At 37.1% G+C, this 68588-nt stretch overlaps 5 protein-coding genes across 5 annotated transcripts; 2 read left to right on the top strand and 3 right to left on the bottom strand.

Moving 5' to 3' along the window:
* Window positions 1-9578: 9578 nt before the first annotated feature.
* Window positions 9579-12764, bottom strand: LOC126669971 (uncharacterized). The gene is made up of 3 exons (XM_050363625.1): window positions 12399-12764; window positions 10057-12335; window positions 9579-9972 (listed from the first exon to the last, which is right to left on the bottom strand). The coding sequence occupies exons 1-3, from the start codon at window positions 12762-12764 to the stop codon at window positions 9579-9581; spliced, it is 3039 nt and encodes a 1012-aa protein (XP_050219582.1).
* Window positions 12765-29798: 17034 nt separating this feature from the next.
* On the bottom strand, window positions 29799-32669 carry LOC126669961 (serine/threonine-protein phosphatase 7 long form homolog). Its single transcript, XM_050363614.2, has 6 exons — window positions 32561-32669; window positions 31727-32481; window positions 31551-31650; window positions 31079-31474; window positions 30615-31004; window positions 29799-30523 (listed from the first exon to the last, which is right to left on the bottom strand). The coding sequence occupies exons 1-6, from the start codon at window positions 32657-32659 to the stop codon at window positions 29855-29857; spliced, it is 2409 nt and encodes an 802-aa protein (XP_050219571.1). The 5' UTR covers window positions 32660-32669; the 3' UTR covers window positions 29799-29854.
* A 226-nt stretch (window positions 32670-32895) lies between these two features.
* On the bottom strand, window positions 32896-35575 carry LOC126668913 (uncharacterized). The gene is made up of 3 exons (XM_050362183.2): window positions 34345-35575; window positions 33817-34263; window positions 32896-33740 (listed from the first exon to the last, which is right to left on the bottom strand). Exons 1-3 carry the CDS (start codon window positions 34868-34870, stop codon window positions 32896-32898), a joined length of 1818 nt encoding a protein of 605 aa, XP_050218140.1. The 5' UTR covers window positions 34871-35575.
* Window positions 35576-45172: 9597 nt separating this feature from the next.
* LOC126666215 (vesicle transport protein GOT1) lies at window positions 45173-49210 on the top strand. The gene is made up of 7 exons (XM_050359220.2): window positions 45173-45322; window positions 45588-45699; window positions 46448-46539; window positions 46636-46716; window positions 47538-47635; window positions 47725-47800; window positions 48930-49210. Exons 2-7 carry the CDS (start codon window positions 45672-45674, stop codon window positions 48954-48956), a joined length of 402 nt encoding a protein of 133 aa, XP_050215177.1. The 5' UTR covers window positions 45173-45322; window positions 45588-45671; the 3' UTR covers window positions 48957-49210.
* A 10908-nt stretch (window positions 49211-60118) lies between these two features.
* On the top strand, window positions 60119-60673 carry LOC126669950 (uncharacterized). Its single transcript, XM_050363603.1, has one exon. The coding sequence runs from the start codon at window positions 60119-60121 to the stop codon at window positions 60671-60673; it is 555 nt and encodes a 184-aa protein (XP_050219560.1).
* The last annotated feature ends 7915 nt before the right edge of the window (window positions 60674-68588 follow it).

Below are 68588 nucleotides of genomic sequence, written 5' to 3'. Positions count from 1 at the left end.
AATCGCACTTTCTTGTTATAACTTCTGGAAACCTTCTTCTTCTGTATGATCATGTTGTTTAAAGCCTGTAGTCTTCCCTCTTCCAAATTTTCCAGCTCCATCATCATGGTTTCACTATATTCTTCTGGGATCAGATGATTTTGCTTAGCCACCCTCAAAGATTTCACTACCACCACCATGGGTAACGCTACATCATGACCATAGTTTAGCATAAATGGACTTACTCCAGTGTAATATCCTAAAATAATTTAAGGTAATTACATCGTGGCACGTGTCAAGATTTCCGATAAATTAAATTAAGGAGAATTTAATTTAATTATATCGGGAATTTTGAATAAATCCTAATGAGTCAATTAGCAGGATTTGAGGATTTGACTATGAAAATTAATATAAAATAAATTATAAATCCCGTAACGATAATTATTTCGCCAAAGTCCGCGAAATAATATATACTATTAGTGGTAAAAGTTTCGAGTCGATCGGAGACCATTTAAAATTTGGACGCGGATAGATTTTGGACTAAATTGAAACTTTTGAAAAATTTCAAGGATCAAAGTGCAAATTAGCCGTTATATATATAAGATTTCCTTCATAAGGAAGGATCTAGATTGCCATCAGATTCATCTTTCTCTCTTTTCGTTCCTTCGCCGTTTTCATTACGGTTCGTCACGCGGTTTCCGTTTCTCGTCCGTTTTCGACGTTTAATAACTCAAATCGATCATATTTCGAAGGACAATCACGATAAGCAAGTCGTTTCTCCATTTATTTGGGTATAATTAATGGAAAAATGATTTGAAAATTAGGTTACGGCGAAACCGTATCGCGATTACGTATTCGATTCGTTTTAAACGTTTCTATTGTGTTTTTGGATGGATTTAGATGTCGTTTTCATAGCGGATATGTTCGGAAGTGTCTCAAGCATGTCGGAATGAGTTTTTGAGCGGTTTTATGCCAATTTGGGCCTGCTGCCCTCGTCTGCACGACGTGCCAAAATTTGGCACGACGTGCAGATGATTGGCACGACATGCCAAAGCTAGCACGACGTGCCAAGCTCGTTTTGAAGCTTTTTGATGATCCCCTAATCCAATATCGACTTTCAGACTCCGAAAATGCGAGATTCGGACGTCAAACGAGTAAAATATGACTAGTTGATTGGAATGAGATAGTTTATGGATATCAATTAGTTTCATTAAGAAACCCTATATTTTCTATTGAGAATTAAATTGAAAAGTGTTTAGAAACGAAAGAAGAATGATTCGTTTATCAGAAAAGATTACGTTTGAAGCACGACGGCTTATGTTTTGTCTTGTCGTGTCTCGAGTCTAGAGTCAATCTTAGAATAGGATTCTAATACAAGTCAAATGTTTTAAAATTTGCTTTAGATCCGGCGAGGCAAGAAGCAGCTGGACCAGTAGTTCGGGAAGCTTGACGTTCCTAAGCCCCGACGTATTTTTGGATAAGCGTTCTTTGTGAGTTTATACGATTTGCTTTTAAAGTATTTATTGAAGCAATTATTTTATATTGCTTTATATTTGAACTGCATGTTTAATATGCGAAACTTTTATATGAATTGCGCATACGCTTGATTTGAAACCAGTAGCGATCCGATGGAACGTGCTACCTATTGAGCGGCAATAGGACTGTGTGATCACCAGTTTTGATTTGATACAGCTATGAGCTGATTATGATTATGAAATTTGAGATTTGAGGTATAGTTCAATACGAGCGAGTACTCGGTTACGGTGTAGCATGGAGTCTCCGTATCTAGTGGGTTAGACTCACAATTTGATATTAACGATTAGGTTGCTTGATTGATAATTAGTATGTTTGAGGATTAAGGTTTCAATCGGATCTCGTACTTGGCTGCATATGATTGAATATCGTTTTATGTTTTATTTGAATACTTATTAGTAAAAGTATGAACTCACTCAGTAAATCCCAATATACTGACCCCTCACAGACTTTCTTTCAGGTGAAAGACGCTTTTAAAGTAATGGACTTCTATCCTACCTTCAAAAGTCTGTATTTTTGAAAGTATGTAAAGAAACAGTACTTTACTCTTAGAGCTGCAGTGAATAAGTGTTTTGCAAGTCAGCTTGTAACGTATAGATTTCCGTAAATATAACTTTAATGTTTTAAAGTTTTAAATGTTTCACGCTAGCTGCGTTTGGATATTTGAGACTGCCAGAGGATATGTATGCCTGGCATGTGTGCTTCTGCATGACACGTGTTTATGTATGTCATGCATGACGTTTATGTTTTGCGAAAAATTATTTTACGTTTTTAGGCTTGCTATGGATTTCGGAGCAACCACTCTCATTCCCTAGCGCCGGTCTCGGCCCATGAGATTGGGTCGTGACAATGTTGGTATCAGAGGATGGTCCAGTTACCATTGCTTATTTCAGTAAAGTGTTATGTGATTGAAGTTTTCTAGAAATTCTACTGCAGCACATAGGACTCGAATCTTGTCTTTGTTAAGTATTCATTTGGTTTTCAAACTTTCAGCTTTCCCTCTAGGATGTGAGTTAGTCTTGCGTGTGTGTTCGCATGTGATGAGATGCGCGTTTAATACGATATGCGTTTGCGATGATATGCGATTATACGGCTAAATAACGTTGTTTGTCTTGGTCAGGATGTCTGACCAACGACAAGAATAAGAGCGAGCTGCCGCTGCAGCACGAAATGTTATAGAAGGGGCACATGACGTCCATCCAGAAGCTCAAGATGAGTCTTCTGTTCACGGAGGAGGTGGTGACCAAGAGGCCCAGGCGCAGGCACCTGGAGTGCAAGCGCAAGTCCAGCAACCTAATGTTGTGGGTTTTGATCTGAACCAATTCCTTACGGGAATTGCGGCTATGCAAGCTAACTAGGCTGATATGCAAAATATGCATCGTGAACAACTACAGTAACAACAGCTACGCAATGTTGCTTTTACAGATCGAGACATCATTTTGGCTTACATGAGCCTCAAGCCAGCTAAGTTTGACGGCTCATGCGATGCTCTCGATTTCCTCGAAGAATTAGAACGTAACGCTCGACGCCTGCAAGCTAACGAGAGACAGACCATCATTATGGTGGAAATGTTAATGAAAGGACCCGCGAAAGATTGGTTTCAGCAGCACATTCAGCCAACTATGGACACTATGACCTGGGCTGAATTCGCAAACCACATTAGAGAATACTTCTTACCATATGCGGTGACGGAGAGTTATCGTAGTCAGTGGTTGACCCTGAGTAGAGGAAATCGGTCTGTGCAAGAGTTTGTGATGGAGTTTACCAGAGTGAGTAGGTTTGCACCAGATCTGACTACAGACCCAGCCAGAGTAAACTCGAGGTTTGTAGAGGGTCTAGGAGCTGAATTTGTGAGTCTGACGTCTGATATTGGAAGAACCCTAGTGCAACTGATCGATAGCGCTAGGCAAATGAAAGTTTCTCTAATTCGTTTTGGGAAGATTCCTGATCCTTCTAATGTCGCGCCTGTGAGGAGTGATGTCTTCCGCAGTGTGCAGAGCGCACCTACCCAATCATATGTTAGAAGTTATTCTCGACCCCCATCACGTCAGGAGAGAAATAAGAAAGCTCGGTATGGAACTAGAGTCAGTACTTCAGGCACCGGATTTAGTGCCAGATCGATGAGTGACATGGGAGGCGGAGTTCCTTTATGTCTGAATTGTAATAGGAGACACTACGGCGCGTGTTACCTTGCTAGTGGAGCATGTTTTAACTGTGGTCAATGGGGTCATTTTGCTAGAGATTGTCCGAGGCAGATGCCCCAGGGTTCGATGACTACTGTGTTGCAACCTTCATATCAGCAGCAGAGGACTGCACATCAGGCAGCGTCAGGATATGATCAGACAGGAAGTACATTCACTAGTCAGAGAGGCCGTGGTTACGCAAATCGTGAAGGAAGGAATGGCGGAGGTCGTGGTACTGGTCAAACTTCGCAGGCTGGCGGGAGTCAGGCTAGGGTCTTTGCACTGAATCCTCAGGAGGCTCAGGCTTCCAATGCTGTGGTGCAAGGTACCTTTCCTATCGCTACTCAAGACGCATTAATTTTATTTGATCCGGGCGCTACGCATTCATTTGTTTCGCCTAGCTTCGCTAGTAATTTAGGAGTGCAACCAGCGTATCTTAGGAATCCTTTGTCCGTAGCTACTCTAGTCGGAGAGAGTGTGGAAGTTAATATCGTTTATCCGTCCTGTCCTGTCAAAGTTCAAGGGCGAGACTTATTAGTGGATTTGATTCTACTCGAGGTATTAGCTTTTGACGTCATATTAGGAATGGATTGGCTAGCTCAGCATTACGCCAATATGGATTGCCGGAAGAAGACGGTAACGTTTAACACGCCATTGAAGCGGTATCAATTCAGGGTGATAAGATGGAATCTTCTACGAATATTATCTCAGCTATTAAAGCTTGTCGCATGTTAAGGAAGGGATGTCAAGGATTCTTAGCGATAGTACGAGACGTGGAGAAGAAAAGTGTAAACTTAAGCGACGTACCAGTGGTGTCAGAATATCCAGACGTTTTTCCAGAGGAATTACCAGGATTACCCCCAGACCGTGAGATTGAATTTTGTATCGAATTGGCTCCTGGTAAGAAGCCGATATCGATACCACCTTATCGAATGGCGCCAGCAGAGCTCAAGGAACTTAAGGATCAGCTTGAAGAGTTATTTGATCGCGGTTTTATTAGACCAAGTGTATCCCCGTGGGGTGCACCAGTGTTGTTCGTGAAAAAGAAAGATGGATCGCTTCGACTATGCATCGATTATCGACATCTGAATAAGGTGACGATCAAGAATAAGTATCCGTTACCTAGAATCGACGATTTATTCGATCAGTTACAAGGAGCGAAGTTTTCCAAGATTGACCTGAGATAAGGCTATCATCAGCTAAAGATTCGCGATGATGATGTTCAGAAGACTGCTTTTCGAACTCGATACGGCCATTACAAATTTCTTGTTATGTCGTTCGGATTGACGAATGCGCCTGCAGCCTTCATGGACTTGATGAATAGGATATTCAAACCGTACTTGGATTAGTTCGTGATCGTATTTATCGACGATATTTTGATCTATTCGCGTACAGAAGAAGAACACGCTCAGCATTTGCGGATAGTACTACAGACGTTAAGAGAGCATCAGCTTTACGCCAAATTCTCGAAATGTGAATTTTGGCTAACGGAAGTGGCTTTCTTGGGTCATGTGGTATCACAAAGCGGTATTAAGGTTCACCCAAAGAAGATCGAAGTTGTGATAGAATGGAAACGACCTGAATCAGTTACGGAAGTTAGAAGTTTCCTTGGTTTAGCGGGATATTACAGACGATTCGTACAAGATTTTTCAAAGATCGCCATACCTTTGACGAAGTTAACTTAGAAGAATGCGAAATTCAAATGGACGGATCAGTGTGAACTGAGTTTTCTAAAACTAAAAGAGTGTCTGACGACGGCACTAGTCTTAGCGTTACCGGAAGGAACTGAAGGATTCACAATCTACTGTGATGCGTCAAGAGTTGGACTAGGATGCGTCTTAATGCAACACGGTCGAGTAATTGCATACGCTTCGCGACAGCTTAAGAAGCACGAAACAAACTACCCGACGCATGATCTGGAATTAGCAGCGGTAATATTTGCGTTGAAGATCTGGAGACATTATTTATACGGCGCCACGTGCGAGATATTTACGGGTCATAAGAGTCTCAAGTATATTTTCGATCAGCGAGAGTTGAATCTCAGACAGAGGAGATGGATGGAGTTACTAAAAGATTATGACTGCACGATTCAATACCATCCAGGCAAGGCCAACGTGGTGGCGGATGCCTTAAGCAGAAAGTCGGCAGGAAGTCTCGCGCATGTTACAACGATATGGCAGAGACCATTAATTAACGAAATTCATACGATGTTTAACCAAGGGATTGAGTTCGAGATTTCATCTCTCGGAAACCTAATGGCTCAGTTAACGATACGATCGACGTTGATAAATCATATCAAAGAGTTGCAAGCGGACGACCCTCAATTGAAGCATCTAATTGAGGAAGTTCAACAAGAAAAGAGTCAAGATTTCAGTATCGTCAATGGAATACTGAAATATGGCAATCGAATGTGCGTTCCAGATGTGGAAGACTTAAGACAGAAGATCATGGAAGAGACGCATGGAACGATGTATAGCGTTCATCCAGGTTCCACGAAGATGTATCACGACATCAAGACAATGTATTGGTGGAGCGGAATGAAGAAAGACATTGCGGAGTTCGTGGCTAAATGCCCAACATGTCAAGTCAAATTGGAACATCAACGGCCATATGGATTTCTCCAGCCGTTACCCATCCCAGAGTGGAAATGGGAGCGGATCACAATGGATTTCGTAGTCGGATTTCCCAAGACACATAAAGGTTTTGACTCCATTAGGGTAATCGTGGATCGTTTGACAAAGTCAGCGCACTTCATTCCTATCAAGACGACTTATTCTGCGGCAAAGTTGGCAGATATTTACATCGATAAAATCGTAAGCTTACACGGAGTTCCCGTGTCGATTGTTTCAGACAGAGGTTCCGTATTTACCTCTTATTTCTGGAAGAGTTTACAAGACGCATTAGGTACGCGATTGAATTTCAGCACTGCATTTCATCCTCAGACAGACGGTCAGTCTGAATGGACGATTCAAACGTTAGAAGATATGCTTCGACTATGCGTAATAGACTTCGGAGGTAGTTGGGATACGTACCTACCTCTAGTCGAATTCGCCTACAACAACAGCTATCACTCGAGCATCGAAATGGCTCCTTACGAAGCACTATACGGTCACAAGTGTCGATCCCCTATCTGTTGGGATGAAGTCGGTGAACGAAAGTTAACTGGAGCAGAGATCATCCAGATTACGTCAGAGAAAGTACCGTTGATCAAGCAGCGTTTGGTTACTGCTTCCAGTCGACAGAAGAGTTACGCGGATCCCAAGAGGAAAGATATCGAGTTTCAAATTGGAGATTACGTCTTTCTTAAAGTATCACCGATGAAGGGAGTGATTCGTTTCGGAAAGAAGGGCAAGTTGGCTCCGAGATATGTCGGACCATACCAGATCGTGGAACGTATAGGCTCTGTTACCTACAAGCTGGACTTGCCACCGGAGATGTCGCAAGTTCATCCTGTCTTCCATATTTCCATGCTTCGGAAATATGTACCAGACCCCTCTCGAATAATTCAACCGCAAGTGGTGGACGTGAGCGAGGAACTAACATACGAAGAGCGGCCAGTACAGATTGTCGACACGCAGATACGACAGTTATGAACGAAGAGAATTTCGATGGTGAAAGTTTTATGGAGGATTCAGTCCGTAGAAGAGTGCACGTGGGAGACAAAAGAGGATATGAGACAAAAGTATCCTTATCTATTTACTCAAGGTGCGTGGCTAAATTTTAAATTCGGGGACGAATTTATTTTAAGGGGGGGTGAATGTAATACCCCAAAATAATTTAAGGTAATTACATCATGCCACGTGTCAAGATTTCCGATAAATTAAATTAAGGAGAATTTAATTTAATTATATCGGGAATTTTGAATAAATTCTAATGAGTCAATTAGCGGGATTTGAAGATTTGACTTTAAAAATTAACATAAAATAAATTATAAATCCCGTAACGATAATTATTTCGCCAAAGTCCGCGACATAATGTATACTATTAGTGGTAAAAGTTTCGAGTCGATCGAAGACCGTTTAAAATTTGGACGCGGATAGATTTTGGACTAAATTGAAACTTTTCAAAAGTTTCAAAGATTAAAGTGCAAATTAGCCGTTATATATATAAGATTTCCTTCATAAGGAAGGATCTAGATTGCCATCAGATTCATCTTTCTCTCTTTTCGTTCCTTCGCCGTTTTCATTACGGTTCGTCGCGCGGTTTCCGTTTCTCGTCCGTTTTCGACGTTTAATAACTCAAATCGATCATATTTCGAAGGACAACCACGGTAAGCAAGTCGTTTCTCCATTTATTTGGGTATAATTGATGGAAAAATGATTTGAAAATTAGGTTACAGCGAAACCGTATCGCGATTACGTATTCGATTCGTTTTAAACGTTTCTATTGTGTTTTTGGATGGATTTAGATGTCGTTTTCGTAGCGGATATGTTCGGAAGTGTCTCATGTCGGAATGAGTTTTTGAGCGGTATTATGCCGATTTGGGCCTGCTGCCCTCGTCTGCACGACGTGCCAAAATTTGGACGACGTGCAGATGATTGGCACGACGTGCCAAAGCTAGCACGACGTGCCAAGCTCGTTTTGAAGCTTTTTGATGATCCCCTAATCCAATATCGACTTTCAGACTCCGAAAATGCCAGATTCGGACGTCAAACGAGTAAAATATGACTAGTTGATTGGAATGAGATAGTTTATGGATATCAATTGGTTTCATTAAGAAACCTTATATTCTCTATTGAGAATTAAATTGAAAAGTGTTTAGAAACGAAAGAAGAATGATTCGTTTATCGGAAAAGATTACGTTTGAAGCACGACGGCTTATGTTTTGTGTCTTGTCGTGTCTCGAGTCTAGAGTCAATCTTAGAATAGGATTCTAATACAAGTCAAATGTTTTAAAATTTGCTTTAGATCCGGCGAGGCAAGAAGCAGCTGGACCAGTAGTTCGGGAAGCTTGACGTTCCTAAGCCCCGACGTATTTTTGGATAAGCGTTCTTTGTGAGTTTATACGATTTGCTTTTAAAGTATTTATTTAAGCAATTATTTTATATTGCTTTATATTTGAACTGCATGTTTAATATGCGAAACTTTTATATGAATTGCGCATACGCTTGATTTGAAACCAGTAGCGATCCGATGGAACGTGCTACCTATTGAGCGGCAATAGGACTGTGTGATCACCAGTTTTGATTTGATACAGCTATGAGCTGATTATGATTATGAAATTTGAGATTTGAGGTATAGTTCAATACGAGCGAGTACTCGGTTACGGTGTAGCATGGAGTCTCCGTATCTAGTGGGTTGGACCCACCAGTGAGTTAGACTCACAATTTGATATTAACGATTAGGTTGCTTGATTGATAATTAGTATGTTTGAGGATTAAGGTTTCAATCGGATCTCGTACTTGGCTGCATATGATTGAATATCGTTTTATGTTTTATTTGAATACTTATTAGTAAAAGTATGAACTCACTCAGTATATCCCAATATACTGACCCCTCACAGACTTTCTTTCAGGTGAAAGACGCTTTTAAAGTAACGGACTTCTATCCTACCTTCAAAAGTCTGTATTTTTGAAAGTATGTAAAGAAACAGTACTTTACTCTTAGAGCTGCAGTGAATAAGTGTTTTGCAAGTCAGCTTGTAACGTATAGATTTCCGTAAATATAACTTTAATGTTTTAAAGTTTTAAATGTTTCACGCTAGCTGCGTTTGGATATTTGAGACTGCCAGAGGATATGTATGCCTGGCATGTGTGCTTCTGCATGACACGTGTTTATGTATGTCATGCATGACGTTTATGTTTTGCGAAAAATTATTTTACGTTTTTAGGCTTGATATGGATTTCGGAGCAACCACTCCCATTCCCTAGCGCCGGTCTCGGCCTATGAGATTGGGTTGTGACAATCCAGTAGCATTTCGTTAGAGGTACGATATGCCCATAGTGCCTCTGACAAAATTCTATGCCAATCCCTTGGGTTTTCTTCCAACATCTTTTGAACTATGTTGATAATAATTTTGTTAGAAGATTCAGCTTGGCCATTGGCCTGAGCATAATAAGGAGTAGATGTCAATAATTTTATTCCATAATCTGAAGCAAATTCTTGCATTTCTTTACCAGTGAACATAGTGCCCTGTTCAGTAGTAATTGATTGTGGAATTCCAAATTGATGTATAATCATTTCTTTTATAAATTTTATGACATCTTTTTGCTCTGCTTTTACCAATGGCTGAGCTACTACCCATTTGGTAAAATAATCAGTAGCCACAATAATAAAGCTATGATTTTTAGAAGAAGGGGGATATATTTTACCTATCAAATCTATGGCCCAACCTCTGAATGGCTATGGTTTGATGACAGACTTCAACTTTGCAGCTGGAAGTCTCTGTATATTCCCATACCTCTGGCATGATTGACACCCTTTTGCAAAGGTTATGCAATCTTTAAGAATGGATGGCCAGAAATAACCGTGTCTCCGAATTAGCCATCTCATTTTCACACCAGATTGATGTGCTCCACAAACTCCTTCATGAGTTTGTTTCATAACCTCTAGTGCCTCTATAGTTCCAAGGCATCTGAGAAGTAAGTTGTCAAATCCCCTCCTGTATAAGGTGTCTTCTATGAGCACGTAGTTGATGGCTCGCACCCTTACTTTGTAAAGCATCTTTTTACTTGGATTCTCTAGGTACTTCTTTATGTCCCTCATCCAATTCTGTACTAAATTCTCATCAATATTGAAAATATCTAACTGTACTCCTCTTTTAAAAATTGAAGGGTGAGTTTTTCTTTGTACCATTACTAGTCGGTGGGTTAATTCCTCAGACAGATATAAGCCTGATGCTAGTTGTGATAACTCATCGGCCTCCCAATTTTCTTCTCTGGGAACATGTACCATTTCAACCTCTTCAAAACTTTCTGTTAGCTGTCTAACAATAGCATAATAAGAAGTTAATGAATAACTAATACATATATATTCACCAGACACTTGTCTAATAACTAACTGAGAATCACCAATAATTTTGACCTTTTTAGCACCTAGGTCTAGGAGAATTTCCATCCCAATAATTAAAGCTTCATATTCAGATTGATTATTTGTACAATCAAAATCCAAATTAAAAGATAGGGAGGTTTTAGCTCCAGAGGGTGATACTATTACAATCCCTGCTCCAGCAGATCTATCTGTACTAGACCCATCAAATTTAAGTATCCAGGGTCTTTTTTCATTCATGAAAACTGGCAAGTCAAACTTACTTTCATCTCCTAGATTTATACATGGATGGTCGGCTAGGAAATCTGCAAGAGCCTGACCTTTAACCGATTTCTGAGGATGATAAATTAAATGAAAGTCTGCCAAACTTAACAACCATTTTCCTATGTTTCCAGATAAAACTGGTTTGTTTAGCATGTATTTCATTAAATTGGTTTGAGACACCACATAAACTCTATTGCTAAGCAGATAGTGTCTTAACTTAGTGCAGGCAAAAAATAAAGCCAGACACAATTTCATGATAGGGGAGTATCTAACCTCTGTAGATGTCATCGAACGGCTTAAATAGTAAATAGCATGTTCATGCCCATCTTGATTGCTCTGGGCCAATAAACACCCAATTGACCCTTCAGCTGCAGAAATGTATAATCTCAGAGGTATGCCTTTTTTGGGAGGCATGAACACAGGAGGCTTCATCAAATAATTTTTAACTTTATCAAAAGCCTCTTGATGGATGGTTTCCCATATGAACACATCCTCCTTTCTCAACTTCAACAATTCTGAGAATACTTTTGTTTTTCCTGCAAGATTAGATATAAATCTCTTTAAGTAATTAACTTGCCCAAGAAACCTCTGAAGTTCTGTTTTATTCCTAGGCGGTTTAGCTTCTCGAATAGCTTTGCTTTTGTTTTGGTCCACTTCAATGCCTCTTTCATGGACCAAAAACCCCAGGTTATTTCCAGCTTTTACACCAAAGGCGCATTTCAGAGGATTGAGTTTCAGACAGTGAACCCTCATCCTCCTAAATGCTTCCTCTAGGTTTTTCAAATGATCTCTTATAAATTTTGATTTTACAACAACATCATCAATATAGACCTCCATAGTCTTACCTAAGAGGTCGTGGAAAATGGCATTCATAGCACGCTGATATGTTGCTCCTGCATTACGTAACCCAAACGGCATGACCACCCATTCAAATGTCCCAATAGATCCTGGACATCTGAATGCCGTTTTTGAAATATCCTCTTTAGCCACCATAATCTGGTTATAACGGGCAAAACAATCCATAAAAGATAAAAGAGAATGGTTAGCTGTAGCATCAATAAGAGTGTCAGCAATTGGCATGGCATATATATCTTTAGGATTTGCTTCATTTAAATCTCTAAAATCTATGCATATCCTGAGTTTTCCATTCTTTTTTACTACAGGAACAACATTTTCCAACCAATTACTATATTTAGCAGGCCTAATAAAGCCTGCTTTACATAATTTTTCAATTTCTTCTTTTACCTTTAGTTCAACTTCTTTTGACACTCTTCTTGGAGGTTGGCGATATGGCTGAAAATCAGGCTTGATAGGAAGCCGATGTTCTACCAATGTCCTGCTTAACCCCGGCATGTCAGAGTATTGCCACGCAAAGCAATCTTTATATTCCTGTAAAAGCATGGTTAATTTTTATTTTATACCAACCTCTAAATTTTTACTAACATAAGTTACCTGAGGTTCCTCAAGAGTTTCAAGGTTTATTTCCTCTAACTCTTCTTTGACATGAATGGCTTCATCATCAATCCACGGAGGAGCTTGTTCCAACTCCTCCAAGCCTATCTCATATTCTTCATACGTTTCTTCCTCTTCAAAAACTACTTCGGCATCTAGAACCTCTGCCGAATTATTCTCCTCCGAAATTCCTTCCAATATGTACTGCATATGTTCCCTTAAGATAGCAGATGCAGCTGCTGCAAACTCCCCAGAGGTGAGCTTAATCATCAATTTCTTCAATGGTGATGGAGGAACACGGCTTGTTGTATGGAATAATAGCCGTTGATTCAAGTATCTCAACTGCTTTTCTTTTGACCTTTTCATGCATTTTCAGAGGTTTGTCGGATTTCTCTTTCTTCTGCCCTTTTTTACTTTTCCCAGTAAATTGAATGGGGCCAACACATGAGTCATAATAACAAGCTTCCACCATGTTGGTGGCAGTGGTAATGGCTTTGTGTCTGCCCATACCACCTCCACCTTATTTTCCTTCCAAAAGAGCAGAAATTGGTGTAAGGATGAAGGAACGCACCAATTGGCATGAATCCAATCTCGTCCCAAAAGAGCTTGGTAGCTGGCTGATGAATTCACAACAAAGAAAGCCGACAAGGAAGTTTTGCTTCCTATAGTTACCTCTACTGGGAGAACACCAATAGTTTTTGTGAGTTCTCCAGTAAAAGCAGACACACTAACCTCTGTAGAAATGAGATCTTCTGTAGTTTTTCCCAGAGGTTGTAGCATGTTGAATGGCATAATATTCACTGCGGATCCATTATCAATCAAGACTCTAGTAGTTGGTCTGCCATTGAAGTGAGCCTTTATGTACAGAGGCTTGATATGTTTGGTCATTGCCTCTGCAGGTTTGTCAAAAATCACCCTCTTTGGTCCACCATTTGCAGCTTCTTGTATGTTGACCTGACTGCGACACTCATCTTTTAGAGGTTTGGATACCTCCTCTCTCTGAATTTCTTCTACTTCTTCAGAGTTGTCAGGACCTTTGAAATCACTTTGAAGAATCAAGGAGAAAGCATTACAAGTGAGGGGAATCTCAATTTCACCCACTTTGATGGATCTTTGCTTATTACCTTCTGTGTCTGACTCTAAATCACCATTTTCTAAGGAATTCCTCTGAAATTTGGCACTTTCCTTGACTGGTGGAGTATCATCAGTATCTTCTTTCAGGAGGTCATTTAGTCTCATGCCCTCTTTTAGGATCTCCTCATCTACTAGATCATCCAGCTCCATGTAGGGATGGCAATGGGGAGGGGATTCCCCGTTCCCCGTGGGGACCCGCTCCTAATGGGGCGGGGAATCCCCACCAATTACCCCCATGGGTACGGGGATGGGGGAAAATCATTCCCCAACCACGGAGATGGGGAGGGGACGGAGAGTATAGTCCCCACCCAATGGGGATCCCCATCCCCGTCCCCATGGGGATCCGATTTATATTTATGTATATTTATATTATATTATAAATTTTAGTATGTTATTTATAATTTTAAATAATTTAACATAAATTTTTTTATTAGTTTCTATTTAGTTATAAATATATAATATTATAAAAGGTAATAGTATTTTCTATAATGATTTTTTTTTCAAATATCTTATGAAAATAATAAATTATTTATAAATTATATTTAATTGTACGGGGAACGGGGATCCCCATGGGGATGGGGAATCTATGGGGATGGGGACGGGGATGATTTTATCCCCATTAATTAAATGGGGACGGGGATGGGGATGGGGATGGCTTCCCCGTCCCCACCCCGCCCCATTGCCATCCCTAGCTCCATGTTATCTTCTAAGAGGTCATCTAAATTCATGTCACCTCTTGAAAAATCTCCTTCCAGAAAAGCTTCCAACTCCATCTCTGAAACTTCTCTCTTCGAAGGCACGTCAGAAGTTTTATTTCTAACTTCTACTGCCTCAGAAGATTTTTGATTTCCATGCTGTATCTTCTGGGTTAAGATCTTTTTCGACCCCTCTCCTCCAACATTTTTTCTGGGGTCCTCTTGGAGTCTGAACTCCCCTTCCCTTCTGGCAGCAGCCCTCAACCTCTGGCGCCTCCTCTTTTGTGTTCTTGTCAAAGGAGGCAGAAACTTTTTGTGATAGTTTGTATGCCATCTTGGACTAGGAGGTGGTGGCACTACAAATCTTGGCTCTTTTCTCCGGTTTCCAGAGGTTACCGAAACCTCTGGCTTTGCAAATGCCAGAGCAACCTTTGGGTGTTCATCTCTAGATGCTAAAGGAACCTTTGGCTGTTCATCTCTCCTCCAGACATAAGATCGCCTCTCCTGAAAGACATGTCTTTCTGGCCTTCTTTGATAGTAAGAGGCCCTATTATGCTTTTTCAAAGGTGCACGGTTAGTAGAAACAAATTATTAGAGTTTCTAGATACCTGTCTTCTCTCCCCTCTGTAATCCCGTTTTACCTCTGATCTCTTTTCCGTTTCAAATTGCTCTCCCCTGACTCTTTGATCATTCTGCTCCCTGATTCTGAGCTTTCTTTTTATATCTAATAACAGCCTCGAGTCAAGTTCCGAGAGATCACTGGCATTCACAGACGCCACAGCCGGAAAAGGATCTTCATCTATCACAAGTGCCTCTTTCTTTTCTGGGAATTTTAAAACTCCCTTGGCAATCCTATCCTGTATAATATTTTTAAACCCCCAACATGAATTGGTTGAGTGGTTCCAGGAGTTGTGGAACTTGCAATATTCTCTGCCTTTCAACTCCTCTTTCGAAGGCATTTTATGATCAGGAGGCAGAGTAATGAACTTCTCTTTCAATAGAAAATCAAAAATTTCTTCTGTTTTTGAAACCTCAAAAGTATACAGAGGTTGGGCATTGGAATTCGGTTGTTTCTTCCAGCCATCAGGTGCCTTCTTGATCAACATAGGGCAGGTGCATGAACCGGTGGCCGTGAGGTCGGCTACGGCGGTTTCATATGCTCCTACCTCCTGATAGTAAGTGCCCATTGCCACTTTCTTCTTGTGCCTTTCTTCTCTCAGGAGTTCTTCATATTCAGAGACTTTGGCAGCTAACTCGTAAAAGTCCCTGAACTCCATCCCCTGGAACTTTTTCCAGAGCTCAATATCCAAGCCCCTATGAGCCATTTTCACATACTCCGTTTCTGGGAGGACAATCTTACACCTGCTCCTCATTCTTTTGAAGCGGTGTATATACATGTCAGCATCCTCTCCAGACCTTTGAGAAACCCTTTACAATTCTGTTATGTAAACCTCTGGCTCTGCACGGTAAAATTGAGTATGGAAAAGCCTCTCCATCTCCTGCCATGTGAGCACTGAGTTCCTGGGCAAAGTGGCATACCAAGTAAAGGAAGTACCTGTTAAAGAATTTGGAAATAATCTCAGTTTGAAATTTGCAATATTATCTAGGTTGGCCAGGACCCCACATTGAATTATGAATTTTGCCACATGTTCAATAGTGGAGTGGTCATCCTCTCCGGAGAATAAAGAGAAATTAGGAATTTTATAGCCTCTAGGGTAAGGATTTTCCCTGTCAATAATATCTGGATAAGGCTTGTGAAATTATGGTCGGTCAATCTGCCTTAGACCCGGACTGTACAACTCCTGAATTGCTTCTCTTACAGCCTCCATATCCAGTGGCCTTCCCAGAGGTTGGGGCGGCACCTGAGGCTGATTTCTCTCTTGGGGCATGTAATTGCCCCCAGTGCCCAGAGGTTGAGGAAAATTTTGATTAACCTCTGGGTCATCCGAAGCCGGATAATTAACACCTGCATTAAACGGCCTGGAATTTCGGCCAGTTTGATTATTAGTTTTAAAAGAATTAAAATGTACAGGTTCATCTCTTTTGTGAGGAGGAACGTACCTTTCTTCAGAGGGCGGGTTTGAGATTGGCACATGATTGGTGCTCCCAATCTCCTGGATTCCTCCATAGGTCTGCCCCCCGAATCCGTTAGGATTTTGTTTGGCTGTGTTAATAGCCTCATCATCCTTTGGGGACGATAATTTCACTACAACTATTAATTCCGCCAAGTAGCGTTCCATGTTGAACTGCTTCTTGTCCATTACCTCATGCTTCAGTTTCAAATCAGCCTAAGCATGTTTGAGGCTGACATTCATCTCGGCCTGAGTATGTTTCATCTCAATCATAGCCTTTGACAATGTTTCCAAAGCATCTGCCAATCTCGACTCATAATTTTGCCGAGTTGGTGTTTGTTGCTCTCCAAAGCCATGAGGCACATCTTCACTTGCCTCTCCTGAAGGCAAATTTTCTTTTTCAATGCTTCTGACCATGTGAGCCAAATAGTCTCCATGTCCTACATTTGTAGCAGTAGGATCATCCACTGTATCCTGGGATACGATAACATCTTTATCTTTCTCACTTTGAGTTCTAGCCATGACTCTCAATGTCCCACTAGGCGTGCCAAAAATTATTACCGCGTTTTGCGTTTTTGTGAAAACTGTAACAAGTGTGTGAATGCGGGCGTGCCAGGAAGTAGATTCCAAATTGTGAACTTAACTTCTGAAAAAGTGATTGGGATTTGGTTAACCTTATTACAAGTACTCCAAAAAAGTAATGCTGAGAACTTGAATGAAAACAAAGAAATTCAATCGTAAAGTTCTTTACTGATTGAAAATTGAGAATATAAAGTGTTTGTGAGTTTTTGCCTTTGGACTGTTTTTTGTTGGATTTGATCGGGGGCCAAAATTGTTCTGCTTCCTTTTTATTTATAGCCCTTTGAAAACTATTGCTTGAGTTTTACTCTTCAACTGCCCACTATCTCCACCACGATGCCTACCACTTTCAGAACTGCCTTACTTTTAGAAAGAACACGTGGGTTTCTGGCTTCTGGGCTTTTCACTTCCGTCATCAATATTATGGGCTTGGGCTTTTAATCTTGGACATCAATTGTGGATTTCTAACCTCTAGGATTTAATGTTTTAAACTTTTGTGTTGCTTGGACCTTCAAAATTTAACCTCTGAAATCATTTTCTGGTTAAAGGTCTAATTTTGGTTAAAACCTCTGAAATTCATAGTCAACCCTCTATGATTAACTTCTGAAATTAATCTTCAAGGTCAAATTGGTCAAATCTCTGAAATTCACGGTCCAACCTCTGAAATTTACTTCTGAAATTAATCTTCTGTTAAAGGTCAAATTGGTCAAACCTCTGAAATTAATGGTCAAACCTCTGATATTAATAGTCAAACCTCTGAAATTCACCTCTGTCAAATGCATTAATCTTCTCAAATGTCGAATCTTATGAAATCAACCTTTGAAATTATCCACGTAACTTTTCTATTCTTTTAAAAGAATATAGGCTTTTATGATCTTTTGGCCATATTTTTAATTTTGGTGCAAACAAGTGGTATATTACTATCAACACTTTATCATAAATGAAAAGTTAAATTAACAATTTAACATATATATTAATAATAAGATTATATTATAAAAAATTAAAATTATATTGCAACAATCACATAAAAAACTCATATAACTCTAAATACTTAATCATCATTATATAAACTACAAACTATATGAAGTATAAATTTATTTAAAATAATATAGTTTTATGAGATTTTTATGAATAAAACTTAAAAATATTTTCTAAGTTAATTAACTTTTGTATTTTTGTTTTTTAATTTCATTTAATTGATATCTTCATCATTTATGAATTAAATGTATTTTATTAATTACTTAAGCAAAATATCGGTACATAAATTTATCAATTAAACAAAATGCAAGGTCTTAGAAAAATAATAAAATTATTTTTTATTATATAAACATTTTTATCCTAGTAGGAAATGATAATATGTATATATATATATATATATATATATATATATATATATATGTTAGAGCAAAAAAATAATATACTAAATATATAAAAATAAGAATTAAACGCAATTCATAGCAAAATAAAAAAATTAATTTTAAAAAAAAATTAATACAACTAGATAGAAATTTATCACGTGAACAGTAATATGATATAGTTTAAAAAAAGTTAATTAAGACAATAGTATGAACAATTAAAAAATAACTTGTAATAAACTATAGTACTAAAGTTGCATTTTACCTTAAATTTTGTATAGCTAATGCCACAATAACTACCTATCAATGGCAGCCACGTAAAAGAGTAGCAGGACTTCTTCCTGCTGCCTTGGTTTTTAAGAATTTTTTTTTAAATCATTTATTTAAATCAATATTTATTTTAATTAGTCTAATCTATATTAGCTTCTAATCTATACACATAATCTTATTAACTTCTAATCTATACATTCAACCTAATATAATAATTATTATTAAATGAATATTAATATTAAATATCATCTGTACTTTCAAATAATATATTGTTAATATTAAAATAAATTTTTATTTTGTTAGTCTGTATATTATGAATTCCTACAATTTTTTAAACTTCCTATTTTAATTTTATTTTTTTTATTAAAATTTAATTAACAAAATTATAATCTATTTAGACTTCTTAAAATTATATCCTACTATCATTCTATTGAAAATCGAAAACTCTAAATCGATATACTCACTTAATATTTATCGCTCCTAAACTTTCAACCATGTTAAAACCTCCTTTAATCCATCCTGCAGGCTTCAGGGATGAAAATCCAGCTCGGCTTTGGCCTTCTTGCAAGAATACACCCACTGATGATTTAAAACACGCACTGTCTGCTCGATTAGAGAAAAAGGAAAGTATATTATGAAATTAATATGAAATGAAGAAATAAATATTTGAAGCATTTCTATATACAGGTGATTTTAATTAATACCAAATAGCATGATTCATGGAGTATATAATATTGTTTGCTTTGTACGGTTAAATAAGCAGTAAATATTTTACCACTTATATTCGGATGATCGGCTAATTGGCAAGAAGAATTAATTACCATTCATGTTGTATTCATTTTTTTTTCTTCTGATTTTCTCTTACTATCATCTAACAAAGAAAAAGAAGGAAAACTATTTTTTAGGTTTTAATTTTTATTTGTCATTCTAAAGTGAAAGTTTGAATATTTTTCATCTGAGTTTCTGATTTTAGATATGGATTTTTAGAAATTATCGTAATTTACTTTTTCAAAACAATTATGCATAATTGTATTTTATAAAATCAATATAATATGATAGTAGGACATAAAAGAGCTTTGGATAATTATATTTATCAATATTTTTTAGCATAAAAAATCGTACAAAGACTTTGTGATTTAAATAAATATCCAACATTTTCTTGTGCAGTAATTGGGCATACGTTACGATAGAAAATGGACATCAATTTTATGAACAATTACAAAAGAATCAGTTCCAATATAAAAAATATCCAAAATAATAAAATATAAAAAATATATTACAAATTTCTATAATATAAAACAATCCATTGCTAGATATTAAAATAAATTGCAAATTATAATTTTCTTATAATTTTCTTATCATTACGAGGTTATGACTAATACTTATATAATTGAAAAATTAACGGGGGACCTCTTATTGATTCTCACCAGATAAAATATTTTCATTAATTTTCACCAAATAGAACATTTTCATCAGTTTTCACTTTTTTTAAATCACTTATTTAAATTATATTTGTTTTAATGAGTGCTATAATCTATATTAACTTCTAATCTTTACACATTATAGTGTTCTAATTTATATCAACTTTTAATCTCTACACACTATAATGATTAATATATATTAAGTTCTAATTTTTACAAATTATTTATTTATTGAATATTAACTTTTAAAAAATAAAATTAATTTAAAATTTTGACAAATTCACGTATTATAAAAAAAAATTATTTAATTTTGATAATTTTAACATTATACTTTATTTTATTTTTACCTAATATAAAAAATTATTAATAAAATAATATTAATATTAGAAATTATCAATATTTTCAAATAATCTATTATTAACATTAAAAATAAATGTTTATTTTATTATTATACATATCATGAATTTTTTTCATATTATTTATAATTTTTTTTAATAAATCTATTATTTAAATAAATTATTAATTTAATTTCTTATAAATACGTGGGACTTGTGTCTACTATCATAATTGATGGATACCGAATCCTATTGTAAGTATAATAGAGCCGAGTTGCAGGAGATCCACTCTCAAGCGATACCGGACTCCCCCTGAAGATCCGAAGATATGAAGGAAATGCCGAATCTCTTTAGATTCGGTGACGTAAAGACCGAATCCCGCGTGATCCGCCGAAAGCGCATCGAGTCCGGGATTCGGGTAAACGACTAAGTATGGAAATATTGTCCTATTCGGACACAAACACTAAATATGGAAGGATAAGCTCTACTTTAGGAAGATAAGACTATTTAGGAAGACGTTCCTAAATAGGACTCTTATCAGATTAAGGTAGATCACGACAAATCAGGAGAATCCCTACGATATTGCCGAATCCCTATAAAGTAGGATTCACTTGCCTAATACAACTCTACTAGGTATATTCGACTACTATAAAAGGAGCACGAGGTATGCCTAGAATCACAATTACATTCATATACTCAAAACGCTGCTCAAAGCTCTAGACTGACTTTAGCATCGGAGAGTTAATCGGACAACCACCGTCCGGTTAGCTTCTACCCTGTTTTGCAGGTTCACTCACCGGTTCAGAAGGCAGACTCCATCAATTGGCGCCGTCTGTGGGAAAAGCTTAACTAAACTTCAAAAGAAGGAGCTTTTCTGAACTCAAATACAAATCTCATTGAAGAAGATGACTTCTGAAAGAGTAAACCTGAAAGACAAACAGCCAATGGACCCAAAAAACACTCCGGAGATAATCAACGTGACGGAAGACGGGCTTCACAACTCCGGGGAAAAGAGCAACACCGGAGGACCCTCTTTCTCAACACCTCAGTACCAAACTAATCCGATAAGGGGAAGCAACCCAATTGCTTTCAACCTAAGCACTGAAGAACAAGCACCAAATGCAGCAGCACAAGATCCACACAGCGAAATGCTGAAAAAGATACTAGAATCTGTACAGGCAAATCTAGACAGATTGGCTAGCGAAGCCAAAAGAACAAACGACAGGTACGAAGAAACTATGAAAATGCTAAGGGAAAACTTCAGCCCTACAGCTCCCAGAAGAAGAGAAAGAACAGAAAATGCAAACCCAGGCCGACGAGAGACAAGGGCAGAAAACAACAAAAGCAAGGAACCCCGAACCAAAGGGAACGAAGAAAGGAACGAAGCAAGAAACCAGCGAGAAAATAAAACCAGCGACAAGGAAAGTCCGAACAGAGAAAAATCTAACGAGGAATCACCGGAGACACCCAGAAATGAGCACAACCAGGAGGACGCCCGAAGCGGTCTGAATACGAAAAGAGACGAACGAAGGGATAAGGAAAAAGAAGATGCCCCGCCAAGGAGTAAGCGACAAGAAAGAGATGCAGGGAAAGAGCAAACTAAGAAAAAACACCAAGAAGGAGAGGGCGAATCGTCAGAGACACCCCAAAAAAGCAAAGCCACATATGTGGTGGAAGAAGATTTAGAAGAGAAGATCGCCAAAGCGCTCAAAAAACTAAAATCTGAAGAATTGGATATAGACGACCTCAGGTTGAAAGGATCACCCCTCTCGCCCGAGATCATGGAGGAAACCATCCCGCACAGCATGAAGCTGCCGATCTTGCCAATTTTCAATGGGGAAGGAGACCCCCGAGACCATACCTCTAGGTTCACAGCGACCATGGGGCTACTCAGCGTATCAGACGCCATCCTCTGCAGGGTTTTCCCTACCACACTCACGGGCACAGCCCAGAGATGGTATAACAAATTAAAACCAGGCTCGATCAAAAGCTTCGCTTCGCTTTCAACAGAGTTCCTCAACAGATATCTCACAAACATCCCAGCTAAAACCACTACTGGTATCCTAAGAGCCTGTATCCAAGAAGAAGGAGAAACCCTGCGAAGCTACATCGAACGATTCAACAAGCAAGCTATGAAGATAGACAACCTGAACGTCGACATGGCGACAGAAGCATTGCGAGACGGGACGCGATTCGGAAAGCTGGTGGACAAGCTGCTAGTCAACAAACCCACAACTTTCTCGAACTTAATGGGCATAGCTCAAAAATACTTCGAGTTAGACGAAGGGCGAAGGGCGATTCGCGGAAAGGAAGCAAAAGGAAAAGAATCAAAAGAGAGATCCAGAGAAAAAACCAAGTCCAAACCTGATGACAGGAGAGGAAGACCCGAAGAGAGTAGACGATTCGCCCCCCAGACAAGATATGAATCGAGATATGATCCCAGAGATGACGAGAATAACTTCACTCCGCTAAACACCAGCCGAACTAATGTCCTCATGTGGATCAAGGAAAACGTCAAAAACGTGGTATGGCCACCAAAAATGAAAGCAGAGATAAGAGACACCAGAAAGTACTGCAAATTTCACGACGATTACGGACATGAAACGGATAGCTGCAGAGACTTGAAGGTCAAGATCGAAAGAATGATCGACACAGGCGAGCTGAGGAAATTTGTGGCCCGAAAAGAGAAGAGCAGTGACAAGGGAGAAAAAAGAAACAGAGAAGACAAGCCGAAAGAAAAGGAAGACGAGCGCCCATCCAAAATTCTGGGAACCATACACATGATTAACGGTGGAGGACATAGCAGCTCCACGATCAGGAGGAAGCAGAGGAAGGAAGTAATGAACATACGAGAAACTCACATGCCGCCAGTGATCTTCGATGTAGAAGACTATGAACACGTCAAAGCACCCCACAACGATGCTTTGGTAGTGACCACTATCATTGAAAATTGGAACATGGAGCGGATCCTTATCGACGAAGGAAGCGCAGTAAACCTCATGACAAACGCATCATACAAAATGTTGGGAGGAACAGCGTCAAGGCTACGCCGAGTCCCAATTCCGCTATCGGGACTCGGTGGCCCCTCCATCACTCCGCTGGGAGCAGTCACCTTGGAAGTAATAATCGGCCCAGAAAGAGGAATAAACAAGAAAATCATGTCACTATTTAACATAGTGGACATGGAATTGACGTATAATGCCATCCTAGGAAGACCTTTCCTCCATGATTCGGCAGCAGTAACCAGCATCAGAGCGCTGGCAATGAAGGTACCGACTGAAAAGGGAGTAGTGACGCTGAGAGGAGACCAAGGAATAGCCAAGAAGTGCTATGACGAGTCAGTGGTGGATCTCCAAGAAAACAAAACCGAAAAGAAGGAAGAATAAGAACGAAAAACGACCCATCATCGGTAACGACTTTACGTCTTACCAGATGGCGTCAAATCTATCTTTAATTTTTTGTATGCCATCTTTTTATCAATAAAAGTTCAATTTTGCTGCTATTTGATTAGCCAGACGAACCAATAAAGAAATGAAAATCAAGAACAGCCACGAATGATTAAATCAAAAGATGAAAGAAGAAAAAATAAAGATCAAATTCAAGAAAGGCTAAGAGCCAAGAAAATGAGTTTAAATTAACTCAAGGCAAAATCGCCGGACTAGGCGAATCGCCATAAAAGGTTAAAAGCCAAGAGAATGAGTTTAAATTAACTCAAAGCAAAATCGCCGAACCAGGCAAATCGCCACAAAAGGCTAAAAAATGAGTTTAAATTAACTCAAGGCAAAATCGCCGGACTAGGCGAATCGCCATAAAAGGTTAAAAGCCAAGAGAATGAGTTTAAATTAACTCAAAGCAAAATCGCCGAACCAGGAAAATCGCCACAAAAGGCTAAAAAATGAGTTTAAATTAACTCAAAAAAGGCAAATCGCCAAAAAGAGTTTAGATTAACTCGAAACAAAAACAAAAATAAAAGAGTTTAGATTAACTCTATAAAAAGCAACGCCAAGAACAGGGTTTAGAATAACCCTCGAGGCAAGACAAGTACATAAAAATTAATATAAGGCGAAAGCGCATTCCGAAGAAACACGAAGAAAATATATTCATAAATTGCGAATTACAAAAAGCAAAATTAGTACATCAGCAAATACAATCAAAAGATAAACTACTAGACGCGGTCTTTAGACATCTTGACGAGAAGATCACGAGCGATGGCCTGGGGATCCAACCCGTTAACCCCAGAAAGATCAATATCAGGATTCTGCTCTAGAAGCTTCCTTCCAATCGCAAGACGATACTCGCTTATCAAAGCAGAGTAAAAAGCTTTCGTATCTAGCAGATGGATATGAAGACTTTCAACCTCCGATCTTAGACTGTCCCTCTCCCCACCAACAAGGGAATTGATTCGAATAAGCTCCTCAATCTCTTGAGTCAAGTCATCGGTCTTCTTCTCGATCACTTTAACTTGGCGATCATTAATCGCATCCTGCGCCTTAAGCTGCGCCAGAAGGGAATCATGCTCTTCCAAAGAAGCCTTCAATTTGGCCCTTTCAGACTCGGAAGTCGCCAAAAGAGAAGACAGACGCTCAACTTCCTCCTCGGCACACTGTCGACGGTCGTTCAATACCAGAACAGATTGAAGAGCCTACAAACACCAGAAACAAACAAATAAGGAAACAACTGAATACAAAAAACATATTATATTCAAGAAAGAAAGCACTTACAGAGAAACCATGAAACAAGCCAGATCGGAAAGCTCCTGACCCGGCCTACCACAAAACCACGTAACATCATCAGGAATCGCCAAAGTCCGGATATATTCCGCTAGCACTCTAGGATTCAGCAAACTGGCAGGATCCTGACCTTCGACCCACTGCACCAAATCTGGAGCAGAAGAAGAGTCTCCAGGAAAACTCTCCCTCGATGGAGAACCATCGCCAACTCGACGTCTCTTCCTAGAAGGAGAATCCGGGTCTCGACCCAGAGGAATCTCTCCCGAATCAGCAACAACCAACCCCTCTGAAGTCACACCCCCAACTCCCCCCGAAACGGTAAATGATGCTAGGGGGGAAGTGGCGACGGAACCGCCTCGTCACCTACTGGATCAGCCGAGTCATCATCATCATCTACAACAATAACCTCAGGCAACGCTATCTCGGCGGGAGCTATGGGAATATCAATAGGAGCCCCATCCACGTCAATGTCTCCAGGAATAATGTTGGCGATAGGAACGTCAGGACCACCCATCGGAACGTCCAAATCTACTTGAAATCCGAAAAGGAAATCGTCAGAAGAAAAAGACATCCTACAAAAGAAACATTAAAAAGAACTTAAGCAAATTAATATACCTTGAACAAAAGAGTAGCAAAGATCCGCCAAGCCTCGAGGATGATCCTCTAAAGGAAACCATCGATGCCGAAGACGACTATTGACCAAGACATCTAGAATGAGACGCGATACAATACTACAGGAAGATATGTCGAAAGCAAGTTTTGACTCGGATAAACTTAAAGGAGACGGACAGCTCCGAACTTGATGAGAAGAAAAACCATCCGAAAAATGAAGAAAAGCAAATTTATGGTAAACAATAAAGAAACGCCTTCGCCAGCGACTGGTTAGGCAAGGAAGATGAATACGAGATCGCCCTTCTCTGCCAAGGGCGAAAACGAAGCAACCATCACACTTCCTAAAGTCTACAAAATGATATAACACTTTGAGAGAAGGGGCACAGCCCCGGAGCCTACATGCCTCCGAAAAGGCGAGCACTATAATCGTACCAGGGTAAAGTTGCCCCAGAGCAATCTTTAAATCCCTACACACTTCTACTAAAAATGAATCTAAAGGAAATCTAAGACCAGCAGCAAATTGCTCTTCGAAGAGAACCGCCCTACAAGAAGATCCTGGAGAATCGGACGCAGCCATATCGGCACCGGGTAATATTACCCTATAATCGAAAGGAAAGCTATACTTAAAATAGATATCTAAGACTTCATCCCTACGAAGCTTTGATCGGGTAAAAGCCATAGCAGCGCATGCATCTTCCACTCGACTAAGAGGCATCCTAGAACAGGAAATCACAAACATAAACACAGAATAAGGATCAAACAAAAAATATATTGAAGAACACGTTGAAGAACACATCGAAGAACACCAAGTACAGAAAAGGAATTTCCAGAATATAAATCAGGGAGAATATATACAAAGAAGAAAGCCATATTAACATCAAAACGACGAAAGAAAACATACCTGAAAAATCTGGAGGAAACAAGTCACGAAGAATCAAATAATCAAACAAAGAACGAAAAGGAAATAGCTGCAAGAAATAAGAGTAAATTGGAAAAGTAAGTAAGAAGGAAAAGAAGAAATGCAAAGAGATTAAATACAAAAGTTTTTGAATCATTAACCGTTGAATCATTAAATGCCGACACGTGGCAACACAGAACCTTACTGAAGAAGAAACGTCACCCACAAACATATGAAACGACTCGCCCGTATAAGAGAACTCAGCTCCAAAAGAGCTAAAATCCACTAAGGCATAAATGCCAAACTACTTCAGCTCACTTGCGGGGGGGCTAATGATGGATACCGAATCCTATTGTAAGTATAATGGAGCCGAGTTGCAGGAGATCCACTCTCAAGCGATACCGGACTCCCCCTGAAGATCCGAAGATATGAAGGAAATGCCGAATCTCTTTAGATTCGGTGACGTAAAGACCGAATCCCGCGTGATCCGCCGAAAGCGCATCGAGTCCGGGATTCGGGTAAACGACTAAGTATGGAAATATTGTCCTATTCGGACACAAACACTAAATATGGAAGGATAAGCTCTACTTTAGGAAGATAAGACTATTTAGGAAGACGTTCCTAAATAGGACTCTTATCAGATTAAGGTAGATCACGACAAATCAGGAGAATCCCTACGATATTGCCGAATCCCTATAAAGTAGGATTCACTTGCCTAATACAACTCTACTAGGTATATTCGACTACTATAAAAGGAGCACGAGGTAGCCTAGAATCACAATTACATTCATATACTCAAAACGCTGCTCAAAGCTCTAGACTGACTTTAGCATCGGAGAGTTAATCGGACAACCACCGTCCGGTTAGCTTCTACCCTGTTTTGCAGGTTCACTCACCGGTTCAGAAGGCAGACTCCATCAATAATAATTTGCACATAAATAAAACTTGATCACTCGTTACACACGATCTATGCTTGACATTTTCAAATTACAAAATAAATAAATGCATTTAACTGGTATTTCTTTAATAAACATATGCTAAAGTCACGGAAACACTCCACTGCCTCTCTTCCCATCCTTCAAAAGCGCTAAAAGATTCCAACTTAACAACATTTTCATATCTGAAAAAAAATTGCATCATTACAACTATTATTAATATTTGTGATACAAAGTCAAAAGGATTCTTTGTTAAATAATACCCATTACAAAAACCTTAAATGTTTTTAGCAACTTTAATACTCTCTCCGTCCCATTTTATTTGTCCACTATTCTATATTTAGATGTCCCAAAATGATTGTTACATTTGTATTATATACACATATTTTCCTCTTTTACCCTTAATATAAATAGATATAATTTATAGAATATTGACATTTAATGTTATTACTATTATTGTATTCACTATTCTTCTTTTCTAATATAATAATTTTAAATTAACTCAAGAATCAAAAAGGGTACACAAGGAAGAATTGTTAGTAATTAAAGTTTTCTTAATATGTATGGAATTAGAAAGTGGACAAATAAAATGGGACGGAGGGAGTATCAACGAAACCTCTCTGTCATGGAGGTTGAAAACTCTCTCTGTAATACTTCTGATATCCCTGATAATGATGATCCTAATAGCTCGACAAAGAAAGTTAAAATCCGACCAGGGGATACTGAAAACATCTCACCATCTGGATCTGACATGGACATGGTTGCATAAGATGCTACAAATCAACCAGAGCAACAAACCTCCCATAAACCCTCGTTTAAGGACAAACTTGTTGGCTCTGGTAGCAACAAGGATATAGAGATCGATAGCGATGACTCAGATTTCGAGCTTATGGATGAAGATATCGAGATTGGAGATACTAAAGGCATACCAATAATCAACTTTTCAGACAGAATTCATAATTTGTTTGCTCATAATATGAAATTTTGTGTGATTATTCGGTTGCTTGGGAAAACTATCGGATATCAAACGCTCTTTACTAGAATTCAAAAGCTGTGGAAACTCAAGGATTATCCAAGCCTTATTGATTTGGACAACAATTTTTTTCTGGTTAGATTCTACTCTATGGAGGATTACATTAATGTTCTTTCTGGTGGACCTTGGGTCCTCTTTGGTCACTACTTAACGGTTCAACCATGGAGCCCGTCATTCTCATCGGATAATACTCATGCTACTTCTGTTTTAGCTTGGGTTCGATTTCCTGGTCTTCCTATCATAATCATGTTCTTAAGGCCATCGCAGGAACGATCGGAAATGTTATTAAAATTGATTATAACACGGAAGCCAAAGAGCGGGGAAAATTTGCTCGTTTAGCCATCAATTTAGACTTAACAAAGCCTCTGATATCTCATATCATGATTGATGGTCGTTACCAGAAAGTTGAGTACGAGGGGCTTCCTATCATCTGTTTTGAATGCGGTCGTTATGGTCATCGCGAAAACTATTGTCAATATAAACCTACGTCGGAGATTCCACAGATCAGGTTACTCATAAACCCTCAACCAGTGAGGAACGTCCATTATTGACGGCGGAAGAGAACCGTTACAGGCCCCGAATGCAGGTGGTGAATCGAAGAAGGAAGGTTGATACTAATGGTAATAATCAAGGAAGTAAAGGCAAGAATCTCTCTAGGTTAAGATTTGAACAATTAGCTGAATTAGAGGAGGAAGTTGTGGAACATTCTTCTATGAATGGTAGGACTAAGGCTCCTGCCATATGGGTTTTTGATATTTGGGTGCCTCAAAGGCACCCAAATTTCCAGTCTAGTGCCTTTTCTGGAATTAATTCCAAAAGAGTGCCTGGGACCACCGGTTCCGCATTCTAGGAATGCGGAACAGGTGGTGTTCCGCATTCCTAGAATGCGGAACCATTTAATCAGCTGATTAATTAATAATCAGCTGATTAAAGCGTGTTCCGCATTCTAGGAATGCGGAACACGCTTCCCCAATGATTGGGGAGACAGTTTTGTCTCCCCAATCATTGGGGCAGCAATGATTGGGCACTAAAATGCCCAATCATTGCTGATTATTAATTTTTTAAAAACAAAAAATTATTTAAATAATTATAAACTAAAAATAATATAAAATAATTTTATTTTATTTAACTAATGATTTTAACAGACGATATTAACAAACGATATTAACTAATGATTTTAACAGACGATACTGAATTTAACAAACGCTTATAAATAAACGACAAAATTTAACAGACGATATAAATATTTATTTTATTTAACTAATGATTATAACAGACACTGATAAAAAAATAACAATTATAACACACGAATATCATATACATAATATAGTAAACATACAACATATACTAAAATACAAAAATCGATAAATAAAGAAAAATATGAAATCTAATCCTCATATCTACGAGTCCTCGGTCTCTGTATCCTCAAACCGTGAGTCTCTCGTCGGTGCCGTGAGCTGTCTGTGATCGAGTGAAACTGTCTGGGTACCGGAGGGCTCTCGCCGCTGTCGTGGGCGTCCTCGTCCTGAGCTGAATGCTGAACGTCTGCTGCTGGTGGTGCAGTACCGGTCTCCTCCTGTGTGGGCGGTAGGAGTCTAAAAGATGGAGGTGTGAGATCCGGTCGTGATAAAAGCTCCTCGTACGCCTCTGAACCGATCTCCGGACCGAATAACCATGACTCTGCCAGTGTAAAATGTAGCTGTGATGGATCCTGGGCCTGGTGAGAAGAAGATGGCCGCGAATGTGACGTCGACGGCTGATCATCCGAAGGCATCGTGGGACGGTAACACTGATCGAAAGACGTGAACGGTTGAGCATCTGTATATGGCGCTGGACGGTAATACTGATCTGATGCAGCAAACGGCGGTGGTGTGGTCTGCTGAAATGGAGACGCCGGTGGTGTGGCCTGCCGGAACTGAGACGCCGGTGGTGTGGCCTGCTGGAACTGAGACGCCGGTGGTGTGCCCAGAGAAGTGGTATATGCTGTCTGTCCGTACGACGGCTCAAAAAACGGCATCGACGAAGGCGGGACCTGATACGATGATACCTGGGGTCCCTGAAATACAAAGTTAAAAACGCAACATTTAAAATATATATTTAACTACGAGTTAAAAAAGCAATAAATTAAATTATAAATGACATGAAACCTGTGGGAAATAGGTCTGATGCCACGGAGGCTGTGATGCTGAAGTGGAAGTGGAACCGTAGTACTGAGTCGGGCCATAGTACTCCCCCCGTCTCTCTGTGGTGGCTGTAGGATCGAAGTGGAAGTAGACCGGTGGGGGGATAGGGTCTGCCGGGCGCTCGCGAGGCGGGGCGGCTCTAGGCTGCCGTCTACGCGCTTCCCTGATGTGAGCCAGATCGATGGTCAGGGGAGGAAGAGGAGGTAGTACGTAAGCCGGAACTGCTGGCTCTGGTGGGGGCAATGTGACGTCACGCCGCTCCTCTCCGTAAGCTAATTGAGAACTGCGTGCAGCAGTCCCAATCCTAGACGCACGCGCCTCTCTCTGAAGGGCGATCATCTCGAAAGTGTCGCGCTGTTTACATCAAAGAAACAAATTGCCAGTGTATACAATAATAAGAGAAATTTAATAATAAAATAAATACGTACACTCTGTCCGGCCGCTGCGCCCTCATGGGTAATCCAACGCCGGCTGCGGCTCCGAAACCACTCCATATACGCTGAATGGTAGTGAGGTGGACGCTGGAGCTGGTAACCCTGAACAACGTAAGCCGCTCTGTTGTTCCAAATCTGAATGTAATCTGAGAGCAGTTCATCAAAGTTGTAGTTCCCCTGATACTGGATGTTATGAAGGCGCCGATCTTGCATAGCAGGCAGGGGAATGGGCTGCTGTAAGCCGAACTGCTGCAGAACCCTATCCGGCTGGTGCCACTCCACGATGTGATAGTAGATCATTGGCACTCGGGCACGCCAAATATGTCGCCCTGTCAGGTACATCTGTGGGATGGACTGGAGAACGTCGTCGGAGTATGGCTGCCAAACGATCTGCGCACGTAAATTAGAAAGTTAGTTAACATTTGTCCGGACGTTAGTTAAATTCAAAAAAAAAATTAAAACTTACATCGTCGTAACGCAGCCCGTCCAATAACAGTCTGAAGTGAGAAACTGAGTGTCTGGGAACTCGTCGTGTCCCCCGCTCCCGCTGTCTGGGACCCCCCCATCTGCACATATTATTAAATTATATTTTAAGTGTACTGAAAAACGTAAAATTAAGATAACTTCATACGAAAAATGTACCTGTCACCCAAAGGCAATCCCCCCGTGACATCAAAGTCGGCCAAACGGGGTCGCAATGGCCTAAGTCGCTCGTAAGCCCAGAGCTGTAGAATCCACACGGCGCCCCCGATGTTCTGTCTGTTCGCCGAAGCAGAGGCGCAGAGGCATAGCTCGTGGTACAAATACGCCAGAACAGCCGATCCCCAGCTAATATCGCGCAAGTGGCCTAAATCCGCCAGATGCGGAAGAATCCTCACGCCCAAGTGGCCGCTGTTCAAGTCCGGAAAGCACAGACCCTGTAAAGCAGCCCAAAGGTAACCTCGAACCGCCTGGTCAACCTGATCCTCTGTAGCACCCGCAGGCAATACCGTCCAACCAGCAAACTGGGCTGACAACCAAGCACCACTGACCCACGAGCACCCCGGTTTACGGGGACGGCTGACCTCTATCTCCCTCCCTAAAAGAGGAACAGACACCGTGTTCCAATCCCGTATACGAGGTCCGGTAACTGGCGTCCCATCCACTGGGAGCCCTGTCAGGATGGCCACGTCCTGCAGCGTGATAGTACACTCGCCCTCTGGAAACCAAAACGTGTGTGTCTCTGGTCTCCACCTCTCCACAAGAGCTGTGATAAGGCACAAGTCAACTGGAAACTGGCGCATCGCGATAAAACCAGACATGCCAGTCTGAATAATCCCATTCCTGATGCGAGAATCTAGCTCGTGAAATGGAGTAAGTCTGGCGCTCGAACGTGACCCTAAGGAAGACTCGTCGCCCTGAAAATATAAAAATTATATAAAAATTAGGACACTAAAAATTATAACCAAATTAGGACAATAAAAAACAAGATTTTACCTGGTTATCCCAAATAACCGAGGATCTCTGATCGTCCTGCATTGTCAGAACGTCTGGCACCAACGGCCCAGGAGTGTAGTAGTCCCGACGTTCAGCCATAGCTGAAATAACAAATACATACAACAGTTATTAAAAATTACAACAAACATTCATAAGAATAATACATTAGTGAATGATATTCGTAAGAATTACTAAAAGGAGATTCATAAGAATAATACATTACTAAAGTAACATTCATTAAAACAATAACAATCATCACAAATACAATAACAGTCATCACAAATACAATAACAGTCATAACTACTTCCTGTCTATTACACGATAACAGTCATAATCTACTCATCTCGGATAGGATTGGTACAATCATTTGCATTGTGACCCCGGCGACAACATCTACTACACCAGTTAGGACTCGGATCTTCCCTGTATTCCTGATCCATCTCGTTCCTGAAGCGCTGGTTGACTGGACGCCCTCTTTTTCGACGCCATTCAGGGTTTGGAATGAAGTGGGGTTCGCCTACGCCGGACTTCTTCCAGTATGTGCCGGCACGTAACACTTTAAATGGAGTGTTCCAGCATTGAATTGCAAACTTGGTCTGGTAATGCCAATGCACAAACTCAAGAGGGTTCAGCTTCTCCTTTGCACAAACGGCCATAGCATGAGAGCAGGGCAACTTAAATTGCTGGAATTTACCGCACGTGCATTTCTTATGCTGAAGGTTTACCGTATGGGTATTTCCTCCTCTCCCATTTGAGTGGTTCTTCCTAGTTTCCACTTTGCATGTCATCGTAGAACGGTCGTACGTCTGACTTGTATGAAAACGGGCCTTCTCCCCCCTCTGCTTCAGTAGTTGGATGCATATTGGGGTGTAGTGAACGTTTGTAGCAATCAACTCCTCATACGTCTTCCAACGCGTGTCGAACATTTTAACCATCCGAGCAAAAATTGACTCAAGCATTGATGTGATCGGAAGCCCCCTTATATTCTTCAGTGTCGCGTTGACAGACTCAGCATAGTTAGTTGTCATCACATTGTGCCGTTGCCCTTTTTTGTCATACACCCTTGTCCACTTTTCTTTAGGCCGCTTTTCTTGCTTAGTCAGCCATGCATACGCTTCTGGGCTTCTAACCTCGATCGCTGCCATGTAGCGTTTATACTTGTGCTTCTGATATGCTCGGCCTATGTGGCAAACCATAATATTAGCGCATAATAATAACCTATGTAGCGTTTATAATGACTCGTAAAAAATCATTACCTGCTTTATCCGCCAGCTTCTTCAAAACCTTGTTCCTAAACTTGGTCTGAAAATTACTACAGAAATGTCTGATGCAAAACTTGTGGGCGACACCGGCCCATTCAGGACGCTTCAGAACCGACAATATTCCAGCGTGCCGATCAGATATAATGGCCACCTTCCTTTCGCAAATCACGTGCTCACGCAAATGTTCAAAAAAGTACTCATAACTGGCAGTACTTTCAGATTCAACAAGTGCAAATGCCAGTGGCATGATGTGACTGTTCCCATCGATTGCCGACGCGATCAACAAGGTCATTTTGTATTTGCCATACAAATGAGTACCGTCGACGAACAAAACTGGCTTGCAAAAACGAAACCCTTCAATTGTCGGTTTGAAAGTCCAGAACATTCGGATGAACGTTACGACTTTCGGCTGAAGGATTCCGTCGGTGTACACCTCAGCGCCTACAAATCACAAGTTCAAGAAAATTAGAATTATTACTTGAAGCAACTCGTTATATAACAAATTAGAGTTATTACGTATACCTTCTGCATCCCAGAAAGATCCAGGGTTGACATGCATCATCTCGTTCATGAACTTGTGAACCATAGCAAATGATTCATACCAGCCACCGTAAACATCAGCTATTGCCTTTTCCTTTGCATTCCAGGTTTGTTTATACGGAGGCCTAACTCCAACTTGTTGCCAAATTCCAGCTCTGAGGGTATCGATCCGTATATCACGTTGCAGCTTTACTTGACCCTTGATATAGTCTGCGATTGCAACAGACCCAAAATTCCGATGGTTTGGATCAGGTAACAGCTGATTGCACGTGTGCGGTACAATATATTTTGTCAACGTCCACGTCTGAGTTGCTTGCAGAAGTGTAGCGCGCAGCCACCATTTACATACAGGGTTCTGCCTGCAAGCCAACACTATTGTGGAGTTGGTAGTTCGACGACCCTTGAACTCCCTTCCCACCCCGACCGAATAAGTAGTCGCACAAGCTCGGACGGCATCGCGATTTGGGAATACCATCCCTACTCGGAATTCCATCCCAGGATCCCACATAATCTTTTCATCAGCCTCCGGGGCGACGTCAAAGTCGCAAAGATCCGCCGTTCTTACATGCTCAGGAAGTTGCGACTCATATTGTGAATCTGCTCCTAAGTCTTCCTCGACATCCTCTTCGTTGCTGTCGTAGAAATCCTCTTCTTCCTCTTCACCACTACCCCTCTCAGACCCGCTTGAATCACCTAAGACCAACTGATCCAGTAAAGTCTTGTTGCGAACCACGGTCTCGTATTCCACGTACAATTCCAAAATCTCCAGTTGCGGATACCGCACGACCTCGTTCAGAATTCCAAACACATGCTCGTTATTCTCCACAGAAAACAACGAGTACGACCGTATCGCACCCTAAACTATTCTTGGAAGCCGGAAGTAGATTTTTGAAATTTCTACTTCCCCGTCGGTAGAAACTGCTCTTCTACAAAAATTTTGTAATTCTTCGAAACTCATTCTCTCACTAAGCGCCATATTAACCGGACGACCCCCGTGGTATTCTATTCCACACGGAGAACTCATAATACGGCCATCACACCATATCAACAAAGATATATTTGGACTCGTCATTTCTAATTAATAAACAGCAAATTTTCACACCGTTATATTTAAAATGCAAATCTTAAATTTATAGCGTTAACATATCAATCGTAATTACTATTACTTTATTTCTAATATTTTTTTCAAATAAAAATAAATTAAACATATCCTAATATAATTGTATGAAATTTCTAATTATACACTTCCTTATTACATGAAATTTTTAATTATATACGTTCTAATTATATTCTAATATAATTATATTAAACATATCCTAATTTTTTTATATTATACATGCATTTCTAAGTTACAATTAAAGTCTAATATTTTGCTATATTAAAATTAATTTTATAACAATTTTACATATTATTAAATTTCTAATATTTATTAACACTAAAATTATTTAATACAATAATCAAAAAAATTACACGTACTAAAACATATCCTAATTTTTTTTATATTATACATGCATTTCTAAATTACAATTAAAGTCTAATATTTTGTTATATTAAAATTAATTTTATAACAATTTTACATATTATTAAATTTCTAACATTTATAAACACTAAAATTATTTAATACAATAATTAAAAAAATTACACGTACTAACCTCTTGTAGTCCTTTCAAATAATTAGTATCGAATAAAAAATATAACACTTCACGAAGAGATCCGCTTAGCTCCGAAATATAATTTCTTCCAACTTTTTTCCGTTTAACTTCAAAATATAATGTCTAGGTGAATAATTTTTGTGTAGTTGTGTAGATAAAAAAATGGATTTTGAACCCATTTTATAGGCAAGGTTGAGAGCTGGTCTCCCAACGGTTATTAAATGCGTTCCGCATTTGAGAAATGCGGAACGCATTCAATTTACCGTTGGGAGACCAGCTCCCAACGGTAATATGTCAGTGTTCCGCATTCTAGGAATGCGGAACACTGCTAATCAGGTTAAATAATCTGATTAGCATGTTCCGCATTCCTAGAATGCGGAACTCCACATGTTCCGCATTCTAGGAATGCGGAACCTGTGGGTCCTGGCACTCTTCTGGAATTAATTCCAGAAGAGGCACAGAACTGGATTTTTGGGTGCCTTTGAGGCACCCAAATATCAAAAACCCCTGCCATATATAGAATAGATCTTTACGTTAATAATCCTAAAAGGAAGGATTCTAAAAAGGTTAACAAAGGCAAAGATCACATTACTCACATTGCTCCTGCCATAAGGGGACAAGAAGATATTCCCATGTAGAATCCTTCCCCTGACGTGGCCATGCAAGCCCATGCTAATGTGGAGGCAGTCCAACGCAGCACTATGCTAAAAAATAAGAAATCTTCGGTTAATAACATGAATGCTTCCTCTAGCAGCATAAGTAATGCTATTGTGAGACCTACTTCTTTAAACCCTACAAATCATTTTGTGGTTACGATGTCTGACTCTCTTGCTGACTCCGTTCAGTGCCTGCAACTTGACCAAACCTCCCTGCGCAATAAATTTAATCACAAGAGTAGCAAGAAAGTAACTAATCAGTGGAGGGTTAAAATTAATAAAAATTCTAAGAAAAGCGTCAACTCAACCATCAATGACCTTATAATGGAGATGAATAATTCTGTGGCTGATAAGAATTTCTTTATTAGAGAAGAAATTACAACTATGCAGACTGAGGGTAAGGATGATCCTGCTGATATTATGATCCACAACTAATGTTGGTTTGCTCTTTTTTTCCCATCTCATATTTTTTATGATTTTTAACATTTTTGTCTGGAACTGCCAAGGGGCAGCGAATAAATTTTTTTAACGTTCTCTTATTACTTTTCGTGACTGTTATAACCCTTCTATTATTGCTATAGTTGAACCCAGAAATGCCCATTACATTTCATATTATATTATAAAACTACTAGTAATTTTCTTTTATGTTATTTTAATTTCATATAATATAATAAATAGCCAAAATTTTTCATTTTTTTCTTGAGGGATTAACATTTATCGACGAAGCGCAAATCCAATTCAACTTTTCATAAATCAAGAATCGAAGATAGAGTGCAAATCTTTCAATAACAAAGATGAAATCGTTCATGGGCTATAATAGTTTTTTTATTGTTTTAGTATTGTATTCTATTTTGAGAATTCTATTTTGTCCTTTTTATATGAAGGGTTTTGTTGTCCTTTATATGTGAAAGGTTATTGTCCCTTTTTTACGAAGGGTGTTCATATGTTGGCTGTATGCGATGTCACAACTATAGTTTCTGATTTCATAAATCAGTTTGCAGGTGATGGTGAAGATTGAGCGAAGATGGCACTTTATTGGCGAAACAGTTAGATAATTTATTTTTTATTTTCGTAAGTAGATCTGCGAATCAGACAGCATGTTGTCTGTTCCATGTCAGGTCCTCGGATTTAATTTTCGAATTTTTCCGAATTTCTTACAAATGTAACTGTTTCATATTTGATTAATGAAGTTTGATGAATTCTCAAAAAAAAAACTCTCTTATTGTTTCGGAACTAACTATTTTCTAATTAAAAACTTTTTTTATGAATAAAAATATATATTGAAAAAGTCACGAGAAGTGACAAAAACAACCGAAACTTAAATTTTCGTACAAGAAGTGACCTTATAAAAAGGCACACTAAAGGCTATGACTCAAATTATAAAAAAAAAAGACTACAACTCAAGACGGAGTGTCACTGTTGACCCGAAAATTTTAGGCCCATAAAATAAATTTGGCTTAGTATAGTTGCCTTTCAAATATATATAATAATTTAAAATTAATTATTAAATAAAATTTAAATAATATTAAATAAATCATTTTGGGTAAGTTAAAAAATCATACTTATCTAATATTAAAGAATATACTAATTTTTCTATTAGTTAAATGAATATTTTCATTTAACTAATTAGAATAAATTAATTATTCTTTCCAAATATAGAAATATGTGCATAAATACATATTCTCTACACTCTTATAACAACAAGATATACACAAAACTCTCAAGTCGTCGGAATTCTGCAAATAAAACAACAAAGAAGCTCTGCATAATTTCTCCAAACGACTACAACAAATCAAGTCTCCAAATCAAATCTTCATACGTTGTGTTCATCAACTGTCAAGGATTCAAGTGTACATATCAAATCAAGTCTACAAACACATAGACATATAACTCTCAAGCCGTGGGAACTCTGCAAACAAAGCGATAAAGAAGCTCTGCATAATTTCTACAAGTGACTACATCAAATCAAGCCTCCATATTCGAGTCTTCATACGTTGTGTTCATGACCCGTCAAAGATTCAACCAAACGACTGCATATCAAATCAAGTCTCCATATTCGAATCTTCATACGGCGTGTTCATCACTCGTCAACGGTTCAACTATTTCCTTCACCAAATTGAAGGAGATTCTACGACGGATTCAAGAACAAGCTTCATAATCCCTTAATCCATAAAATATTGAAGGAAAGCATCAAAGGATTTAATTTCTGCACGTGTAGAAATTACCCCATAGAGATAGTACTCCGATATTTGATTAAATTCAATAAATTGACATTTGTGCATATTTTCTTGTTTTCTAATTTCGGGACAAGAAATTCGTGTTAACAAATTTTTGGCACGCCCAATGGGACCTCTCTACCTTTCATCTATTTTCTTCGCAAATTCAAAGAAACAACAACCAAGATCCATGACTTCAAGAAACAACAACTACGACCACCAATCCAAGGCACCAGTGCGTTTTACTGTCCGAAATACTACTGATGCTAGCCCTGGAGCGATAATCATGGAGAGATTGATTGATGATATTTATGCTCGCACTCTTCCCCTTCTTCAAAAGATGTTCGTTTTCCAACCATCGGATGAAGAAGCTCCATCTCCAACTCAATATCCACCAAAGGAAAAAGGAGATCCTAAGTCGCCATCAAGCAAGGATTCGCTAACCACTCCATACACGCCAACATCACCAAAAGGTTCTTCTGATGTCATGAGCGTGATGATGACCGGCACTACTTCTTTGGATGAGCAAGTTGCTAAGATGAGTAAGGTGTTGGAGGCTCTTGTTGATTTCATTAAAGAAAAGGATGAGCAAATCTCCTTTTTGATGAAGAAGGTGGACAATTTAACTGATAAGGCGGTTATAGTTTCTAAAACTCCACAATCACAAGAAGGGGATGATATTGCGAATATCTTTGCTCCTACTACCATGAATGGTACTTCTTTTGGTGATGCTTCAAAAGAGCCTCAGATTTCAACCACAAATGGTTCTATTCATGGAGATCAATTGAAGAATCTCATTAAGGAGGCTGTCAAAGATCAAGTTGAGAGTGGTACACAACTATCATATTCATATGTCAAACCCTATTCTCATAGGATTGACCTCAAGAAGATGCCCACAAGCTATCAACCTTCAAAGTTTCAACAGTTTGATGGCAAAGGCAACCCAAGACAACATGTAGCTCATTTTGTTGAGACATGCAACAACACTGGTACTTATGGAGACTTGATGGCCAAGCAATTTGTTCGCTCCTTGAAAGGAAATGCTTTTGATTGGTACACGGACTTAGAGTCTGACACAATTGATAGTTGGGAACAGTTGGAACGTGAGTTTCTAAATCGCTTCTATAGCACTCGTCGAATTGTTAGCATGATAGAGCTAATGACACGTCAATGGAAAGATGAGGCTGTTATTGACTACAGTCATAGATGGAGAAACTTGAGCCTTAAATGCAAAGATCGTCTTTCAGAAGCATCCGTTTTAGATATGTGCATCCAAGGCATGCACTTTCAATTGCTCTATATTCTGCAAGGTATCAAGCCTAGAAGCTTCGAGGAGTTGGCAACTTGTGCACATGACATGGAGCTAATTATCGCCGCTGCGGGAACTCAAGGGTTCAATGATAGAAGATCCCCAGAAGGGAAAAGAAATACAAGAGGCTCGTAAAGTGGGCAAAACATCATCAAATTGCAATTATCTTAATATATTCTATTCATAGGAGGCAATACATCTCCTAGAAGCTTCATCTCAAATGCATATCATATATGCATGTCTCATCAAAACAATATATACGTATATATCTCGTATATACGTGTCATAAGAAACAAGTAAACATTTCACAAATCAACTTATCATACTTATCTCAAATCAAATCACACTAACGACTTGGATCAGACAGACTCAACTCTATAGCTGCAGTAGTTCCTAGGTCATTAAACCGACAAAACACATATTAGCAGAGGTAACTGGACCAACTGATCTGATACCACAATTGTCACGACCCAAATTATTGAGTTGCGACTGGCGCTAGGGAATGGGAGTGGTAGCTCCGAAACCCGTAGCAAGCCTAAAATCGTTATTAATTTTTCGCAATTAAAAACATATTGTTATATATAAAACGTTTTCAGAAAGCTCGTTTAAACATTTTATTAATAAATATCAAAATCTCATATTACTTTCTGAAAACCATTAAAACACGATTCGTCATAGCTAGGGTCTTACAGTGCGATATCCCATATCCAGCCCTGCCCTGCTTCTAGTCACAGTCACTACCAATCCCACATATGGTAATTGGTTGACGAAATCAAACGGTTAAACATTACTATTACGCACAGCTTCTTATATCAGAATTCATATTTCAAATACCGTTTGAAAATAAGCGTAGATCTCATATAGACACCTACGGACTACTGCAGCTCTAAAGGACAACGTGCTTGTGCAAGTCAAACGACTTCCAACACAAAGGAGATGGTCTATCTGATCCGACTCCGATCACCTGAAAACAACAATGGTGAGGGGTCAGTATTTGGGGAAATACTGAGTGAGTCTGCATTTTACTAATGGTATTATCATAAGAATATAGCATCGCATCTCAAGAAAACAATAATATAAAACATATAAACATGTATTTGATCCGTACGAAACTAATATCCTAGCATGCGACACATTTCTCGAATAATCATTATCATTCAACCCAATCGTGAATATCAATCGCGAGTCCAACTAGTTGGTGGCCCAGCCACTAGATACGGGGACTCCAGACTACACCGTAGCCGAGTACTCACTCGTATCAAAAACCCAATCGTAAATATCAATTGCGAGCTCAACTCGCTGGTGGCTCAGCCACATAAATTTTATAATCATCATCAGCTCCCAGCTGTGTCAAGTCATTTCTCAAATGCAAACATACTAGACTGACTCAATACTGGTGATCACACAGCCTATTGACACCCAATAGGTAGCTAGTTTCTTCGGATCGCATACTAGTCTTTCATATATAAACTTGATGAAACATATAACATCTCAATCAATTATATGTAATGCGATGCGTATAAACAATATACGTATATATATGAAAATAACTTTTATACTAATAATACGCGAAAGTAAATTTGCCACTCACAGTGACCGCTATCCCAAATTGCATTATCGTCCGATCATGTAGGTTCCATGCGTCATTCGATTACGTAGCTATTCCCGCTCGTCGTTCTAGTAGCTTGTCGGTTCGTCAATCACCTATTCAAGTTACCGTACGTTTAATTCATAAACGTCATCTGAATACTAAAACCCTAATCGTAAGTGATGTGTTTTACGTCCAAAAATCACGTTTTCGGAGTCCAAAAGTTACTATCGGGTTAGGGTACTTCATGTCGGGCCTCAGAATGGCATTTCCATGAAGAAAAACGCTTGGCACATCGTGCCAAGCCTCCCTCACGTCGTGAGAATGGTTTCTCACGTCGCGAGGACCCTTCCTCACGTCGTGAGGATCATGCTTCACGTTGTGAGGCATCCCTCACGTCGTGAGGATCATTCCTCACGTCGTGAGGAACCCTAAATAGACCAATAGTCTGCCTCGAGGTGGTTCCAACCTCTTAAAGACCCTTAAATCTATTCCTTCATACTCTCATATCACTTTAACACAAAACCCATATCGAAATCCATCAACAACGTCAAAACAATACGGTTACGATTAGTTTGACACGTTCATGACATAACAGCCCTAAACTATTGATTTCCAGAGAATCAAACATCCAAATTACCTTGATTTTTAGGGCTGAGAAGATAGAGAATCCTTTCCTCTTTCCAACGCAATGAGAATCGATCAATTCCGAGTTCGAACGAAGAAGTTATGCCGATTGGAAGTTCGCTTGCTACACGAGATCATGTCTCACGTCGTGAGACACCCTTAAACAGCCCCAAAACTTTCCTCGACATGCTTCCGACATCCCTAACTCATTCCGACATGTTTCTACATCAATAATACACAATATTCAACTCAATAATCATCAAAAACGTCAAAAACAACGTGATTACGGTTGATACGATTCGATCTCGACATGACAGCCCTATATTCTTCAATTTCAGCAACTAAAACGTCAAGCTTACCTCGATTTTAAGCTCAAAGATGATAGAGAATCGAATTCTGAACGAATCGATATAAAGAACTCGCGATTTGGACGAGAAACGGTGAAACGGCGACGGATCGAAGTCGATCGCTAAATTTCTCTCGTCTGTTCTTTCTTTCCTCTTCTGATCTTAACCTTTCCTTATTCTTAAGGAATTCATATATATACATGTTGGCTAATTAACCACTTCCGTCCTTAATTTCTTTAACTTAAACCAATTCTCTTTTAAACTTTCTAATTTAACCAAATGGTTAATTATTCACTTTAACTCAATTACTTACGTATTATTTATATTCCAATAAATAATACTAACACAAGATTATTACTTTCCGTCAATAATCTTTCAATTGCTATTCTCGAGGCTTAATTGGCTAATTTACAATTAGGTCCTTGAACTTTTCAAAATTGCAATTTAGCCCAAAACGCATCCGCGTCCAAATTTTAAAAGGTCTCCGATTGACTCGAGACTTTTACCACATATACTATAAAACATTTCGCGGACCTTGGCGAAATAATTTTCCTTTTTGGGACTTAACTGGTTAAAGTACCACTTTAGTCCCTGAACTCTCGTTTAGGACTTTTCTTGACATTTTTTCCTTTTAATTTAAACTCCAACTTTAGAATTGGAATATGATATTAAATTCCGCATAATTACTTTCCCAAGACCGACCTACTAAATGCGTATTTACTTTAATTTCTTGGAAATTATTTCTGATATCGCCACCCTGGCGAATCAGAACTGGACACATGTTCCATTTAAATACTTAAATATTTTGGGGTATTACACTGCTGAATCGATGAAGGCTATAAGGTTCATATATATAGACATGATCGAGGCGTACAACCAAATAACTTGATCTAAGACTAACAAGGTACTTCCAGTAACCAAGGGGCAAGTCTTTATCATCAGTTAAGGTCATTCTTATTTTTGAAGGAATGAAAGAAGTAATAATTTGCTGCGATGGATTTCTAAATAGAGTAAGGGCAGCTGAATCTTCAAAAGTACGAGCCATTCTCTCACCAGCATAAGAAGTCATCAAGGGAACTCGTTCGCGATTGGAAGTAAAATGTCTCAGACCGATGAGCAAGCCATCCATAAACTTAATGAGTGGGAAAAGAAATTGCACAAGTCTTGAAGTCAGATGTAGACAAAATTCCTCGTAGACCATTATAAATACTTGCTAGAACTGGAACTGGCAAGCAAAAACGACGAGAAGTTGCCATCATACTTGCAACTTTGAACGTGCTTGGGCGAATTAAGCCTACGTCTCTTCCGGGAAGCACAAACTTACAAAGCCAACAAGATAAGAAAGCGGCCAAGTAAACTTCTTCTCGGTCACTAACTTTGACGTGAAGATTAGAGAATGGCTTGTACCATCCTTTTGCCCGACGTTGGCATTTTTCAATGACACCAGAAGGATTATAGGTATCCCTTAGGACTATATCTTCAAGGATCACAAAACTAACACTTGATCCAATCACTGATGGTCATCTCGTAATTTGTACCCATCTGTGCATGCCAATAAAATATGGAAAAATTAAAATTACAGTAATAGAGAAGTGAGAAAGAAAAATAAAGTGGGAGCGGGAAAAGTTGGAAGGGATTGTCTAAATAAGGTATACAACAATAAGAATAGGATAAGGTTAATTTAATAATTTCTTATTGAAAGGGGTAGAGCTGAAAAGGAACAATTAAAAAAGAAGGATTATTGTCAAAAATATTTTGTTGGGTCACTAACATTAAAAAAAAAAATATAATATTTTTAATTTTTGAGGTATATGGTGGCATTTTCTCAAAAATAAACTTCAAACACAGTAAAGTATGATTTGAAGTCTTATTTTTGGCATTAAATTTTAAAAATATTTTTATCTTTGAGGTAATCTTTTAAAAACTTTAAAATTTTATTCCTTAAACTCGTTTATATTTATAATTAATATTAAATTAGTTAAAAAAAATTATAAAAGTAAATATAATATATTCGGTTATTAATTTTTTTCCATACTGAATTTATTCTTCTTTTGGTTTTATAGTAATCATAATTAAATAATTAACTTAATTTTATTAATAGTATCTTTAAAAATAATAAGATAGAAATTTAAATAATTATATTGACCAAATATAGTATTTAAATTTTGTAGTTCAATCAAACTAAAAGATAGGTATTCCTGGAGACAATTTAGTTATTTTTACATATTAAAAACTAAATTGGAGATAATTTAGCTACTTATTCTAATTAGAACTTTAATTATAATAGTGATTAATTAAATAACTAATTAGTTAATGACTATAAAACCTTTATTTAATAGTAAACTGAAAAGGATTATTCAGTAAATTTGCCTGTCCCCCCATCCGTGCTTTTATATATAGTATAGATGAGATTTTTCTGGTTATAAAAATAAGTGAAATATGAGAATCGATCTTTTTCGCCATTGAAAATAAGTGAAATAAGAGGCAGTGTTGTTGAAAATTAGCCGAGGAAGGGAGAATGAGAATCGATCTTCTTCACCATTGATGTGTGCATTAGGTTGACAGGCAAGTCACTTCTCTTTGTTGAATCTTCTAAATATCTCTTCATTTTCCCTGCTAATCCTTCGATTAACACTGTTACTGTCTTCGTATCAATTTTTTTCTTTGTTTTGTTAATTTGCTTATACACAATATCTAAAATATCACTATCTAATTACTTATTGAAGTTGTTTCTTTGGGATTCTATTTTCATGGTGCTATTGATTGATTTTAAAAACACTATGCTTTGCTTTGCCTTTCCTTTTGCTTATCAGTTTAGTTCAATTTGTAGGAAACTCAAGATTCAAATTTCAGTTGTTGCAGCCAGTGTGACTACATTATTAATCGTAAAGGGTGATCATTTACGGTCATTCAGATGGCCTATGAACTAAATGAACAGAAGAGTAAGCATTTTGTTATTGGCATAACCCGATATATCTGTAGTTTCTGCTGCTTTGAGTTTTTCATTATCAGCATGTCTATATGCATTTAGGTAATACTACCAACGTGTGCAATTCCGTTGCACATCAATGTTGTTACATTTCTACGTGCTAGGCTTGTTTATCATTGTTTCTGTTTATATCTTTATTGCTGTTTATATCTTTGTTGCTGTTTATCATGTAAGACATTTGATGCTTTTCATGTGCTACTTGAAGTTCTTTGGATGTTCTAACAATGTACATAGAATGTGAGTACGAGATGGGTGATATATAACGCACATTATCTTTTGTAACGATTTGGAGAAGGATGAAATAAGATAGACTACTAGATCAAGCATACAGTAGGAAATAAATGCACAGTTGTAAATATGGCGGTCTATGCACAACCACAAAAATAAGATGATAGTCCTGGAAATTTGGTGTCCTGTTGCATTGACTCGACCTTAGAAACTCATTTTACTGTCACATTTTTGAAAAATACAGAAAATGAGAAGAAAAAAAGCTCTGGCTGTAATAAGTTATTATTTTCTGTTTGCATCAAACCTAGTTATATAGATAAACCTGATTTTATTGATAACTCTTTCATACACTGTTAGATCAAAATCTTTTTACCTCTAGAATTTAATAATTGTGATACTGAAGTAGTTGAACTTACTTAGCACTCTTTCTAGTAAGTTTTATATTGTTGATAAATGTTGGCTTTACTTTGCAGAAATTGGTTTGGGTCTTATTGGCTTTGGAATATTTTTTACATTTCTCGGGGCACTTCTATTTTTCGATAGGGGTTTGCTTGCGCTGGGGAATGTAAGTTTTCTTTTAAAAACTAGGATTCAATTGACAATGGTCGAAGAAGTGATCAAAATATATCAATTTTCTAACCTTTTGGTATTATGTGAGTAGATATTTTGGTTAACAGGCGTAGCCATTTTGCTTGGTTGGTATTCGACTTGGAAGCTTTTCACAAACAGGGCAAACTATAAGGTAATAGGATGCAGTTTTTTATACTGAATCCTCTGACTAATCCGGCTTTTAGTTATTTCTGTCTTTTCATGGTTTTCCATGAAGTGAAAAATTGTTTTACATAGATCAGTAAATGTCTGAAGGATCAAATCTAGCAGTTCAATATAGTACATTGTGATGTAAAAAGAAATTAGATAGTGAAACCTCTTTAAGACTTGAAATCTTTTGCTGTATTCTTCGATCTATACTTATTGACATTCTAAACACTAAACTACTATATTAAATGTCAGAAAACCTCGGCATTAGTTGCATATCTATACAGATTTTTCCTATTAGTCAAATCTGAAGATATGTTGATGTCACATTTTATCTGACAGTTTATATGCAATTTTAGTCGCCTTTAAGATAATGGCTAGAGTTTTTGCAGAATACACCAAACTTGCTTATAAGCCCTGTTTTATTATTTAGTATTGTATTTGATTTCTTAATACTTATTTTATCACCTTGAAAAATGTCTTCCCTCATCCATCTTTGTGTTTTCTAAATGTGAGTGGAGATGTAGGGAACTGGTCCTAAACATTTTCTTTCATTCTCATATAGACATCAAAAACCTGCATATTTACTAGACATACATTTTTGGTCATTGTTCTATTTACATTTTTATAGCTTTCTCCATGTCCAAATATGCAGGGTTTGGCTTTTCATTGTAGTGTATAAATTAATAAAAGGCCTAATGACTATTGCTGTCGAGTGTCACATTTTAATGCTTCTGCGCATGAATAGGTGACAAAAAATATATCCATCTGGATACAAGTATATGACAATTTAACCATCTTTTGCAGGGAACGGTGTCTTTCATTTTGGGACTTTTCTTTATATTTGTTCGTTGGCCAATTGTTGGTATTATATTGGAACTTTATGGTTGTATTGCTCTCTTTGGGTTAGTTCTTTTCATCTATCATAAATATCTGAATGGTGTGCATACCTTTCTGTGCCTGAAATCTTGCTATTATTGTTTATTTTTTCTAGTGGCTTTTGGCCAACAGTTAAGGTGTTCCTCTACCAGATTCCAGTTGTTGGATGGATTATACAGTATCCTGTTTTGGTGAGTTATCAACGGCTTCTGCAATCTTTCATGCATAGGCTTATTTGCATGACATCCATGAATTTATCTTTATCTCATCAAATATGGTATTACATTGTGATCTTTGGCAATCCCATTTGATTAATTAAATATTTGGAACACAAGGTAAGGTAGGCATGTCGCATGTGCCTATGAAGCACCGACACTCCTCCGGAGTGCCGTATTTAAGGGGACACGCCGGGGACATGGGGACACACCGGGGACACGCGGGGACACGTACCCGACGTACCTTTGACTGGTCAAAGATGGGGACACGCCGGGGACACGTACCCGACGTACCTTTGACTGGTCAAAGAGGGGGACACGCCGGGGACACTTTGGGGACACCTATAGTGGCATTTTAGTTAATTTAAAGTCTTTATAGTGGCATTTTAGTTAATTTAAAGTCTCTTTTCTAGTACGGGTTTTCTTTTATAAGAAAGTTAACTAAACGGGCTCAAATCCAAATACAATTAGATAATAACCTAAACTAAACCCTATTTCTAATTCTCATATATATCTAGTATGTTGTTTTTATTTCAAGTACTTTTTCTTATTGTTAAAGACATATTTGTTCTTTAAAACTTCTTATTGGAATTAGTTTGAATGACTTGAATTTATGTTGGAATTGTTAATTCAACTAACTTACGTATTACGTATTACTTATGCATCTTATGACATAATATTCATTGTTTATGCATCTTAAAACCTTATATATGAGTCAATACATATTTTTAAAAAAATAAAAGAATTGATGTGTCCCCGCCGTACCCGTGTCCTAATTTTTTTTTACAATGGCGTTCCCCATACCCGTACCCGTACCCGCATCGGTGCTTCGTAGGCATGTGCTTGTTCACACTTTAAGGTCAATGGTTGTTTGTTGTGTGAAATAGCTCAATAGGGATTTGCTTGCGGAAATGTGTTATAGACGGTAAAACCATAGATAGAGTCTTACATAAAATATTGAACTTCTGAATTTATTGAGTATTTGACACTTCTTAAAACTGATTACTTTCGACTAACCTGTCAATGAACTTGGACTCTTGGTGACTCAGTTTTCCGAATTTATAGACGTGCCATACAACTGATTCATATCTATCAAAAATTGCAGCTTCTTGATCGTCTAAGGGGCGCTTGAAGACTTGCTGTCATCCGCTGCTTCTGATAACTGCGTGAAGTTTTAACTGGCTGATCATAATTTAACCTTCAAAGAGGTCATCAAATGAGTATCCTCGTAAACCATAATTTAGGAAAGGCAGCTTCGTTTGTGCAATTTAATCCATTTTTTCAAAATACAGATTGTGAAAAATAACTCTGGCTCCATTAATGTATAAAAAATTACACCATTTATGTTGTTGGAATCAATACAATGAATGATTTTCTATTGAGTTATTCTGCAAAGTTTTCGTTCTCCTCTATTAAGTAAATCAAGCATATAGTTTGTTGGCTTTGATATCATTTGCAGGTTCTTTCAAGTCTGATTGTACTTAAGTATACCTTCAGTAGGAAATTATCGACGACATGGTTACAGTGGTTATCTCTTTGTAAGACTTTCAAACCCACAAGCTCATCTGCATATCGATAACATTGCATTTTGTGTATTCTGTTTTACTCAACATACTTCGTACTGAATGCAATTCGATTCCTTATATTACTTCCAAGCCTATCAAGTACAGTTTCTTCATGTTATTTCTTAGCATTTTGATTAAAACATTATGACCTCTCATCTTTTCTCTTTACTTTACTTTGCTTTTATTAATTCTAATGCAAACAAACTAGAATATAGTACACCTAAGGCCATGTTTGGTTCATGGAATAGGTGCGGAATAGAATAGCTATTCCGTATAGAATGACAATTCTTTACTTTGCTTCATAGAATAGGTATTCCAAAGAATTGTTATTCCATGATTTTGTGGAATAAACACTCCTCTCAAAAACTAAAGAATGGCTATTCCATTCCTTATGGAATAACTTTTCTATTCCATGATATTCTATTCCATGAACCAAACATGGCCTAAAAGTAATCTTCTCCCCTAGTAAAAGCCACAGATCTCAAGTCAGTTTCTGTGCCGCTAAAAATTGAGGAAATTACACCCTTACCCTATTCCTCACTTTTTCTAAAAATATACATTAGCGACTCATAAAAAATTATGTGTAGAAATCTCTCAATTGGTTTCAAAACTTTTTTTTATATCTCGTTCTATTTTTATTCCTATTTTACCCTAGCCTATTAAATAAAACACATCATTATCTGTGTGTATTCAACTAGAGCAAAAATGCAACAATGGAGGAACAGAACCAACAGTGTTGTTAATAGCGCTCGCCTGAGCGCCTAATGCGCTCAGGCTAGGCGCCTCTAGACCTTCAAGTCGAGGCGCCTTCAGTAAGGCGAGCGCTTTATTCGCTTTAGCGCTCGCCTTGGCTCGCCCTGAAATATGAAAAAGCACGCTTTTTTGATTTTTTTTGTTTTACGTTGAGAAGGTTGGAGTTAAAGGTTGTTAAGAATGGAATTGAGACTAAACCAGTGAGGATCTGTACCGCCGCGATTGATTTCTTTGAAGTGTTTCTGTCAGGGAAATAATAGCGGCTAGGGTTTGAACATAGAGGAAGAAGACGATGAAAAAGAACGTGAATATGTGATAAAACGTGGGCTTCTGTTTAAAAAATGAAAATGGGCTTTTCTTATTTAAATTAGAGGAAATTACACCATTTACCAAAAAAAATGAAAATAATTACAAAAGTATATGTTGACTTTTTTCATTTACAAAAATATTAATAATATTTACAAAAGTACAAAAAAATAAAAAATAATATCAAACATACGGTGTATACTGTGGGTATAATGTTAGTATACTAATAAACTAACATTATATCAACATTGTACCAAAATTATACCAACATTATACATACTGAGATTTTATTAATATTAAATAAAAATTTACCAAAATTACATCAAATCGTATATTGAAAATTAAATTAATAATATACCAAAATTATACCATCAGTATACCAAGAGTATACAAATTTTCTAGTTCATTACCAACTATAGTGAAAAATACACATAAAAAAAAAATACATGTTATCAACTAGAAAATATATATAAAAATCTATAATCAATATACCAAAAATATACTGAAATTATACCAATAATAAACCAAATATTATTTTTAAATTATCTAATTTATAGTTTTAATATTCCAAAATTATACCATAATTATACCGACATTATACAAATCGTACTTTTGTAATTAATTTTCATTTTTTGATACTTTTGTAATTAATTTTAAATCAGTCGTATTTTTGTAAATAAAAAAAATTTACAGGTACTTTTGTAAATATTTTTAAAATTTTAGGTACTTTTGTCATCGTCCCTTTAAATTAAGAGGAAATTACACCATTTATAAAAAAATAAAATGAAAATAATTACAAAAGTACATGTTGACTTTTTTCATTTATAAAAATCTTAATACTATTTACAAAAGTACAAAAAAATAAAAAATAATATCAAACATACGGTGTATACTGTGAATATAATGTCAGTATACTAATAAACTAACATTATATCAACATTATATTAACATAATACCAAAATTATACCAACATTATATATACTGAGATTTTATTAATATTAAATAAAAATGTACCAAAATTACATCAAATCGTATACTAAAAATTAAATTAATAAATATACCAAAATTATACCAACAGTATACCAAGAGTGTACACATCAAAATATACTGAAATTTTATTGTTAAATCAACATTACACCACATCGCTTACTAAATATTAACCTAACAATATACTAAAATTATACCAACAATATACAAATTCTCTAGTTCATTACCAACTATAGTGAAAAATACATATAAAAAAATATACATGTTATCAACTAGAAAATATATAGAAAAATTTATAATCGATATACTGAAAATATACAGAAATTATACCAATATTAAACCAAATATTATTTTTAAATTATCTGATTTATAGTTTTAATATTCCAAAATTATACAATAATTATACCGACATTATACAAATCGTACTTTTGTAATTAATTTTCATTTTTTGGTTTTTTTTGTAATTAATTTTAAATCAGTCGTATTTTTGTAAATAATAAACATTTACAGGTACTTTTGTAAATATTTTTAAAACGTTAGGTAATTTTGTCATCGTCCCAATTAATTATAGCTTCTGCTACTAATATTAAAGGCTGCTTATCTTCTTTAGATAACCTAATTATAACCCAAGTATATCTCACAAAAGAAAAAGGAATAACTGTTAGTAAAACACGCTAACTTCAAATTAAAATATACGTAAGGTGACTTTTACTATAATCTAGACATTCCTATTTGATAGCCTTAATTAATGACTTAAATGGATTTAATTTAGAAAGTTCTAATGTCTTTTAGGAAGTTTACAAGTCTGCTTAAGTTTCTAATTAAGTGTTTAGGATATACTATGTTTTATGACTTTTTATTATATATATATATATATATATATATATATATATATATATATATATATATATATATATATATATATATATATATTTAATATTTTAGATGTAGGCGCCTTACTTCGATAAGGCGAGCGCTTTTTAGCGCTTTTCGCCTCGGGCGATATATGGCTCTCTCTCGCCTTGAGGGTGCCTTGCGCCTTAAATAACACTGAGAAGCAACATGCCGCCAGGAGAAGGAGAAAACGGTCGCCATCCATGGCCTTCGCTCCGAAGACTACCGTTTATGCTCCGACAACCATCGTTTAGTGCGGATGGATGATTTGAAATCGGGTCTGAAAAATTACCCATTTTAAGACTTATTGCTAAATTGGGGCATATGAGGTCGGAAATGGCGGTAGTGTTAGAAAGAAATACCAAACCTGCAAAACCTTACTTTAAATTTTTTTATTGTAATACCTTACTTTGCTATCATCTTTTTTACTTTTTGGCCCTTCATCTTTCTGAATCGATGAGTCCTTTGTTGCATCTGGCACGAGATGATAAAGAGAGGATGGAAAGCTTTCTCTTGGAGTACGGACAACCAAAGAATTGGACGAAAAATGCCCAAGCGGAAACAGCCTTGTTTTCCCGAGAATCAGAATTTTTCTTCTATGATTGATCGGTATAAACATCAACAACTCCAAATTGGATCAGTTTCACCTCAGGGTCAGGAACAACGAATCTCTTTATGATAAACAGATTCATTTTGCAAGTTCGAAATGTTGTTTCATTTGGTGATCGATGTAAGGTTGATAGAATCGTCCAGGTCTTATTGTGGAAAAAAAAAAAGCGCCCCGGCGCTTGGAGATCCAGTTTGAGTGGAAGTTCTTGTTGGAAATCCCTCGTAAGATCGGAGGAATTCAATACTCCGTTGCTTCAGGCTCATCAACATGTCGGACCACAACCGGGTGTTGGACATTTGCATGATACAAGTAAAGCCAGGGTCAACAGACCGGGTCCAGCCAACAAGCTTGGGAAGACCTCTTCATCCATACTTGCGCGGAATGGATCATCTTGGAAGAAGACTTCCAAACTAAACTGGAGGCTGTAACCGCGGTCACAGAAATAAGAAACTTCTCAACGGGAAATGTTTCAAAAAAGGTAGGCATACGACGTACAAAAAGCTCGCGCTTGGAAGCTGCTAGCCCACGAATAATGAAAAAATTTTAACGCCTTCATTTATATGCCAGAATAAAGAGAGATTTGGTAGGAAAGGTAGTTGGATCATAGTCTCTTACCATAAAAATGGCTGCATGATTTGAACCGAATCTCGATGAAAAAATAGATCAATGAAGATGACTACTTTATTCCTTTCGTACCCTTCTAACGCCGGAACTAAGAGGAGCAATTCTTTCTATGGAAAAATAGAACATTTTGTGGCACTTTTCGCTCATCTATTCCGCCCGTCCAGACGCGGCGTCTTGGGATTTATGCCCACATACCCACTCTTCTTCCCCCACTTTTTTTTCTTCCTCTCTTCAAGAGTTTCTCTTGGGCGCTTATCACCCCTGAAATAGATTTAAGGTAGTTCATTTCAGTTCCCAGCTATCAAATTAGATCAAATTACAGTCCTCGCTTATCCAATTGCGGAAGAAGCTTTTCTGTCAGCTCATCATGTGTGTCACATATGGGAGATCTTTCGATCACTCTGTTAGATCCAAGGCCCTCATGCCTGAATCGGAGAAATGGGATTCCGGAATATAAGCTACCGGGGTACTTGATTATTTCAAAATCAAACTGATCTCCTTTCCTTCTCTCATTTTGTTTGAGGCGGGCTGAATGGAGAATGGGTTTTCCTTACTGCCAAAAAACACCCTTTTTAGTACTCCTTGAGCTAATCCCTCATTGTTTTCGCGCATTAAGCTCAGGAATACGTGCTTTCTTTCTGTACGCTAGTTAGGAATGGAATCGGACGCATTACTAAAACAGTAATCTCATTATTGCCTATTCTAGCAAAACCACGAAAATTGTTATGGATTAAATTATAAGAAATTTTTGAAGTCCAGAATAAATGTTTCGTCCTATTTATATTTAGTAAAAGTAAAGGCTCAACGCCCCTACGCGAGCCTTATTGAAAAAGCTCCCGTTACGAGAATGAAAAAAGCCCCCTCTGCGTCAGAACGACCCCGTCGGGGGTCAGTGGGAACTTTTCTTTCTGGTTGGGATTCGCAATTACTACCACAACCCTTAATCCTTTTTTTTTCCTTGTTGAAAATAGGAAGAGCCCCTACCCTATAGTTTGAAACTAGCTCTGAATTCCTATTCGTTGTTATGATGTTCCATATTCAAATAGCGGAGGCGATTTAAATTGACGATGCGTTCCATCGTCAGCAATGCTTGGGCTTCTCTTTACCCAGAGATCGGATAAAATTATCCATCTTCATCAATTCTTCATATTTCTTTTGATTGCAGATCTCTGTAAAGTCTGAAATGCCTCAGAAGCAAGTCTCGGCCCCCTCTGGTCGAGCTCCATTCCATCGACCCGAGTGGTAAGTGTGAATAGAGGCCAAGAACTCAAAAATCTGAGGAGCGCCGCTTTGATGTTTCTGTTAATATAGTGTTGAAGTTTTATGTGAGTATGAAGAGAGTTAGTCCAAACATAGATTCTTTTAATTTTAATACTCTTTTTAATGGTTTATTATTTATGTGTCAAAAAAAAATGTAATCTTTTTTTTTTGATGAGTTGTGTGCAAATAGATTTGTGCCTCTGGTTTTTTTTTTTGTCAAAATAACGATTATATTGATTTGAAAAAATAGAAGTATATAATGTTTACCAGCAGTAGTTGCCGCAATTAACAAAATTTACCGGATAACTCCCAAAAAAGAGGATATAAATACTTATTAGCCACTTCATGGGCCATCCAATTACACATTCGCTTAACATGTTAAAATTCACAAGAAATAGACAATGATGATAAGCGAACGGTATTAAATTATGACTTCTACTGTTTCCGGTATCTCTTTTCTGCTTTATGCTCAGAGATCACATTTAAACAATCACCTTCAATAATTATGTTGCTAAATCCAGGCGATGTTATACCTGAAACCAATAAATACTGCAATAAATAATAAAATTGAAAATAATATGTATAAATAATACTAACCACATGAACACAACCATTAAGACTGAATGTTGCTTTGAAATTGATCTTTATTAAATCAGGTGATGAACAACTTCATTGATATACCTGTATATAACTTATGAATTAAAAAAAGAAAACCTTATATAAAAATAACTAACCTCACAAGGAGTATTTTTACTTCACAAGGAGTATATTAACTTCACAGGGAGTACTTTAACCTCATAAAAAATTACTTTAACCTCATAAAAGAGTACTTTAACCTCACACAGAGTACTTTAACCTCACACGCAGTACTTTTGCACCACTGTTTTGCCCCTCTAAGAGCTATCTCCTCTGAAAGTTGATATTTTGTTTAGCATTTCTGCATAGGTAGGTTTCCCTGGTTCCTGTTGTTTGGCACCTATATTAATCTCTGTAGTGTACCTCAGATTATTTTCCCCTACATCTTACATCACTTGTTTTGGTTTTCTTGGTGTTGCAAATCATGGCTTTTGTGGTTGTTTTGGTTTTGTTGTTGTCTTTCTTGGTGCTCGTCCCATTTTGGAGCCAGATCATGTGTGCCTTGTTGATCAAGTAAGTTTGGATTTTGGATCTGTTGTGCGATCTGTGTTAAGTTGGTGTATATGGGCGGGGAGTAAAACTTTGAGGGGATGGCATTTGGGTGTGGTTATGACTACAACATTTGGCTATTAGGGTTTGTGTATTGATCTTCAGCTTGGCTTGGTTGAGATGTTCAATTCAAAGGAAATGGTGGAGCCATATTGTGATTTTGGTTTCTTGTTTTCCAGGTGTGTACTTCCTTTGGTTTCTTCTTCTTCTTGCCTTTTAAAACAAGCAGTAAAAGGATGTAGAGAAAGAAATGGATGTTACGTTTCAATTTTGCAAGATTTTTGAGTGTATTTTTTGTTTTCCATGATTGTAAATCCTGCTCATGCAGGTGCCCAGCCGTTTTTTGCTTAATCGATGCACCAATCATCCTTTCTTTGCCTTGATTATCCTTCTCTGATTTAGGTTAACGATGCAAATGATGATTGTTCTTCTGGGAGCCTTGTAGTAGTTATTAATGCTCTATATAGAAATAACTTTAATTACTTCTGGTTGATAAGATTAGTGGGAGTGGCTGTAATAATGGTCGCCTGCCCCTTCCAATTCCTTCCAGGTGTCGTTCCTTGTCCTTCCCAATTGATTTTGAAGATTTCCGATTAATGTTTCAAAAATTGTTCTTCCTCTAATTGTGTGGTTTTAGGGTTTCTGTGTGGCAATGGTAGTAATAATGACGATGATCGGTAGATGATAGACCTTGTGGGCAAATCCAAGCGTTTTACCTTTTTAACAATTTATGTCGAACGTTTACAAATGTTTCGAAACAAATCCAAATGTTTCACCTTTTTAGCGATTTAAGCCGAACGTTTATAAAAGTTATGAAACAAAACCAAACATTTGATCTTTTTAGCGATTTAAGCCAAACATTTACAAATGTTACAAAACATATCCAAATGTTACCCCATTTTAGCGATTTAAGCCAAACGTTTAAAACGTTTCGAAACAAATCCAAACAAATCCTATATGTATTGTGTTTACCTTCAATAAATTATACATGTATACATGCTTACCATTAATTTATATTCCACATTTTAATATGTAAAATGTGATAAATGTATGATAGATTTAAATGATCAGTCACAAATTACGAATGGGCCGAATACAGGCCTTTAATTTCATGAAAAAATAAACAACAGAATACAAATTTAGACTACAAAAAACTAAACTGATCTATAATATATTCATTTACATCCCTTTCCAATGATACAAAATTGCTATTCACAGCAGTACAAAAATTACAAATTCTAGAATTTTAGAGAGTATCACACAATGACTGAGGGCATGCGGCGCCACTGACAGGATCAAGGCTACAATGTGAGGTTTCAAATGGAAAAGAACACTAGATATCAAGATTATTTATGATTTTATTGTTTATTTATTCAAATACTGTAAAATTTGTATTCCAATTTCAATCTATTTATTATTTTTATATTGTTTATCATTTAAATATATTTATTGATTTCATGACATTTGTATATACTTAGTGAATACGATAAATATTTAAAAACAAAAGCTATATGCTAAATAGTAAGTGTAATATTTTTAAAATTTTATACAATACTTTGATTGCTCAATTATTGTGTTAATATCTCCCCAATGATTTTGAAAGTAAAAATTATCTCCCCAATAATTGGGATCGCGGATTGCCTTGTAATCTTCATTACTAGAACACAGATTACGGGGCTCCAACACTAAATTGGTACTATTAAATTTTAAACAGGTAAAAAATTAAAAAAAATCCCTTACATACAAATCCGTCAAAAACTTTGGTTACCTCATCTACTTAAATTACAAATTTTGCTAAGATTTAACTTTTTCCATATTGTTTTTAGTAGGTGATTATTTATTTTTATTTTTTTTACTTTGATAGCAACAAATTTGTACAATTTTTTGATTGTGCACACTTCAAATAAACATGTACAACTAAGAAAAAGCTAATTATTGGTTTTAAATATCTAATTGTGGAAACAGATATCTCTTCTTCACTTTCTATATTTATTAACCATTCTCATCATAAAACAAAACATTTTTTTAAGCTATTCAATTAAAATACTAATCTGCTATTGGTCACTATCTATAACACATTTCAAGTGATTTTTTTACAGTAACATTATAATTATACTATACATGAAATCTAAGAGTCAAACGACATGAAAATCTAAACGATCATGTATTACACTGTCCTTTATCAAAATTCTAAACGTATGATACAATCCTACTATACTGCCTAATAAGTTAAACTAAGATGGAAAGATAATATTTTTGCATCTTACATGTATTAACAATTACACTTTAATCTTTAAATTTTATTTTTTAAAATTAAATTGTTTTTCAAAAATTGATTAATTTGATAAATTATTACTCATATTAATTTATTATTAAATAAATATATTTTAGTATTATAGCATGATAAAATAATTGTTTGAAGTATTTTGTCTTATATGATCATATTTTATTTATTTATTTTAATTATGGAGAAAAAGAATGTAATTATAACTTTAAAAGTTATAAATAAAGAATAATGCTTTATTCTAAATATTATAAAGATATTTATAAATTATGATATACATGCATATTTTTATATATATTTTAATTTTACTACATATCTTATATAAAAATAAAATTAATATTCTATATACGTAAACTTTTAGATAAAAAATGGTAAAGTGAGCTCCAAACTTCAAATTTTCATCTTTATCCGTAAATGTGAAACATTACTAAATATGATAAAGTGATATAAGTATAAACGATAAAAATTAAATTTTTTACGAACGGTGACTTATATTTGTTTGTTGTATTTGTTTATGTATAAAACATAATGATATAAAAGTGGAAGTTTTTATAAAAAAAATGTCGAAATGAAAAAAAATATAAGCAATTAGCTATGCACTTCCATGCTAAATCGTTTTGCACCGCTATTTTTAAAATCTTATGTTTCCGGTGTTTTTTTAAAATCAGTTGTTTTATATAAGTACAAAATATATAAATGATCAAGTATAAAATGTAATTTTTTAACTTTACAGTACTTTTCCAAACAATTTTTAAAAATAGATGAATGGTGTACTTTCATCATAATATAATTTTAACAAATTTAATTTACAATAACAATGTTATACATGATAGTTCTAGATTAATTTGTAATCTATATTCATTCTTAAATTTCAATTGAATTTTGTTTTCATTGATGGTTTTTTTTAAAATGCTACTCTTATCAAAATACATAATTATATTTTAATAAAATGGTACTCAATAAAATTATTTATTTCAAAATAATATATAATCCATTACTAATTGTTTAATTGTGCATAAAAATCTAAAGCAACGCTTGGCCATTATGCTAGTATACATTAAAGCTAAGGAATAAACGATATGGGTGCATAACGACATAATATTTCATCAAAACGGCAGTATTAATAACCTCATAATTAATGAAACGGCTCATCCACTTCCTATGAGTAAATCAAAAGTTTGAACAAAATAATAATTCTACATTCTCTAGGTAAGTGACATCATCTTAACTGAGGTTAGATATAAAAGAAAAATGCTTTATGCATATGTCTGGGGCACGTATTGCATTGACTAAGAATAAATTTATGAAATTTTGCACTGTACAGTGTTTATGCATCTCATTAGGAGTTAAGTTTTTATTTTTTTTATTTTCAATAGTATTTTTTTACTTAAACAAATTTTCATAAAAAAAAGAATTCATTGATAGCAAATACAAGGTGACCTAGGAAAATTTGATATTTATGGTAAATTTTATCCACTTTCTGGTGAAATAATAGCAACTTGTAGATGGTATGTATTTTATTTCTTTTTCTTGTTTCAATATATGTGTGTTTTATGATCTTACATTTTCCTCAAAGAAAAAGGAATAACAAAATAGTTATCAATCAAAGTGGGGAAAAAAAAAATCTCCCAAATCCTCTCAAAATTTTGTGTCTGTTATTACACTCAATCCACTTTAATGGTTGCTCTTCTCGAGTTAATTTTTTCATTTTCCTTTCTTAAAGACACTTTGTCACTACCATCCTTTTAAATACTCTTTCCTTGAAGTCACTTGTCTTTTACATTATTTCTCTATTTTCCCTTTTCTTGCTACTGTTTTCTTATTAAATGGCACCTCAACGTCCTCTTCTTTTACCTTCAACATCACATGCAACTATCAATACTGAATCTGCCATGCATGATCTTATCAGCCGTACGAATAATATGACTTTTGCTGAGCCACGCTTGAGTTTACATCGAACTCCTGCTCATATTCCTACTATTCAGCGTCTTGTGTTGGTTGGTAAATTTTTACTTAAAGCTCATCGTTTCACAGCATCTGCAGTTCGTTATCATGTTGATACTTCTTGGAATATCCCGAGTGTTGTTGAGATTGATAGTGCGGCTAATGGTTTATTTACTTTTCGCTTTCACTCTGAGGAAGCTTATCATATGGTTCTTAATGAACAACCTTGGCAGATTCTTAATCAGCTCATTATCCTTAAGGAATGGCCATTGCATGTCCCTATTAAGCATACTCAATTCTCTACTACTGCTTTCTGGGTTCAGGTACGGGGTCCATCACCTGATCAGCTTAATGCAACGGCGGCTGCGGAGATCGGAGCAATCTTCTCAAAGTTTCTAGCGGTGGACTTTGATGATGCAGCTCCTTTGTGGAGATAGCAGGTGTTTCGTATTAAGGTGGAGGTGGATGTTGCTCAGCCATTACCACGTGGCTTTACTAATGAATCTGAGGATAACCAGCTGTTCTGGGTTTCCTTTCGATACGAGAAACTTCCAGCTTTTTGTTTTTTTTTTTTGTGGGCTTTTGGGGCATGTTAATAGAGATTGTACAATGACTAAGGCGGAGGTGCAAGCTGTTACTTCTGCTGAAGGACGTCTACCCTATGGCCCATGGTTGAGAGTTGAACTTTTCTCTTATACTCCTAGTCCTCCCATATCTACTAGTAGTTCATCCACATGGGAAGTAGAATCTTCTAGTAATTCTAATAAAGGAAAAGCCAAGATGCATGTTGATTCTCCTCTCCAGGTTTCTTCTCCTATTATGTGTACTGCTAGTCCTGTGGTTGTGGCTAGTTTAGCTGATGCTATTCCTGTAGGATCATGTTCTATGTCTGCCCAGTTTGCTCCCACTATCACTTATCCTATCCTTTCTCATGCCTCTCCTGTTTTTACTGACTCAATGATTATCAGTTCTGTGGCACCATCTACTCTTATTGCTGGTCCTTCTATAACTGTGGCTGAAGGTTCATCTGCTTGTAGTCACCCAATGCTTTTGCATCCACGTATTTATCAACTTTTGTCATCAGACTTGCAAATTAAATATGTGAATTTACAATGTCAAGAGCTTTCTTCTTATCAACAGGCTGAGGTGGCTATAGGGGTGATGTATCCAAGTGCTCGTTTTGCTGCTTCTCTTTTGAGTTCGTTATCTCAAAAGGATAAAGAAGGCCTGTTATTTTGCTTCAGGAAATAGTACAGGCTGAGCTGTCTCTCCCAACATCGCTTGATGATTCTCATCCTCCTCTTCCATGGTCTCCTTATCCAACCCAAAGTCGGCTGAATGTTCGTACATGGAAGAAATTAGCACGTTTGGGAGTTTCTGATTCGCCCTATATTGAAGCTGGGACTTCTTCTTCAGATAGTCATGATGGTAAGAGAAAATGGGATTAGTTTCTCATCCCTCCTACACAGGATTCTGCTGGTCCAAAATCAAAAGTTTTTATAACTGACGCTCAATCTTCTCTTGCTGGCCCTGCTATGCTTCAACCAGCCTTATCAATGACTACTATGGCCAATAACTCAGATGTTGATCTTTTAGCCTGCTTACCGAAGAATCTGTTTGGTGATGAGGATGTTGATTGTTATCTCTGCTGTGATGAGACCACACAACCTTGGTCTCCAAAAGTTCCATGAAGTTACTCAGCTGGAATTGTCAGGGGTTGGGGAATCCCCTGACAGCTAGACATTTGCAGGCTCTTTGTAGAGAGCATTCCCCAAATTGTGTTTTTTGGATGGAAACCAAGAACCAACAGTCACAAGTACAGAGGCTGACTGCACGACTGAGGTTTCCCCACCATCGTTTTCTTGACCCTGTTGGATTAGCTGGTGGTTTTGCTCTTTTTTGGGAAGAATTTTTGGATGTACATACTGAACAGATAGGTTCTTTTTATGTTATTCTGTCTATGCAGTTGTTAAATCACCCTAGAATAGATGTTATTTTGTGTCATTTTCATCCTCTTTTTCAGATTAGGGTTCAACAGTTTGTTAGTCTGTTAAGGATTAAGTGCTGTTTAGCACCATCTTTTGTACTCCTTGGGGATTTTAATGACATTTTAGCCCCTTCTGATAAAGAAGGAGGCCTTTCGTATGTGTATAATGCTCATATTCCCTTTCATTCCTTTATTTCTACTTTACAACTGACTGACCTGGATTATGTGGGGCATCCTTATACTTGGTCCAATCGTCGATCTTTTCCTTTTCTGATTCAGGAACGGTTAGATAGAGTTTTTGGATCACAAACATGGATTCAATTGCATCCGGATAGTCAAGTTTTTCATCTTCCAGCTATAGCATCAGACCATGCTCCAATCCTTTTCCAAACTCAGGTAGTACCTCATATTAAGACTCATCGCTTTATCTTTGATCAACGCTGGAGTTCTAATGAGGAAGTTCATAATATTATAGCTCATTGTTGGCATACTAGAGTTTCTGGTTCTCTTATGTATAGTATATTCTCTCGTCTGAAGCTAATCACACATCAACTTGTGCATTGGAAGTCGGCAAATCAGTTAAATTCTTCCATTCTTATTTCTGATCTGAAAACACAGCTAACAGATTGCCTTGCACAGCCATCAGTCCTCATTAATTGGTCTCATATCAGGCAGTTAGAGAATGATTTATCTGAAGCTCATAAACAGGAGGAGCTGTATTGGTCTCAAAAAGCTCGACAATTATGGTTGAAATGTGGAGATCGTAATACTTCTTTTTTTCATGCTACACTAAACAGCGTAGGTTTAAGAATAATATCCAAAGCTTACAATCAGAGGATAGTAGTTGGTTAACTACTCCAACAGATATTTCTAATCATATTTTAAGCTATTTTCAGGGTTTGTTTACTTCCACATTTCCTACAAATTTTGAGTCTATGTTTCATGCTTTTCCCTCAAGGCCCAAACCAAATGATAAAACCGAACCCGAACCCGAACCGAACCGACCGACAAATTTCGGCACTTGTTTTAGTCGGTTTTAATTATAAATAATAACAATTTGGTTTTCAAATATATTAAGTCAAAAAACGACGGTTTCGACATTTTTAAAACCGAACCGAACCGACCGACGCACACCCCTACTCTCTACAAATGCCCTCATTTGTTAAGTATACGTATAAAAGCTGACAATATTACAAAAGCTGACGATATGTGTGTTTCTTACATTTGTCTAATGGATGTTTTAAGGCTAATAATCACTCATGGCACCTCAACTTTGGGGGTACGGGCGCTAAACCCCCTGATGTTTAAAAACGGGCGCTAAACCCCCTGATCTTTGTGGCGGCGCTCACAAAACCCCTTTTGCTCCAAATTTGACCAAAATACCCCTGGCGCCGTTTTTTCAATTAATTGTCATTTAAAAAAAATCTGACACTGTCATATCATCTGACACGTCAGAAATATATTTTAAAAATTTCACACACCCAAAATACCCCTAATTTAATTTAGAAAAAGACACCCCAATCAACAACACAATTCTCTAGACACTTAGAAATATATTCACTCTTATGACCACTAACAGGCATGAAAGCAATAATACGCTTATTCAATCTCCATGAATCATCAATCCAGTGACAAGTAACACATATATAGTTTATCCTTTGTATGCTAGTCCAAGTGTCAGTTGTAATGCTAACCCTTTGACTATGGCCTTTTAAAAAGGTTTTCAATTTTAACTTCTCATCAGCATAAAGTTTAAAAACATCCCTAGTGACAGTCCACCTAGAAGGTATTTTAAACTTAGGACAAGCAGTGTTCATTAACTTTCTAAAACCCAACCCTTCTACAAACTTAAGGGGCAACTCATCAACAACTATCATGTAAGCTAAGGCCTCTCTAATGACATCTTGGCAAAACTTCCAAGCCCCTAGGTTTACTTTATCACCTCCACCATCAATGGCATTAAAATTAACATTCTGCAGAGTTAATAAGGTTTGCCTAGTTTGTTTACTTTGAGGGTTTTTTAAGCAAGCAAGCATATGTGCCCTAAGGGTTGAAGTCCCATTAGTCTTACTATGACACTGATAGACTCTGGCACAATATAAACATTTAGCTGAAACTACTCTACCATCATCATCATAAATACTTTCAAAGTGGTCCTAAACAGCTGACCTTCTAACAATAGGCTTCCTCTTTTTTGCATTTGGCTCAACTACATTCTCTGGTTGAGCCTGTGTTGAGCCCTCAACATTACCCATAGCAGCAGCACCATCAACAGGAGCAATAGAACTGGGAGCAAGATTGCTCTCAGTCCCAATTCGCTCAACCATTGGAATCTGCAAAAAAGGAAGTACAAGCCACAAGATTCAGGCATCTATTTTAAATCACAGAGACAAACCACAAAGATCATTCTATTCAGGGACTTAAAACACAGAATCATACCTGTGAATTTGTTTCCATCTGCCAGTAAGGGACTTAGGCTTCCACCAGTTCACTTGACACAGAACTTTTCTTTTTAATTCACAGATGACAGAACAAAATCACAGATAGATCACAGGATTCACAGCTTCTTGAAACCACTTGATTTCTGCAAATATGTACACAGAAACACAAAAAAAGTATCAATTGATGATTAACATATCATAAAAAGTTAAAAACTCAAAAAAAGAACACAAAAGAGGAAGAGGCTACCTTTAAATCAATGATTGACAGAAATAGAATAGATTACAGCTTCCACCACCATTTTTGCTTCCAAATATGTTCAGAGAAACACAAAAAGTATCAAACACTGAATAGTAAAGAACATCACAACCCAGAAGAACAAAACAATAAAAACAGAGCATACCTTTAATCAATGGCCAATTAGATTCAGATAGCTTCCACCACTTAAAGTTCTCTAAATATGCATAAAGAGAAACACAAGAATAATATCAAACACAGTATACAAATGAACCATGAAATGAACCAGCAAAATAAAAAAATACGAAGAAACATAGGACGTAGTCTACCTTAAGGTCACGAATACCTCAAAAATCAAAGCTTTGCTCCAACAAATCCATTGGATCAAGTTCCAAATATGCAAATAATAAAATAAGAGCATAAATAAGTGAACGATAGAGAAGAAAAAAAGATCTGCCACTCAGGTCATAGAAAATATGTTTTAAATCTGGAAATAATGAGAAACTCACCATTTGTGAACCATCAGCCCATATTCTTCATGAATCATCATTAACAAATCGTTAATAAGATTCTGATCTATGTTTTTTCAAACGAACCACAGCAAGAACACAGAAGCTCAGACTCAGAGATGACAGAGCAACGAAGAGTCACAAAAAAAGAACAGAAAATAGTTTACATAGAGCTAATTAAGTGGTGGAAGGTAAGAATCGATTGAGAAACCATTGATTTAGAGCAGTAATCGAAGTGATGAGAGTAATTTTAGGGTTAGGGTTTGTGATTACAGAGAGCGATCAGAGAGATGAGAGAGGCGAGAGAGAATGAAACTGAAATGAGAGAGTGATTTTAGGGTTAGGGTTTTTTTAAGGAGAGTTTATATATTATGGGCAAAACTCACCGTTTTGGCTAGGGGAATCACACGTGTGGCTCAGTTCTCGAACCTTCTGCACGTGTGCCAGGAGTGGGATAAAACGACGTCATTTTATCCCTTCGGTTTATCGGTTATTTCGGTCGGTTTTGGACCCCAACCGAAACGACTGTCACAAACCGTATTTCTCACCCCTCCTTAACCAATCCGCACTGTTTCACCGAAATAACCGAACCAAAGCTCACATTTCGGTTCGGTTCGGTTCGGTTATTTCGGTTGATACGGTTTTTGCACACCCCTAACAGAAAGTAAGGACTTTTCTTGAAAGTGGCAACTGAAATGACAAAATAGACATTGTAATTTGTTTGTCTCTTATAGGTTATTATGTAAATCATTGTAGAAAGCTAAGTTTTTAAGTAATTGGAATCCAAGTTCAATGTAGTTTATACTATATATATATATAGATTGCACATAAAAATTGTGCCACATCAACTTCAATTTATATGTAATGCACCAATTATTTGTTGACAACTCATTTAAGGATGAGATTGATCCACTTTAGCCAAGTTATGGGTTTATTTATCTAAGATAATGAGGTTGAACTTTGTCGATATTTCGTTCCAAGTATAAAGTGCAAATTGATTTTTTATTGAATTATAAACCTTCTAAACTCTTACTTGTTCATAATTTTTATGAAACCTAGATATTTTTTAAAATATAATAAATTTATTTTTGAACACTAAAACTTTCCAAATTTTATTTTATTTTATTTCAATTTGTTAAATAACTATAGTTTACGATTAAAAATATAAACATTTATTTATAAAATAAAATTAGCTCAATTATTTTTTATCTGTACTTTTTTCTTTAATTTTTTTATGTAGTTAAAGTTTTATAGAACAAAAATTTGTTTTTTATTTTATCTTTTTATGAAATTATTTCAATTTTATCTTAATACTATATTAATGAATATAATGATAATAAATAATTATATGAATAAGATCAAAATTTAATGACTTCTTTCAAAAGACTTAATTGTAAATAAAAATAAAGGTATAGATCAGTTTATTCAGATTAATGGTGCATGCATTTTTTATTATGTAATAACTTATCTTTTATGGAAATAAAACTATACTATTTTACTTTTATAAAACTAAAAGTGTAAGGTCTTTATTTGAAATAGAATGATAATATAGTAATCAAGTATATATATATATGTGAATATATATTTAATTGAAGTCACTAATTTTTAAACAGTTCTAACTTTTTTAAAATGAACACTTAGTTTCAATAGGAATGATAAAAGAAACTACTTATTTTAATATTGAATTGAAGTCATTAATTTTTAAATAGTTCTATTTTTTTAATGGACATTTAGTTTCAATAGTAATGATAAAAGAAACTACTTATTTAAATTTAATTACAATTATAGTACTAAAATTTGGCAGCTAAAGTGAAAATGAGAGTTAAAGTTATAAGGGACTGGAAGTAGACCTGTTCATGGGCCGGGCTCGGGCCGGGCTTAAACCGGCTTAACTTTTTTAAAGACAAGCCCAAGCCCGCCCAAGCCTGGTTCGGACTTTAAATATACTACCCAAATCCGGCCCTAATGCACTATTTTTATAGGCTCGGACCGGGTTTGGGCGGGCTTACGTTGTATTTTATAATATTAGAAGCCCGACCTTGTCCATAAAAAATCGGCCTTTTCTCGGGTCGGGCTCGGGCCGGGCTTGGGACCAAAAATTTGTGTCCAAACCCGGCCCTAAGAGGACGGGCCTGGGCGGGAGGGCCGGATATCCAAGCCCATGAACACGTCTAACTAGAAGGGAGGGACAAGCAATGTGAGGGTGGAAAATGTTTATTGGCCGTGTACTATAACTGAGAAAACACAGAATGGAGCTTTAACAAAGAAAAAAGTTAAGGAGATTAAAGCGTATTATGGCCAACTTAACGAATCTTAGTGCAGAAATCAAATTGTGGAGCCTAAAAATGGCTACCCCTAAAAAGACCGCCGAATATTTCCCATAAAAAAACTTCTGTTATGCAGAGATCAAGAGTAAATATGGAAGGTGTGATGGCTTTGGGTTACAAAACTCTTAATGCTTTGGCCTATATAACTCTTGATATTCTTGTCTTTCTCCTTGCAAAACCACATAACCATATTTTATATTTCACTTGAAAAATGCGAGCTGAGAATGCATTGATTGTAGATGATGTTAGGACGACTCAAACGGTGCAAGTTATGGTGCTGACATCTCTTGGAGTGAAGGCTGTAGCGACGGTGAACGACGGTGCAGACGTTGTGCACTTGCACATCTATGGAAGGCGTTTTGATATTATTTTCATGTACGATCATATGCCGGGCATGAACAGCCTGCTGGTATTTTTTTCATTTTTTTTAAATCTGCTTTTCATTTTGGTTGACATTTGCTCATATATACTTTTGCGCAGGCAACTGCAGAACTTTGTAAGATGGGGGTTGGCTGCGTTATTGTTGGGTTTCATCGGCAAATTCCACACCGGAACACATCCGAAATTTTATGGAAGCGGGTCTTGATTATCATTTGCTGAAACCTATGACTCGTGATACAGTTGGACCCATTCTTCAGAAGGTTGGCCGTGCTAGTTCTTTTGGTGATGGTGCTTCTGGTGCTAGTGCTTTTTGGTGATGATGCTTCTGATGCTAGTGCTTCTAGTGATGGTGCTTCTGGTGATGGTGCTTTAGTAGACCTGTTCATGGGCCGGGCTCGGGCCGGGATTGATTTATTTAAAGACAAGCCCAAGCCCGCCCAAGCCCGGTTCGGGCTTTAAATATAGGGCTTTT

Source organism: Mercurialis annua, linkage group LG1-X (genome assembly GCF_937616625.2).
Source record: "Mercurialis annua linkage group LG1-X, ddMerAnnu1.2, whole genome shotgun sequence".
Classification (NCBI taxonomy): Eukaryota; Viridiplantae; Streptophyta; class Magnoliopsida; order Malpighiales; family Euphorbiaceae; genus Mercurialis; species Mercurialis annua.
This window is presented reverse-complemented; position numbering and strand designations above follow the sequence as displayed.

Coding starts and splice junctions, on each gene's coding strand:
- LOC126669971 (XM_050363625.1), bottom strand. CDS start 12,764: ATGAAAAGGTCAAAAGAAAAGCAGTTGAGATACTTGAATCAACGGCTA. Junction 12,336..12,398: donor AAACTCTTGAGGAACCTCAG/GTAACTTATGTT, acceptor ATGCTTTTACAG/GAATATAAAGATTGCTTTGC. Junction 9,973..10,056: donor CTTCCAGCTGCAAAGTTGAA/GTCTGTCATCAA, acceptor TAAAAATCATAG/CTTTATTATTGTGGCTACTG.
- LOC126669961 (XM_050363614.2), bottom strand. CDS start 32,659: ATGGCTGAACGTCGGGACTACTACACTCCTGGGCCGTTGGTGCCAGAC. Junction 32,482..32,560: donor CGGTTATTTGGGATAACCAG/GTAAAATCTTGT, acceptor TTATATTTTCAG/GGCGACGAGTCTTCCTTAGG. Junction 31,475..31,550: donor ACGGGCTGCGTTACGACGAT/GTAAGTTTTAAT, acceptor TTACGTGCGCAG/ATCGTTTGGCAGCCATACTC.
- LOC126668913 (XM_050362183.2), bottom strand. CDS start 34,870: ATGTGGGATCCTGGGATGGAATTCCGAGTAGGGATGGTATTCCCAAAT. Junction 34,264..34,344: donor ATCTTTCTGGGATGCAGAAG/GTATACGTAATA, acceptor TGTGATTTGTAG/GCGCTGAGGTGTACACCGAC. Junction 33,741..33,816: donor GAAGCTGGCGGATAAAGCAG/GTAATGATTTTT, acceptor TTTGCCACATAG/GCCGAGCATATCAGAAGCAC.
- LOC126666215 (XM_050359220.2), top strand. CDS start 45,672: ATGGCCTATGAACTAAATGAACAGAAGA. Junction 47,636..47,724: donor GGTTGTATTGCTCTCTTTGG/GTTAGTTCTTTT, acceptor TATTTTTTCTAG/TGGCTTTTGGCCAACAGTTA. Junction 47,801..48,929: donor TTATACAGTATCCTGTTTTG/GTGAGTTATCAA, acceptor CAAAAATTGCAG/CTTCTTGATCGTCTAAGGGG.
- LOC126669950 (XM_050363603.1), top strand. CDS start 60,119: ATGGCACCTCAACGTCCTCTTCTTTTACCTTCAACATCACATGCAACT.